Below are 72,089 nucleotides of genomic sequence, written 5' to 3' on the forward strand. Positions count from 1 at the left end.
GCACCGAACTTCTCCCAGCATAGACACAGCTGATCCTTACAGCCAACTGGCCTGGAGGTCAATTCTTCCCAGTGATACCAACAACAATCAAGACTTAATTACAACAAGGCTGTACACACAGTCCACAAAGGGGTGCACCAAGAGTGTCCACCTCAGGTTAACTGGGGAAGCAGACCCATTGGGCCATATTGGAAACCTAGCACACAAATATACCGTACCAACTCAGGGAAGCAGTGAAAATGCGGCGTCAAAGAATCAGATCACAAACGAAAGAAATGGAGGAAAAAAAATGACTGGATATAGAATTCAAAACCACGGTTATAAGGCTTTTCAAGAATATCCTAGAAAAGGCCAATAAATATAACGAGATCCTCGAAGATATGAAAAAGGACAAACTAGAAATTAAACATACACTGACTGAAATAAAAAATATTATACAGAGACCCAAAAACAGACTAGAGGAACACAAAAATCAAGTCAAAGAATTGAAATACAAAGAAGCAAAAAACACTCAAGCGAAAAAGCAAAAAGCAAAAAAAAAAATCCAAAAAGTTGAAGAAGGTGTAAGAAGACTCTGGGACAACTTCAAGCCTACCAACATCAGAATTATGGGGGTGCCAGAAGAAGAGAGAGAGCAAGATACTGAAAACCTATTTGAAGAAATAATGACCGAAAACTTCCCCCACCTGGTGAAAGAAATAGACTTACAAGTCCAGGAAGTGCACAGAACCCCAAACAAAAGGAATCCAAAGAGGACCACACCAAGACACATCATAATTAAAATGCCAAGAGCAAAAGACAAAGAGAGAATATTAAAAGCAGCAAGAGAAAAACAGTTAGTTACCTACAAGGGAGCACCCATAAGACTGTCAGCTGATTTCTCAACAGAAACTATGCAGGCCAGACGGGAGTGGCAAGAAATTTTCAATGTGATGAATAGCAAGAACCTACAACCAAGATTACTCTACCCAGCAAAGCTATCATTCAGAATTGAAAGGCAGATAAAAAGCTTCACAGATAAGAAAAAGCTAAAGGAGTTCATCACCACCAAACCAGTATTATATGAAATGCTGAAAGGTATTCTTAAAGAAGAGGAAGAAGAAAAAAGTAAAGATAAAAATTATGAACAACGAAGTGACAACAAATACATATCTATCAACAAGTGAACCTAAAAATCAAGTGAATTAAAAACCTGAGGAACAGAATAATCTGGTGAATATAATAGAATCAGGGGCATAGAAAGGGAGTGGGCTGATAATTCTCAGGGGGAAAGGGGTATGGGGGGTTCATGAAGAGACTGGACAAAAATCATACACCTATGGATGAGGACAGTGGGGGGGAGGTAAGGGCAGAAGATGGGGTGGGAACTGGGTGGAGGGGAGCTATGGGGGGAAAAAGGAGAAACAATTGCAATAATCTGAATAAAGATTTATTAAAATAAAAAAAAATAAAAAAATGAAGGAAGAGACATTATAACTGATGCCACAGGAAAAAAATATTTACTACTGCAAAAAATTATATGCCAATAAACTGGATAATCTAGAAGTTGATAAATTCCTAGAAACATACAACATATGGAGATTAAATCATGAAAAAGTAGAAAGTCTGGATATAAATACAAAGAAACCTGAAACACTAAATTAAAAAAAATATATGCATCTCTACATTTATTGCAACAGCCAAAAATATGGAAAAAACTCAAGTGCCCATTAATAGTCAAGTGGATAAAAAAGTGATTACATATATATGAAATTCATGCACTGATAGTGTCCCTAGTAGCTGCCAGCTGCCAGCTGGGGCCTCCCTCCCTTCCCCCCCTCCCCTCCCCATCTGCCCCAGCCTCTGGTCAAACTCCCAGAGGAATCCCCTGTTAAGGGGACAATTTGCATACTATGCTTTTATTATATAGGATTACTTGGCTAAAAGAAGAATGAAATCTTACCATTTGTGACAACATGGATGAACCTAGGGGATGTTATGCTAAGTGAAATAAGTCAGGCAAAGAAAGACAAATACCATGTGATTTCACTTACACTAGAGTCCCGATGCACAAAATTCGTGCAAGGGCCTCTGCCGAGGTCCCCGCCCGCTGCGGCTTTGTCCAGAAGGAAGGACGTCCAGAAGGACATCCAGTCTAATTAGTATATAACCCTTTTATTATTATAGATGTGGAATCTAATAAACAAAATAAACTGACGAACAAAATAGAAACAGACTCATGGTTGCCAGAGGGGAGAGGGTTTGGGGGATTGGGTGAAAAAGTGAAAGGATTAAGAAGTACAAATTGGCAGTTACAAAATAGTCACAGGGATCTAAAATACAGCATAGGGCCGAAACCGGTTTGGCTCAGTGGATAGAGCGTCGGCCTGCAGACTGAAGGGTCCCGGGTTCGATTCCGGTCAGGGGCATGTGCCTTGGTTGCGGGCACGTCCCCGGTGGGGGGTGTGCAGGAGGCAGCTGATCGATGTTTCTCTCTCATCGATGTTTTTAACTCTCTATCCCTCTCCCTTCCTCTCTGTAAAAAATCAATAAAATATATATTTTTAAAAAATAAAATAAATAAAATAAAATACAGCATAGGGGATGTAGTCAATAATTTTGCAGTAACTGTGTATGGGGGGTACTAGACTTATCAAGGGGATCATTTCTTAAGTTACATAAATGTCTAATTACTATGCTGTACACCTGAAGCTAATACAATATTGAATGCCAACTGTGACTGAAAAATAAAAGAAAATATGCCTCCATAGCCATATTTATAAAAGACAAAGTGGAATTCAAAGTTAATTCTTCCCAACACTTTGAAAATTTAACTCATGGCCTTCTTACAAACAGCACTGCCTTATGACCTTTAATGTCACTTTGATTCTCTCTCCTTTGAGTCTCTTTCTTTAAATTTTTAAAGCTTTTAGAATTTTCTTTTATTTTCTTAATTCGATCTTTTGAATTTCCCTATGTCTAAATTGGCTTTCTGTTATTTATCCTGTTTGGCACTCCATGAATCTTTCAGTCCTTTCAATATGTATATATCATGTTTCTGATTTTCTAGGGGGAAAAAATTAGTCGTAATCTTAGGGTTTGCATCCCTCAGACTTACAGCTCTATGGATCCTTAAGTAAAAATCTTGGCTCCCTACATGCCTCTCAACACTGCAGGCAGCCACTCCTCCAAATGCTGACGGCTCATTCATGTCTCAGCCGCCCCCATTTTCTTCCTCTCTTAAAAATGAAAATGGAAAAAGCGTATCTTTTTAACAAAAAGGAAAAGCACCTTTGAAAAGTGTTATGGAAATAGGAAAGAATTATTAAGAACTATTAGTGGCTAAAGTGGAAATCCCACCTGCCGCTTTCTGCGCGTGCCTGCTGGGTGAGAGGAGGAGTGGAACTGGCCAGGGTGGCAGCCTTGCTGGAGCTGCTGCACAGTCTGCTCCTGCGTGCGATCCCCTGGGCTTTCCAGCTGAAGCCGGACACCCTGGTCGGCCAGGAGCGAAGATGGAGAGGCGGGTGAGTGGGGCCGGGCGTGGGAAGGAGGGCGCAGGGTGGGCGATGTCGCACGGGTGGCCTGGGGCGGCGGCCGGCGGGCTGAGTGCGCCCGGCTGCGGCTCGGCTCGCACCATCTGCTCTGGAGGGAGCTGGGTTTTCTGCCAGCGCTTTCCTCTTAGCTCTTAACCTTGCTGAGAAGAGGATTTTGCCTTCCAAAGGGCGGCCTCCAGGCTGCCTGACATTCTGATTCTGTTTCAATGCCCTGAAAACAGAATGCTGCCAGGCAGAGGCTCCGGAGATGCTTCTCCCCAGATCCTTGTCATCATGGGAGTGGACCTGCACCGGGAGGCCAGGGTCCTCTCAGCGGGCTGGCGGGGGAGAGGCTCCCTGGCTCTGGCTGGAAGGAAGGCTAGGAAAACACATTCTATTTTAAGCTGCCCCCCAAAGGGAATAGCGGCTGCTGTTTGACTCCCTGTTGACACCCAACAGCTGGGTGGGGGATGCAGAATCCAAGGCTCAGGGAGAGAGCTGGCTTCCTCCTGGATGCGCTGGGCTCTTTCTTCATCCTCTGGGCCTTTGCTCGGGAAGCCATAAGGATCAGATAAACCGGGGTTAAAACCCTGGGTATCTAGGAGAGACAGACATTTTGTGTGTTCAGGATCTGTTCACATGACACCAAACGAAGGACAAAATGTTCATTTACATGGGTATAATGTATTGAAAAGTAAAATTACAATGAATAAAAATTAAAATCCAAATACAAGTAATGCCTCAAGGTAATTTTTTTTCATGTATACTTTATTGGCAGACCACACAGCCAGTTACTTTGATATCTCTCTTAACAAAGAATGGTCTTAACAAAGAACTGATATTTACGTGTGCCAGATGCTCTTAATCTTTACCTGATCATCCAAATAAAGACACAGCAGAGAGGTTAATTTTCCAAGTCCATGTGACTACATGTGGTGGGATCAGGATTGGGACCTAGGAATTTTCAGGAGAAGTATGAATAGGGGCAGTGTAACTGCCAGATGGGCAGATGTCAGAGAAGATCCTAGCCTCAGTGAAACCTGGCTAAGGGTAGAAGTGGACTTCATTCCATTATTGTATATGATTTGAATAATGAATTGTTTAGATACCTAACATATATTGGCATTTACTGTAGCTTAAGCACTGTATTAAGTGCCTAAAATGCTTAATTCTTATAGCAACCCAGTGAGGTAACACCATTTATTTATTTTTCACCCTCAATATTAGCTATTGTGTTTTTTTTTCAATTATAGTTAATATTCAATATTATTTTATATTTGTTTAAGGTGCACAGCGTAGTGGTTAGACATGGATATACCTTAAGAAACGATACCCCTGATAATTCTAATATGCACCTGGCACCACACATAATTATTAGAATATTATTGATCATATTGTCTATGCTGTACTTTATGCCCCTGTGACCATTTTATTACTGCCAATTTGTACTTCCCTATCCTTTCACCCTTTTCACTCAGTCCCCCAAACCCTCTCCCATCTGGCCAACATCAGTCTGTTCTTTGTATCTATGAGTCTGTTTCTACTTTGTTCATCAGTTTATCTTGTTCTTTAGACTCTACATATAAGTGAAATCACATGATATTTGTCTTTCTTTGTCTGACTTATTTCATTTAACATAACACCCTCTAGGTCCATCCATGTTGTTGAAAATAATAAGATTTTATTATTTTTATGGCTGAATAATATGTATAAGTACCATGACTTTTTTATCCACTGGACTATTGATGGGCTCTTGGGTTGCCTCTATATTTTGGCTATTATAAATAACGTTGCAATAAACATAGGGGTGCATATATTCCTTTGATTGTTTTGGGTTTCTTTGGATATATTTCCAGAAGTGCAATCACTGGGTCATAAGACAGATTCATTTTTAATTTTTTAACTGAAACTTCATACCTTTTTCCATAGTGGCTGCACCAGTCTGCATTTCCACCAACAATTCATGAAGTTTCTTTTTTCTCCACATTCTCGCCAACACTTGTTGTTTGTTGATAACCATTCTGACATGTGTGAGGTGATATATCATTGTGGTTTTTATTATTTTATTATTTTATTTTAATATTCATCTGAGGACATGCTTAGAGAGAGGAAAGGGGAGGGGAGGGGAGGGCAGGGGAGAAGAGGGAAAGAGAAGAGAGGAGGGGCGAGGAGAGGAGAGGAGAGGAGAGGAAAAGTGAGGAGAGGAGAGGAGAGGGACACACTGATGTAAGAAAAAGACATCAATTGGTTGCCTTCTGTATGCTCCCCAACTGGGGATCAAACCCACACCAGGTGTGTGCCCTGACCTAGAATCGAACTAGCAACCCTTTGGTGCATGTGACAATGCTCAACCACCTGAGCCACTCCTGCTGGGAAAAAAAAAAAAAAAAAAAAAAAGTCTGTGTGTGTGTGTGTGTGTGTGTGTGTGTGTGTTTAATTGAATTTAGAAAGAGGGAAAGGGAAAGGGAGAGAGAGACTGTGACCAATAGGGTATCGAGCCCACAACCTGGGTATGTGCCCTAGCCAGGAATCGAACCTGTGACCCTTCAGTGCATGGGATGATGCTCAGCCAATTAAGCCACACTAACCAGGGCTTCATTGTGGTTTTAATTTGCATTTCTCTGACGATTAGTGATGTTAAGCATTTTTTCATATGTCTATTGGGCATTTGTATATCCCATTTGGAGAATTTGTCTACTCAGGCCTTCTGCCCACTTTTAAATTGGATTGTTTTGCGGGGGGGAGGGGAGGGTTTGGTGTTAAGTTGTATGAGTTCTTTATAAATTTTGGATATTAACTCCTCATTGGATATATCGTTGGTGAATGTGTTCTCCCATTCAGTAGGTTGTCTTTTCATTTTGTTGATGGTTTCCTTTACAGAAACTTTTTAGCTTGATATAGTCCCATTTGTTTATTTTTTCTTTTGTTTCCCTGACCAAGGAGGTATATCAGAAAAAAAATATTACTAAGAGCAATGTTAAAGAGTTTACTGCCTATGTTTTCTTTCAGGAGTTTTATGGTTTCAAGCCTTACATTTAAGTCTCTAGTCCATTTTGAGTTTATTCTTGTGTCTGGTGTAAGAAGGTGGTCTAATTTCACTTTTCTGCATGTATATATTTAATTTTCCCAACTCCATTTATTGACTAGACTGTCTTTACTCCATTATATATTCTTGCCTTCTTTGTCATATATTTATTGGCCATATAGATGTGGGTTTCTTTCTGGGCTCTTTATTCTGTTCCATTGATCTGTGTCAAAACAGTGCTATTTTGATTACTATATCTTTGTAGTATAGTTTGGTATCAGGTTGCATGATACCTCCAACTTTGTCCTCCTTTCTCAAGATTGCTGTGGCTATTCAGGGTCATTTGTGGTTTCATATAAATTTTTGGATTATTTGTTCTAGTTCTGTGAAATGACTCTAGTATTTTGATAGAAATTGTGTTGTATTTATAGATTTCTTTGGGTAGTATGAACATTTTAACAATGTTGATTTTTTCTATCCATGAGAAAGATATATGCTTCCATTTATTTGTTTCTTCAGTTTCCTTTTTCAATGTCTCAAAATTTTCTGAGTATAGGCCCTTTACTTCCTTGGTTAATTTATTCCTAGGTATTTTTTGATGCAATTGTAAATGAGACTATATTCTTAATTTCTCTTTCTGATAGTTCATTATTGGAATAGAAAATGCAACAGCTTTCTGGATACTAATTTTGTATCCTGCTACTATACTGAATTCATTTATCAATTCTATTCATTTTGGGGTGTAATCTTTAGGGTTCTCTCAATATAGTATTGTATCTATAAATAATAACAATTTTACTTCTTTCTTTACAATTTAGATGCTTTTCTTGTCTGATTGCTGTGACTAGGTATTCCAATGTTATGTTGAATAAAAGTGGTGAAAGTGGACAACCTTGTCTTGATTCTGATCTTAAGGAAAACACTTTTAGCTTTTCCCCATTGAGTATGATGTTAGCTGTGTGTTGTCATATAGGGCCTTTATTATGTTGATGTATGTTCCTTTAATTCCCATTTTACTGAGAGTTTTTAAATGGATACTAAATTTTATCAAATGTTTTTTTCTGCATGTATTGAAGTAATCATATTATTTTTATCCTTTATTTTGTTTATGTGGTGTTTCATGTTAATTGATTTGTGAATATTGAATGTACCTTGCATCCCAGGAATAAATGCCACTTGATCATAGTATATGATCTTTTCAAAGTATTGCTGAAGTTGGTTTTGCTAACATTTTGTTGGCAATTTTTGCATCTATGTTCTTCAGTGATATTGGCTATAATTTTCTTTTCTTGTGATGTCTTTGTCTGATTTGGAATCAGGGTAATGCTGGTCTTGTAAAATGAGCTTGCGAGCCTTCTATTCTCTTAAAATTTCTGGAATAGTTTGAGAAGGATAGGTGTTAATTCTTTGAATGGTTGGTAAAATTCCCCTGTGAAGCTATGCATTCAAGGACTTTTGTATTTTTGGAGTTTTTTGATTACTGAGTCAATTTCATTGGTAGTAATTGGTCTGTTAAGATTTCCTGCTTTCTCTTTATTCAGTCTTGGAAGATTGTGTATTTCTAGGAATTTATCCATCTCTTCCATATTATTCAATTTGTTGGCATATAATTATTCAGAGTATTTTCTTGTAATCCTTTGTATTTCTATAATGTCGGTCATTTCTCTTTTCTTGATCATTTTTGAGTACTCTCTCTTTTTTTTATAAGTCTGGTTAATCTTTTCAATCTTGTTTATCTTTTCTTATCATTGATCTTTTGTATTATTTTTAGACTCTATTTCATTTATTTCTACTTTACATTTATTATTTCCTTCTACTCACTTTGGGCTTTGTTGTTCTTTTTCTAGATTCTTTAGGTGTAAAATTAGATTGTTTATTTGAGATTTTTCTTGTTTCCTGAGGTAGGCCTGTATTGCTATAAATTTTCCTCATAGGACTGCTTTTCCTGTGTCCCATATATTTTGGATTGTTGTGTTTCCATTTTCATTTTGTCTCAAGGTATCTTTTGATTGCTTCTTTTTTTTTCTTTTATGTTTAAATATTACATATGTCTCCTTTTCCCCCCCATCTACCCCTCCCTGGCCACTCCCACACCCCAGGACAAGCCCCCACTGCCCCAGTGTCTGTGTCCATTGGTTATGTTAATATGCATGTATACAAGTCCTTTGGTTGATCTCTTACACCACTACCTCACCCGCACCCCACCTCATGCTCTTCCCTCTGAGGTTTGACAGTCCATTCGGTGTTCAGCATTTGTCTGTCTCTGGATCTACTTTTGTTCATCAGTTTATGTTGTTCATTATATTCCACAAAAGAGTGAGATCATGTGATATTTATCTTTCTCTGACTGGCTTATTTTGCTTAGCTTAATGCTCTCCAGGTCCATCCATGCTTGATTTCTTCTTTAATCTCATTGTTATTATATTCATTGTTCAGTAGTATGCTATTTAGCCTTCATGTGTTTTCAATTTTCTTCTTGTAATTAATTTCTAGTTTTATACCATTGTGGTCAAAGAAGATTCTTGATATGATTTCCAAATTCTTAAATTTATTGAGACTTGTTTTGTGGCCTAACATGTAGTCTATCCTGGAAAATGTTTGATTTGCACTTGAAAAAAATCTATATTGTTGCTTTTAATTTAATATCAATTAAATCCACTTGGTCTCATGTGTCATTTAAGGCTAATGTTTTCTTGTTGATTTTCTATATGGAAGATCTATCCATTGATGTTAATAAAGTATTGAATTCCACTACTATGACTTTATTACTGCTGATCTCTCCCTTTATGTTTATCAGTATCTGCTTTATATATTTAGGTGCTCCTATGTTGGGTGCATAAATGTTTGTAAGAGTTATATCACCTTATTGGATTGCTCCCTATATCATTATTTAATCTCTTTCTTTGTCTCTTATTATAGCCCTTGTTTCAAAATCTATTTTATATCTGGTGTAAGGATTGGTAACCCAGGTTTTTTTTCTCTCTATTTGCATGAAATATTTTTTCTCCAACCCTTTCAGTCTGTGTGTGCCTTTCATTCTGAGGTGGGTCTCTTGATTACAGCATATGTATGGGTCTTATTTTGTTATCTACTTAGCTACCTATGTTTTTTATTGGAACATTTAATCCATTTACATTTAAAGCATTATTAATAGTTACATATTTATTGCCATTTTATGTTTTATAACTATGTTCTTTTTCTGTTTCTTTTCTTTGTTCTTCTTAACGTGTCCTGTAATACTGGTGTGTTGGTAATAAACTCCTTTAGCTTTTTTGTCTGGGAAGCTCTTTATTTCTCCTTCAATTTTAAATGGTAGCTTTGCTGGGTAGAGTAGTCTTGGTTGTAGGTCCTTACTTTTCTTCACTTTGAATATTTCATGCCAGTCCCTTATGGCCTGAAAAGTTTCTGTTGAGAAATCAGCTGAAAGTTTTATGGGAGTTTACTTATAGGTAACTACTTGTCTTTCTCTTGCTACTTTAAGGTTCTCTCTTTGTCTTTAACCTTTGCCATTTTAATTATAATAATCTTGATGTGGGTCTCTTTGGGGTCATCTTGTTTGGGACTTTTTGCATTTCCTTCACCAGGCTAGAAAAATTTCCAGTCATTATTTCTTTAAATAGGTGGCTGTCTGTGCAGGACCTGGGTGCATGTAGGAGAAGCCATGCTGTGAACTGAGACTTCTACCAATACCTAGTCAGAAGTCAGATTAGCAGAAGGCCAAGGCAGCCTAAGATCTACTTCCACCTGCCATTTGCCCTAAGGCTCAGCTGCTGAAAGAACCTTAGACAGTATGCAAACTGCTGAAGCAGGGTCTCAGAGAGTCACCAGGGTGGTGTGAGTGGTGTTCCCCAGGTTAACACAGTTTCCTATTTGGTGCCTGTGCTGAGCCTGAGGCTATTCAGCAAAAGCCACCATCTTCTAGGGCCTGAAGACCTTTGCAGTGGGGTGGAGTCTCAGGGTGGAGCTAATGGAGTTCACCAAGCCAACGCAGAATCAAGTTTGGCTGTGTGGGGAGAGACAATTGTTGATATCCCTCCAGCCCTCACCCTGAAGCCACACAATTTAGCTTCTCTGTGTAGGTCTCTGGAACTCCCCCTTCTTGCCCCCTCCCCCCCCAACCCGCCCCAACCCTGCCCCAGCCACTCTCCCAGTGTGGAAGCCCAGGATAAGTGCCTGCAAGTGAGATCTTGTGTGCAGGCCCTATAAGAGGACACCTGGGTTTCTAGCAGCCTTCCGTCTCACCCAGATGGAGGGAATCTCTGCTGAGTTTCACAATCATGTATTATGTGGGCTGCTCTTCCTGGCACTGGTGTTTTCAACTGGGGAGCCCATCATGGGGCTGAGACTCTTTGCACATCAGGAACAATCTCTATCGCTGAGATATCCCTCTGGATTCATGGGTACAGAACCAGCCCATTTTGTATCTCTGACCCCCCGCTACCATTTTCGTCATGGCTTCTTCTTTGCATCCTTAGTTATAGGGTTTCTATTCAGCAAGTCTTCAGATGTTTCTCCAGGTTGATTGTTCTATCGCTTAGTTGTAATTTTGGTGTGATCATGGGAGGAGGCAAGTACAGCATCCTCCTACTCTGCCATCTTGACTAAAACCCCAACATCAACATTTATTTAGGGATTAGTTGTGTGAGTCACTGTTCTAGGAGCTTTACACATACTACTTCATTTAATCTTTTTACTATTATATGCAACAGAAGTAAAAGCATTTGTCATAGCTCAAACATCTAGTATTTCTGCTAGCCCCAATTCAAGCCAGCCAGAGTAAATATGTATTTATTTAATAGCTAGGCTTTCCTTCTAATTCCTCTTGCCCCAGTCATTGTGCCTTTGTTTCTTAAACATTTCTGGCTCCCACTTCACACATCTTGTGTTTTGGTGTGTGTCTGCTTTCTCCCTGGTCCTAAAACACAGGTTTTTACTATGAGAGTGAATTCATTCTGCATTTCTTACCACAGCCTTTGCTAAAACTTGTATTTCCACATGAGAGTCATCATGCTTAAAAATAATTGGTGTGAAATTAAAATGTCAAAGAACTCTTTTTAGTTTCAGAAACCAAAAGTTTAAAAATAGCAAGAACACGAGCATTTGAGTTTTGAAAAACCTAACTGCTAAAAGACCAAGAACATATTTATTCCAGAGAAAGTTAATGGGAAGAATGGAGGGTGATGGAGGAACCAGCTTTTCTGGCCCTAGAGAAAATATGCATATTTTATTCTGGGAGAGCAAAGAGGTTCAGACACCAGTTTTTGTTATAAAAAGGAGACTCTGTGTCTATCCCCCAGGATTGGGGAATTCAGGAGGATGGTAAATAAAACTTACAGATAGATGTTAACATCTAAGAACAGAACACCTGTGCTTTGTTTTCCTGGGGGGAGGGAGGCAGAGATGGGGGACTGTGAGAGAGACTTGCCTACCCAACATAGAAAAGAAACAGTAAAACAGAGGTGGATAGATATATGGGAGTCTAGGCAGAGAGCCTTGTAGAATTTCCCTTTGCCCAGCACAGGAAGAATCCAGGAGCAGGAATCAGGAGAATACCTGAAAGAACAAAAGAGAACACCTTGTAAGCACAAAATTTAATTGCACAGATTGATGACCCTGATAACTTGAGGGGAACACAGCAGCCTTAGGGAATGCCAGCATGGATAGATGTTTGTTTCCAAGAATTAGTAGTCCTGTCCCAAAGGGTGGCATTATGTAAGCCCTCAGGAATATAAGTGCAATGCCAGACATTAGGACAATTGTGAAGTGTTGGGTTTGCAGGATCTGAACTGACAAAGACAGTGCAACATCAAGACTAAGTATCTAACTCTAATTGGGATGAAGTTCAGTTAAAAAAATACAGAAAATGTATATTTCTTACACACATTTAATTAATAGAAAAATCTAGAAATACAAAAAAAAATGTAAGAAAAATTTACATTTCTTGTCTATATCCCTTATAATGAACACATTCGTGTAGACCAAGTGAACAGATTCTTGAAGCTACTTCACAGAGAAATTAATCTATCTACATTCTACCCACATTTTATAGCAAAATGATGCCCAGAATAACATTCCCTTAAATAGCAACATGATTTGTAAAACGGCCAAAGATTTATGCCCAGACACATGAAAACAAAGCAATAAAGAGAAAATAAAGCCATTACTGTTTTTTTTTTTTTCATTGCTGGTTTTTAAAAGGTATAATTCATATAAAATTTGCAGAATTTGCAGGAAAATCTACCTCAGCAAACTGCAAGGCAGTCACTTGTTACTGACAAGTGGTTCCCCTGAGTTACATTTATAATATTAACAGATGTGGATTATTATGGAAGTGGGTACTCTTTGACATTTGTAGTCTCTGTTTTCAGTGTATTTATGGTCCTTTGTTTTCCCCAGAGATCCTTTGCCTTTGGGATTTTGTTCTTGAGCATGGTGGCTTTAGGAACAAGGCCTCAAATTGCTAGGGGTTGCCATACTGAACGAGCCACACTGCTGCTTTCCCCTTCCCATATCCTGAGCACACTGTTATTTCTTTCATTTATAGTCTCTGGTTCTGCTTCCTCAAAACCAAAGTTCTCTGGTGGTTAAAACTTTAGCTGCAACATTCCCTGAGGTAGCCATGAAATTGAAGCTTCCTTAGCTTTGTCCACATCCAAATGCCTATTTTTGTACTTTGCTCTATGTCTTCAGGTGTTCGAGAGGTCCTTCTGTCATCTGTCTACCTACAGACTGATTTGGTTCTTGGCCGCAGTGATGCTATGCAGGGCACAAGGTAAAGATACCCCATTCCCCTGAATGGAGTCCAGGAGATGGTGGTTTCTGCTGTGCTGGTTCCTTTGCCTGCATGAATTATAAACGTATAATTTGATTGAAGGAGCGGGAGCAGTTCTTTCTGCTTTGCAAAGTATTTTTGTTTTCGAAGTGGAAGAAGACTGCTATTTAGACATTGTTTCTGTAGATAGAACCAGGCATGAAAAAATTCTAAATTAAGATAATTTCTTACATATCAACTCGAATAACTTTTAAAACAATAATTACCTATGTTTGTAAAGATATGGGAATGCTTGGGGACTATGAGTGAATACAACCCTTTGGAAAGGCAATCTGATAGTAAGCCTTAAAACTGGGTGTGCCCCTCTTTTACAGAAACATCTAGAAAACAATGAAATATAGAAGTTACGTAGGTTCACATAGTCTATTATATAAAGCATATGCCTGTGCTGTTGACGTGTCTGCTCCATTTCCTGGTTGTGCCAGACCTTTCTCCTCTGTTCCCTTGGAAGCCACCCCTCGCTTTGCTGCTGGCCTTTTATCACCTTCTGTGTGACAGTGCACTCATGAGCCTTCCTAGGTGAAGGAAGGGCAGACTTCGAATCACCTGCAACACAGGATTTACCTACTGACTGGGGGGATCTAAATAGAATTATATATACGCAGTAAAGAATTGCAAACTTTCCATTAAATGGTTTCTTCATAGTAAAAGAGAAAAATCACCCAGGAAGTTAAAACCCTAGCTTTGATCCCTTTCTCCTCTCCATTCTAAAAGCAGCAATTTCTTCAAATCTCTGATTAGCAGAATCCCAACAACAGGTATTGTCCTCAGAACTTTCCACACCTACCAAGAGCACACCTCACTAAAAGTGGATTCATACAACACTCAGGGGTTCCAAATTGTATTTGTTGCTATGTCCATCTTTTTATGCCTGATGTTGTTGAGAGAATATTGTTTGCTTGTGCCGACTTCTTTTTTTCTAATTACACTAGTCAACATTTTGTTAGTCTTGAAACAACGGATTATGGTGTTTTTAATTCAGTCTACATTTTGTGTACTGTTGCATTAATTTGTGCTTTATATTTATTAATTCACTCCTTTTACCTTTTTTTCTGGTTCAGGGGTGGGGATGCTTAGATTTGTGTGTGTTTTCATTTTCCAATCTCTCTTGTCTCCTAATAAATGAAGTTAATATTAAATATTTCTCTCTGAGAACTGCTTTATCAGTTTCTACAGATTTTAATATATTATATTCCCAATGTCATTCATAGTAATTTATAATCCTTGCTATTATTTTTGGTGTAATTAGTTAAAAGAAGCATGTAAGCTTCTAATTTTATTGCATTGGGCCCAATGTTCAGGTCATTGGATAGCATAATTTTTTGTATCCTATTTCAAGTTCAGTTTTGGGGAATGTTTCATGTGTTTTTGAAAATATTGCATATTCTCTTTTAGGTAAAAGGTTGTAAATTCATATATATATAAATATTTGCTTTTTAAATTTTCTATATTTTTATATTTGACTTTCTTGCTTTATTTAGTTTTTAATATATGGAAATGAAAATTCTGAGAGAAGTATAGAAACTATCCCATTATGATTATGGATTTATAAAAAATATAGTTATAATAGCTTTTAATGTATTTTCTATTATTTTTTAGGTGCATAGAGGTTCATGATTAATGTATCTTATTTTAGATTGTTTCTTTTATTATTTTAAAACTGATGCTGAAACATTTCAGGTCTTTGAATTTTTATTTAATTTCTTCCATATCTTTCTTCCTTTATGCTACATTTTGGAAGAATTCCATGACCTGGTCTTTCCACCTGCTCATTTACACTTCAGTGATATCCATTCTGCTAAGTCAGCCAATCTATTAAGACTTCATATTTCTCATTCTCTACATCTCTAATTTTTACTACTTACAATGCTGGCTTTTTTTTTTTACAATTCAGATATCTCACTTATTCTTGTTCAAGTGTTTATTGATTTATGAGATCTTTCTTCATGTGGTATAAATTCTTGAATTTGTCAAGTTTATTATCCCTCTTTCCTTGTGTTAGCTTTCTCAAAGGTTTGGCTATTTGTTATTATATTGAGATTTCCCACTGAATAACCGATCATATCAATAAGAGGAGCCAGCATTGGAGGGAGGGAAATTATTGCCATGCCTTATATTCTACACTGCATTCAGTAAAAATGGGGGAATGTGTAGATTGCCATTTGGTTGTCAAAGTTCTCTCCACTATCAGCCTCCTGGAACAGTGTCCTGTATATCTCTCTAACTTACTCTGCTGTATTCACTACTGCCTCCTAGAGGCAGACACCACTATTGCTGCCCCTTCCTTTGTAGGGGGTGTGTATGGAATGTATAGGGATGTTACATTTTCTTTATTTAAACGAATCACTCTGCCTATTGTCCGTTTGCTCTTCTTGCGCCTAGCTTCCACCTCTCTGGGCATAAACCCACTTGGTAATATTTCTCTCCTATCTGACAGTTCCCACCTTCAACCTGATTCCACCTAATTTCCAGCATATAGGGATTCTTCACACTATTTCTTGTTACTGAGAATTTTTCTTCTTATTTTTCTACTCTGCTACTTCTAAAGATGGAAAAAACATATTTGAACTTATATTTTCCTAGCAACATTAGAGATGTAGGTAAATGTTTTCTTCTTTGACTTTTTCTTTTCTATATTTGACTTTGAACATGCATTGTTTTTAATCAGAAAAATGTGTATTTATGTGTGTTAATTTTTTTTTATGATTCCATGATAAAAGTGGTGACCCAAGATGAAAAAGAGCCGCTGAACACACCTGCTTCTTTACGATGCTTCCTGGAAATTCCTCAGGAAGTCCTTATTGTGACATGGCAGAAAATCAAGGCTTCAAGTCCAGACAACATGGTCACTTTCAGCAAGGAACATGGGGTCGTGGTCCAGCAGGCCTATAAAGATAAGATGAACATAACTGAGCTGGGACTTCAGAACACAACCATCACCTTCTGGAATACCACTCTGGATGATGAGGGATGTTACAAGTGTCTCTTCAATACCTTCGGTTCCGGGAAGATTTCAGGAATAGCCTGCCTCACCCTCTTTGGTGAGAATCTCTGAGAATACATTGTCTCTGACTAGAAATGTTATTTTCAAGAATGTTTAGAACATGGTGGTGGCACCTAGTTCTTCAGGGTCCTAACCCCAGAATGGTTTGTTAGAAGACACTTTCATGTCTACTGTAACTGTGGCTGTGTGGTTATTGGAGAGTTCATGAGGTTACATTGAATCTCTGCCTGGTGTTATCTTTGCTCGGAGAAGTCCTTGGTCAGCAGGAGCAAATGAAGGACCGAGTAAAGACAACCAGTTCCACATAAACCGTGATAGCATGCAGACCTGGCATTGACATTAGCAATCATGTGACCGCAGAAGAGTCCTGTCCACTCTCTGCAGCCAAGTTAATTTATCTGCACACTAATGTGATATAGATTATCTGTAGTGTCTCTAACGGCTTTAATATTTTGGGATGTAAGATCAGAACCAGAATGGGCTAACCTGGAACCAGTTTTGGTGTTCCCTCTCATTTTGTTTCAGGGTAGCTCTCTCAAGATTGATAAGGGGACCTGCAGCAGAGGCTCTGCATACTTGATGTCAATTAGAAATTTAATTGGATAATACATTATTTTAAATCCAAGAGGAAAAAACAATCCAAGGCTTAGTTTGACAACATTCCTTTCCTATTAACTAACACATAGCTGAAATCAAGAATTGAGAAGTAGGAATGAGGGGGAATTTTGGAGCATGGCACACTTAGTGGTGCTTTTAGGAGGGAAAAGACAAACTTAGGGTTATTAGGAATGTTAATGTGAGAGTTTGATCACACCAGAAATATTGGACATAGGGTAAGAAAGGCTCAGAAGATAATGCAAGGGAAGTATGATAACACCAAGTACAACTTTCCCTTATTTGGCTAAAATAAATCCTCTCTGCAGGATCTTATGTTAGGCTTTGTTCTTCATTTCTACTTCTTTCATTCTCTCTGTCTCCCTCAGTGCCGCTCTCTCTCTCTCTCTCTCTTTTTCTCTTCCCTCTCTTTGCAATCTTCCCTCCACCTTTCCTTCCTTTTTACTCCCTCTCTTCATTCCGCCTTCCCTTCATTCCTCCCTCCCTCCTTCCCTTCCTTTCTTCCTCCCTCCCTTCCTTCCTTCCTTCCTTCCTTTCTTCCTTCCTTCCTTCCTTCCTTCCTTCCTTCCTTCCTTCCTTCCTTCCTTCCTTCCTTCCTCCCTCTCTCCCTCCCTCCCTTCCTTCCTCTTATCTCATCTTTCCTCTTCTTCCTTCTTGTGTCATATGTTTCTCATTTCTGTTCCTTTTCTCTTTCTTCTTTGCTCATCTTTCTCTTTCTGCTATTTCCCCTCCTTTGCTCATAGTCTTTTGTATTATTTTTTGTCTGAAAACCTATCCATTGAGTCTTCTGGCTAGTAATATTGTTCTTTTCTATACTGACCTTTTCCAGCCACACATAGCTTTTATCTATCTTTCTTTGATATGCCAGAGAGGCCTGCCACCAGTCTGGTGACATCAACCATAACCATCTGCCTTCACTTTTATTATTCTTTTTCAGTGTTCAAAAAGGTTAGTAATTAGGCATTCTTTGGACAGAGCCACAGTTCTCTAGCCCTATTTCCTCCAGCCCACTGCCACCCACCCATCTCTTGAACCTCTAAGTACAGACCAAGTTTTAATTTAGCATTGCCCTCTAATTATCTTGTAGGCTACAAAGCCAACCACAGAAAGACAGGCCTGCATGTGTCAGCAGAGATAAACTGTATTCCAACAAAAATGTACTCATCAGTCAAGGGACTTTTAAAAAGGGAACAGTGTAAAGCTGGCCTAAAAATAACATCCTTTTTTCATAAGCTAGTTATTTTTTAACTCCATAAGGTGATCTCCAAGTTCCTGTCATTTTGTGATTCTCTGGTTATTGGCTATGAGTTCATAATTTGTATTTTGTGTAGATATTCCCAACAGGGACTTTCCTGGTTTCTTCTATGCAACTCACATACTGGTTTAGCCCCAAGCAGAAAACTGCTACTGCTAAGCAGCAGTCCCTCTCCGAGCTCTCTGCTCTGAAACCGCCCTGGTGCTTCTGAGATGTGCAGGCCACTTGTATGGCGGTGCTCACTGATGGTCACTGGTGCTCGTTTGTGAGTGGTACCCAGAAAAAGGCAGAGATGCTGCATTGCGGATGACAAAGGAGAACATAATCATGAGGCTCTGTACTATTCGAGAGAGAAAATATCCTCTGTTCATCCAGCTAGTTTACCTAGAGACAAACTAGAGAAATTATTTTTCTTGTTACGGGATTGTACTAGGCTGGTCCAATCCTTCAGGTCAGAGAGTTGGACACAGGTAGAATGGAGAAGGCCTCAGCAGGGGTTGGGTGTGCTACCTTATCTTTCTAACCCCCACTGACTTACTGAAAAATCATTCTGTCATCTCTCTGAGGAGAGTGTGAAACTCAGACCAGGTGATTAACTGATGGCAGACCATTCTTTTACTTTTTTGTCCCAGTGCAGCCCACAGTATTCATTCACTATAAATTATCTGAAGACCACCTAAATGTCACTTGCTCTGCCAATGCCCGCCCAGCCCCTGTAATCTCCTGGAAGGTCGCTGGGTCAGGAATGGACAACAGTACTGAGATCATCACACACCCCAATGGGACCACATCTGTCATCAGCGTCCTCCACATCAAAGACCCCAAGAATCATGTGGGGAAGGAGGTGATCTGCCAGGTACTGCACTTGGGGACTCTGACCAACTTCGGGCAAACTGTGAACAAAGGTAAGAGAAGGTGGGCAAAGATGCACACACATCTGGAATGTGGTGATTGCTCTGCGGAACTGTTGGCCTCTTAATAAAGGAGCTAATAGGGGAGAGAATGGGTTAAATAGGAAAAGGAAAACAGAGTTGAGGAAGCCAATCAAGCCAATGTTACTCTGGTAAATGTGGCACAGTGCCCATGTACCAAATGCTGAGATCCATTCATTCATTTACTCTTCCACGCTAGCATTTACTGTCTGTTGTGTGCCAGGCTATTTGACAGTAAGCAAGACTCAGAGAGCGTCTAGTCTACTAGGAAACACTGAAGTGGCTGAGCAACTGTAAAACTTCATTGTTAAATGCTTCCATAAGAAAGCTACAGTGCACCATGGGAGGATTGCAGGTGGGAAGGAGGAGGCATCAGCTCAATCTGGGAAGATTAGAAAGATCCTGGAAGAAGACATCTTTGCTGAAACCTTTGCAGAATCTGTACTGTTGGAAAGGGACTGATGAGGTGTTTGCCTCACCCCTTTTAAACAAACTGCCTCCTGTTCAAGACCCCGTTTGCTCTCTTATGTTTCTATCTAAGCTGCTACCCCCAGGCCTCGTGGATACAAGAGGTAAGGGTTATGGGAGAGAATAAAGAGAGGAGTGAAAACAGCCACAGTTCTCTTTCTCTGTAGTTTGGAAGCACTAACTTGGATGAGGCACTCCGTAATAAACCTTTTAGAAAAATACTGCTGCTTTTTGTTGGAGGATGGCGGGTCGCAGGGGGACATTTTAAACAATAAAACCTGAAAAAGCTTTCCCATGTTTGCCTCATTGGTGCCCTGGCCTCTAAGGAAAATCTCCTGTAGTCATTTCTGGAGTCCTTGAAAAAATAGACTTATCAAAAGTCAACATTTAGGTCACTTTCATCGAAAGGTTTGTGATGTTAGATTTGGACATTTTTTTAAATGAACCTCAGACTCAGCCAAGGCAAAGGGTAAATTTTCCTGCAAAACAAGAAAAAGAAACATATCTTCTTTTCCAAGAATACCAAAACGAACATCATTTATACTGATTTTTCCCTTTATATTTCTCTGTATTTTCCAAAACTTCCTCAATAAATATATTACTGTATTGGGCAGTATGACAAAGAATATGTGCTTTGGAGGCAAACAGACCTCTGAACAGGCTTTGTTTCTACCACTTACTATGGTGATTTGGGTTTACTAAACTTCTCTCTGAGCCTCAGTTTTTTAATATTAGATAATGATAACACTTAACTCAGGCTATTTTTGAGGATTAAATGAGATAATATATTAAAAGCTCTTATTATATGGTAACTACATAAAACATGTTAGCTATTATTATTATCTAAATGTTGTTAATATAATATGTCATAAATATAAACATCAACATGTCTATATTTAAGAATAATTTTCATTTAAAGCTTACCTCTGATAAAAACTCATCACAATTATTGTTTTACCTCTTTTCCTCAACAGCTTCCTTTTATGACTGTTTTTCCTGTTTTTCCCTTCAATGTCTATAGGCTTTTGGTTTTCAGTTCCACTGCTCTTAAGTATTGTTTCCCTGGTAATTCTTCTGATTCTAATCTCCATCTTACTATACTGGAAGCGTCACCGGACCCAAGACAGAGGTGAGTTATCACTGAAAGTACAAAGAAGGAAACAAATGATTTCTGAATGATAACTTGGGGTCCCTTGAAGATGTAAATAAAGAGATGGCAGCAGTGTGTTTTGTTTGTTGTTTCCAAAACACATAAATGTTTGTGGTATTTTAAAATGACCCTCCAGCATCATTTTCTTGCAATTGGACATTAAACTGGATGTTTCTGCTTTTGATTGGCTGAGATTGTTCAAGGGCTAATTATTTGGTAAGTTGAGAGGAAGGGCTGAGTAAAGGAGATGTGGAAAATGTTTATCTGATGACTATGAAGTCATCTGATGACAAAAACCAAAGAAAAAAGCTTGACACCCATGCTGTGTTCTTTCTATTCATTAGTAAGAGAAACAATCTCTTCTCTTTTTATAGTATTCCACAGGCCCACTATTCCATTTAAGAGACTGTGAAGTTGTCCAAAATACTCAATAATTAATTAGTAATTTCTGTGTTATACTCTCACTACGTCTCAAACATTATAAGCAGCATATAGGTGATCCATACTTATAAACTATGTCATGTCATTCTGCCCTTATAGACTATTCCCACCAGTGTCTTATGTACACGAGGGGCTCAAAAACATTCAGTAAAATAGTGAATGAATACATGAATGGATAAAAGGGTAGATTTTCAAACTGACTTTTTAAAATTTCCCTTTTCTTATTGTAAATTCAGTACCTCATAAGCACTGAGTCTAAAACATTGTGAGGCATTAAAAAACTAGAGATGATATGGAACAAGAAGAGTCAGCTAGAGAGAGAAAGAAATTTCTTTGGTTTCTGAAGACAGTCATAATTTATTAATGCTCATGCAAAGCTACTATTTATGTTGAATGTGGTGGGAATTTCCTAGGGTGAAGGGGTGATATGGGAGTTTTCTCCATCTCAGATGACTGAAAGATAGGGAAGGAAAAATATGTTGGCTTATTTTAGAATGTCTGTTAAAAACATCACTCAAATGCAACCTTTATTTTTTTCTTTTCATTTTATGTCTCATAGACGGATATCTTTCATGTTCTAGGTTTTTTGAACACTTAATTTTGCATAAGACTTTTTATAAATACCACATATAAATTCTTGTGGTTTTATAAGAAAAGCAACAAATCTTGTGTCAATTACCCCTTCGCAGAAGTAGATCAAGGTATCTATTCTGTCAGGGAAAGGAGACCGCAGATCAGCAAGCCCATAGACCTCGGTAGCAGTTTGCAGAATGTCAAAAGCAGAAAGCTGATTCTACTTCATCCAAACATTTTACTTTTACAGTTAGGAGCTGACGCCCAGGAGAGGAAAGTTGATTTTCTTCCCTAAGGTCACACAGCTAGTTAACGGCAGGCTTAGGCCTCCCTGGGCCCCTTACATTTGCCAGAATGTTCTCCCAGTCATGGTGCCACAGAGTCCTGACTCGAAAGGCAGTATGTTGCACTTATTTTACTCTGTGCTTGCTATTACTGCTGTATTCTTTTGGAAAGTTTAAGCAGGAAAGTATAAAGTGTTCACATTGATTCCTAAAAGTCCCTTTTGGACAAGAATCATAAATAATCTATTCAAGCCCAAGGTGAATTCCACCAGTAAGGGGCATTTGCAAAAGAATTGTCCTCTGTTCATTAACGAAGTTTTGGATTTCCTGGGAAATATAATTGTTCAATGCCTTATCCAGTTCCTAAAACAAAAAGAGCTAGCTTATCTCTGTACCTAGGTTTTTTCTCACGTATGAAATACAGTAGTTCCCCCTAATCTAAGGAGGATACAGTCCAAGACCTCCAGTGGATGCCAGAAACGGTGCATAGTACCAAATTCTGTAGACTCTATGTTTTTTACTATACATACTTACCTATGATAAAGTTTACTTTATAAGTTAGGCACAGTAAGAAATTGACAACGATATTTAAAAATAAAATATAATAAAGTTATGTGATGTGACATTATTAAATAAAATAAGGGTTACTTGAACACAAGCACAACAGATACCTGCTGCTGCAGTTGATCCAGATAACTTAGATGGCTTCTCAGTGACTAATGGGTAGAAAGTACATACAGCGTGAATATGGGGGCCAAAGGGATAATTCACATCCAGGATGGAGTAGGACTGTGCAAGATTTCAGTACACTACTCGAAATAGTGCAAAGTTTAGGTAGTAAAGGGTAAGGGGGGTCAAATATATGGTGATGAAAGAAAATTTGACTTTGGGTAGTGTACGCACAGTGCAATACACAGATGATAGATATCATAGAATTGTACACTCAAAACCTATATGATTTTATTAATCAATGTCACCAAAAAATTTCCTTTAAAAACTTATGAATTGTTTATTTCTGCAATTTTCTATGTTACATTTTAGACTGAAGTTGACTGCAGGTAACTGAAACTGTGGAAAGCAAAATCATGAATAAAATGGACTGCTATAAACAACTGAACCTGTATTGAATCTTGTAAGAACTAGGATGGCCATTTACTGACGATGTCTTAGTGATATAAGGACAATTCGGTTAATTTCACTGCATGTTCAGTGGCATATTTTGAATGATTGGATTGTTTGATATCAAAAATTTTAGCAGCCAAATCACTTGATCCCATAAATTTAAATAGCTAATAAAACCACCAACTATTGATTATGCTTGAGACTTAAACATTCAAGGTTAAGAAAATACTGGTTCAAGACCAAAATTTAAGTTGCACAAAGTTGGAAAAAGGGGAAGAAAATCACTTTTTATTTCTTCAAGTAACAAATTCTGTGATAAAAGTATCAATTTGTGATAAAAGTGAATAGTCCTTTGCTTCCCACCTTTCTTTCCTCTTACTTTTAGTTATATTTTTCCTCTTTTTCCCCCATCATCTCCTTAAAACTTAAAACTTATGGATGAGCAGGGGAAATGTCATCAAGATTCATGCCTTGACCTGAAAATGGGTGATGTAAACAGAAATAGAGAGGGAACTGAGTATGTTTGTGTGTGTGTGTGTGTGTATGTGAGTGTGTTCAGTTTGTGGAGAGGAGGAGAGGAATGAATTAGTTCTTGAACTTATTGAATACTAGAGGCCCAGTACACGAAACTTGTGCACTAGTAGGGCCCCTTGCCATTACTGGCTTCCAGCCAGGTATTCCCTTCCTTCCCCTGGCTGGCCCTGCCCCATAGTCGAACTCTCGGATGAACTCCCGGTAGAGGGGACAATTTGCATACTACACTTTTATTATATAGGATAAGTAGACAAAGAATAATCTCCATAGAGCTTATCAGCAGGAAGACAAATCTGGTAGGTAAGGAAATTATATGAAGTAAGGTTCAACTCTTTGTCAGATAAAGTTTATTTGAGATCAAAATCATTTCTTGATTACTCACAGCAGCATAAGCAAATTTATAGTTTTTGGACTGAGGGGTATTCTGTAAAAACTGCTATTATTTTATGGAGAAGTTAGACTCTCTTTACTTTTCTTGTGGTTCCTGTATGATGTCAGAGAGTATGATTTTGATTTTTCTTTTTTTCAACAGCAAGGCTGCATTCTGAAGGAAGGTGTGATGAGTTAGAGGCAATTTCTCTTTGCTCCATTCCTGATGGGATCATTGCAGTTACTTCCCATGAGACTGCGACAATAAGATAATAGGTTAATAGGTTTTCAAAGAACTTTTTTTCTTTTATGAATCAAGTCCTTTGTTACTGAAATAGAAAGTGAGAAAAAATTAGAATTTCCCAGGGAAAATTTCCACCATTCTACAATAGTTATTTCTTTTAAAACCCATTTGAGGTCATAACTTTGTCCCTTCTACATATACTACAATCAAGTTAAGTTGAGGCTGAGAATGACCTTTTATTTCTCATTAATCAACCCAAAATGATTACATGCATCTCAGAAACAAAAACATCGCTTTGGGGCAGATCATCATAGACAATCACCTAATTTTTAGAGACCTTTATTTTGAGTTAGCAATTGTCTTTTGTTTCATTGAGTCAAGACTGAACTGGAAAACAATAGAAAATTTAGACAAACATATGAAGTGCATGTTCCAAACGTCACTCTTTCTTCAAGAATATAACTATTTAATGTAGAAGTATTTTTATTTTACCCACATTTTCTACATAATTACCTTGATTTATTTCACTTCACTATACAATAACCTAATAAATAAGTGGGCTTTTTGCAATGATTAAAAATGGCAATGTTAGTAAAACACTGTGTCAGTTAATTTCTCCTATTGATCATGTTACTTTCTCCTATTTTAAGCTTAATACTATGTCACATAACAGACATGACTAGTAAACAATTTGTAATAGTGAAATTGATGATTAGTTGTAAAGGCAATACAAAGAATATTTGTTAAAAAAAATAAGAATCTTTGCTTTGCTAAATGATTGTATGGATACTTTCCAGATGAGGGCTGTTGGAGTGGTAATCCTCATCCTTACCCCAATTTCTTCATAGTTCTAAGAAGGAAAAAATGCAATGCTTTTATAAGAAAAGTATTAAGCAACTTTTATGGAACTCCTAGGTCAGAATTCCTGGTTTAAATTTTGCATTCTGAAGCCACTTTTTTCTATAAAATTTTACCCTTGAATGGGTGCATATGCCACCCATCATATACAAATTTCATGGTATAATCTGGTCACAAAATTATGACTAACAGACCCTTAAGCCTGGGCATTCTTGCCTGAGCTATTCTTGTCTTTTGCCACAGACAGCTCACATTGGTAATAGTAGCAAAGTTCAAATATGCAGAACTTTTTCAGGGTTTGGTAAGAAATACTTCAGATTGAGAGATAGAGAGTGATGATGCCAAGATAAGATTCCAGGTCTTTTACTTCACTGTCTAAACATTGTGCAGGGAGGCCCACATCCTCCCAGTTTCTGTGCTAGCAAGTCAATAGCCTAAAGGATCTCCATTTATTTACTTTGTGACCATTCTTAACTCAATGTCCATCCAGCAAGTTAATGTCCACAAGAAACAAAGCTCAAGGTCTTATGGATAAAATACCTAAATTGCTTGGAATTCTTGAATATGTTCTTTTCCTTTTAGTCTTAAGTGACTCTGCAAACTTTATTGCCTAGAATTACCTATATATCCTTTTAAAGAGAGTCATAGTCCCCTCACATCATATTGGGTCAAGAATGTCTAATTCCTTATCTTTGCTGATGAAATCTGCATGAGAATTCTATGATTATTGACCCCTCCATTACTTATTTTCTTAAAGTCTATTAAGATAGAAATTATAAATATGCAAAGTTAATATCTTGTTCTTTCTTTTATCCAGAGCCCTAAGAGAACTGCAGAACCCTGGAAATTATTCTCTGGTCTACTTGAATCTGATGCAGGAGGAAAGCAGGAGTGAAAGGGTCATTCTCCAGGGACCTATGAGAGCAAAAAAGGTGGAAGTAAAAGGCCTAAGAATTTCAAGACTTTCTACTGCCATCTAAGCTAATCCGTGCTTGTGTGAATTACAAGAGGAAGTCAATTACCTCTCAGGTCTGTTGTAGGATTGATTTTGTAAAGCAATGCAGTGTTGTGCTGTTGAATGGATACTGGACTTAGCATGAGGAGCCACAGTTTGAGACTGACTTTGGCTGAGACTGGGGGCAATCCCGTATTAATCACTATTCAATGAACTTCCACGATGGCATCCAGAAAATTAAGGAGTTGGACCAGGAGTTTGCCATTCTGCTCTAAAAACTGATGTCATTCCAGGAGGAGGGATATGAACAAAGGGAAAAGACATGAGCAAGAGAGAAAAAAAGGAGTTGGGAAGGTTAAGGACCAAAGAACTTTTCTGAGATTACCTTTTGCTTTTCTGTGGCTGTTCCATCTCTTCTTCTCTTGCTGTCCGTAGGTCCATGAATCTGTTTCCTTGTCACTTAGTATCCAATCCACTACCTGCTTACTGCTTTGCTAATAGCTGGTCTCTCTAGAACCCTTGGTTTCACTACTATTCTTCATGTATTTCTGTGACATCACAATGAAAATTGGACTGAATTTATTGTGAAACAACATGGCAACCTTAACTTTACTTGCCTATTTTTATAGCAGAATAAACATTGTTAGTCTTAGACAGCAGCTCACATTTTAAAAAATGCATGCACTCCTTGCCCACTTGTCTCATAATATGACCCAGCCCTATTTTAGTCATTCTGAATTCAGACTAGTACGTATAATGGAAATATATTAGGAATCCAGGCATTTAGATTTCCTAAATAGCAGTTGGCCAGTTCAAATGCTTTGTCTCTCCTAGCTTCTTTTCCTGAGTTCACTTCTCACAGTAGCAGTGGATGCATGTCTGGGTGTACATTCTCTTTGTTCTAAATATATTGTTTTAACTAGTGGAACAATTTTGGAACTCTCTAATAACCATAAGGCCAAATTAGTGACTTTTTCAGTATCTTTGGCTTTCTTGTCTCTATCCAGTGGCCTAGAAACTAAAACTTAAGTTGTTTTCACTGTTGAATTGGATATTTATATATTTAGTAAGCTATTGAGATGTTATTTAATTCTGTGTTATTTCTTACATTTGTATAAGATACCGAAGAATTAAAAGTGTGAACTCTACATATTTTGTTTATGATATTGTCTTGGGAACTGTGGAAAATGTAGACTTTAATGATAAACCTTGTATTTTTCCTCTGTGTGTGAAACCTTCCACTCCCCTCTACCTCTCACCCCTTAAAGATGCTGTGGACAGATGTCCCTGATCTGGTCAATGGAGGCTCTTTCAAGTTGGTGCCTGTGTCCTTTAGACATGACCCGGTCAGTTTTGGAGCACATCCTTATATGTGTACTTCCTGTTTTGCTTTTAGATACCAACCTTTGCAAACAGATAACCTTACACAGTTTTGAATTTAGTAGGAATTACCACTTTGTTTCTGGTTTTGTAATATTTCTGGTATCTCAGCTGCCAGATCAGGCAGGATAACTTAAAGTGGCAGTTCTCAAATATTTAGGTCTTAAGACCCCTTTCCATGCTTAAAGACATTATTGAATACCCCCAAAGAGTTTTCTTGTAAAGTGAATTATATCTGTTGATTTTTGCCATATCTGAAATTAAAACATACGTTTTAAAAAGAAAAATGTACAAGCCCACATTCTATTAGTTGTCAGAGTGATGTCAGCATCACACTTCATGTAGCTTCTGGGAAACTCCACAGCACACTTGTGAGAGAATGAGAGTGAAAAAGGCAAATAATGTGTTGGTGTGATTGTGACATACTTCTGACTTTATGAACTTCCTGAATAGGTCTCAGGCACAATACTGAAGACTGCTCATCACTCTCATCATCATATGTATATGGGCTTCAAAATGGACTTCAATCCAAAGCTTCTGTGCAACCCATTCCCCCTGCACCCCTGCCCAACAGAACCCAAACCTTGGTAGCAAAGCACAAGCCTTCCAGGTGGGCAGAGGGTTGGAAATGCAGGGAAAATGCTCACTCTTAGATTCCAGCTCACCCTGCATCCTGCATCCTGAAACCACCTTGAATCTCACATTCATCTTCTATGGGCCTTGGTTTTCTCACCCATGAAACAGGGATACTTGGTTCAACGACACAATAAGAGTTGTTCCAAAGACCAAAGGAAGAGCAGGTAGGCAGAGAACCAGCATTTGTTCAACCCCTGCTATGTGCTGGCGCTTAGCAGACACATGATCTCAATTATCCTCAGGCCCTCCTTGCTGCAAAGGAAACTCCCCATTTCATGGCTAAGGAAACTGAGGCCCAGAGGAAACCTAGGGCCTGGGTGGTTTCAACATTCATGAGCTTGACATTACTGCTTGAGTGAGGGGTATAGATCACTCCCTGCAGGACCCTTGCCTAGATGAGAAGCCGAGTGAAGTGTTGACCAAACCTACTATGCTTGACCAAATTAGCCAAGAAAGGGCTGAGCTTGACTGGCAGGAGCAGAGTGTGCAGGGGCCCAGCCTGAGGGCCTGATCAGAAAAGAAGCCCAGGCCTACCCACAAGGAACTCAATTCCTTGTCCGCTAGGCACTCAGTTGCCCTCCACAGCCCTTCCAGGCCCCAGGGAGATGCTCTATAGACCAGAGGCACTGTGGCAGAACCTGAGAAAGATGGAGGAGCAGGTGTACCCCACCCAGCATCCCAGGGGCAGGGCCAGCAGGGTTTGTGGTGGGACATGGTTGAGTTCTAGATCCCAAACAGCAGGACAGTTGGCAGATGACACTAAAGAATATTCCCAGGGATAACAACCCTGGAGAGGACCAGGCACCTGGTAGACACCAGAGAAAGCCCAGGTAGGAGATGGGGTGATTCAGGCCAAGGTACACTTGGATGGCCACTGCCAGCGAGGACCGGGGGTGCCTGCCAATAGTACCCACACCCTAAGGGAGTCTATGCTGAAGGTCAGGCCAGAAGTGCCTTTGACCATGAAGGTAGATGAGGCCCAGGACAGGCCAAATGAGGACTCAGGGAATCACAGCTCTGGCCCTAAGCAGCACTGGCAGCTGCTGCTGCTGGGCGGGGCCACAGCCATCCAAACCTGGGAAGGAAGTAGCCCTTAGAGTCTGAGGGATAGCAGGTTCTTGTTTCGGACTGGCCCCTTCAGGACAGGCCTCAGGTACTGGCCTGATGGGTTTTAGTCAGAGCCTCAGTCACTGTGGTATGTCTTTGGCTGCAGGACGCAGCTCCTGGTCCTGGGTTGACACCAGAATGTGGAGACCACCAAGCCCTTGAAACAGAGCAACAAGTACACAGCCAGCAGCTACCTGAGCCTGACATTCGACAAGTGGAAATCTAGCCACAGCTACAGCTGCCAGGTCTTACACAAAGGAAGCACCCTGGAGAAGACAGTGGCCCTGAAGATTGTTCTTAGGATCCTGAGTCCTCCCACCATTGGGGGCCTTCCTCAGTCAGACTGTTGGAGAGTGGGAATTTTTGAGCATGCTTCCCCCTAGTGAGAAGGCTAACCCCTATTTTGTAAAACTACTGTTTGGAATTCTCTGCTGTTTTTTTAGACGAACTCGTATTCTAAAAAATAACTTTGCTTTCTAGCCTGCTTGAATAATGAGGAAGATAAACTTAGCTGTCTGACCTTGTAGGCCAGAGACTAGATATGCCCATACTCTCAATGCCATGCCAGGTGCATTTTTTTAATTGGATAGAACTGTGTTGTTTTCGAGGCCAGCAGCGAGATAACCACTAAGCACAAATAGGGCTGGCTCTTTAATTAAGGAAAACTGCTTTGTTTTAAATTGTTTTAGACTGTTTGCTCTGCAAAAACAGGATGTAGTGAATGGGTTTAAATATGGTCAGACACAAAGGGTCGGGGCTGCTCTCTGATCTCCCTGTGTGGAGAGAGAACAGTCGCCAGCCGGCAATAAAGGCTCCCTAAATTTTAATTTGGTCTGGACTCCAGTGGTCATTCACTCGCGTTCGCTCCACATCAAGACACCCCTTTCTCCAGCTCCTCACTATTCCCCTAAGACCTCTACACAGGCCAGCTTAGACTGAGCAGGTCTCACTCTCTCCCAGTTTCTACTTCTTCTTAATAAAGATCTAATCATTTATTTAAAAAAAATACTGAACACTGCTCACTTAAAGTATAGGCAAAGAAGACCACCTTATGAGATTTTGAGTCTTTCTTAAAGGAAAAACTCCTTACTAAACAGCTCTCTGTTTTGAAGTGCCTAAACATTCCAGCCATGACCTTTCGGAGAATTCCTCTTAAACTGCAGAAAGTAATAGGACTAAGCCTTCTTCAATCACTAATAATTGGATTTAAATTGGTTTATTAAATGGATTATCAGTTACCTTGAAGGATATTGAGAGGTTTGGATTTAGAATAGGTAAGTTTTGATGGACAGGACTTAGGAGGGTCAAAGAGAATGGAGAAAGGAGGAGGAAGGGATGACTCAGAGCTGGCAGACCCCAGATGTTTGTGGAGCACCAGTCTTGCCCTCTGGCTCTTGTTCTCTCATTCCTGGGACAGGCTCACTACATCCTCCCTACTTATCTTATAGTGTTTTTTCTGAATTTCTGAATTGGAAAGAAGCAGCTTAAGCCTTGTATATTTTAAGCCAGACTGGGAAAATTGTAATTATTTGAGTTACTTAGAATAATAACTCAATCACATAATTGTCTTATTAGAAAAAAATTTAGAAAAATTCCAGATTGGTGGTAAAGCTATTCTGAGACAGAGGAAAGAAAAAAATAAAAATCTTCTGTGCTTAAATAAAATTAAAACTGAAAGTGAGGATTTCCAAGGGGGGGGAGGTAAAATGTATTAATTACCAAGTAGGAAACATTTCATAAACACAGGTTCAAAGAGTATGAAATCCATGTTACAACTGGGGTTCGTTAGGCTTTGGATAAAATGGTTTTTCTTGGACCAGCTTTCCTCTACTGTTATTCTTAACTTGTCAGGAAAGCGATTTTACTTTTTAAAAATAAAGCTTCCTAAATTAATTCCTCACAACTGTAATGTTGTTTCTCAAAACATTCCAGATTTGACCTCAGTCTCCCCACTACAGTCGCTCAGGTTAATTAATGAACTTGCACAAAGTCATGCAGAGCTATTATTCGATTCTAAGCAAGCCAACTATTTTACAAACATCATATTCATTTGAGCCTTGTGAGGTCGGGAAGGTATTTAAGCCCATTTTTGCAGATGTGAAAAACGAGTCTGACTTTCCTCAGGCTTCCTGCCCATGCCTTCTCTGTCCCAATTATTCATCCTGTGACTCATCCCACATCCTACTTGTCAATATATCCTGTTTGCTCTGACATACACTCAGACTCCAACTCCTACTCCCAATCCTACCACCTGGCCTAAACCATCATTATTTTTTCTCCTAGATTGTTGCTATAGCTTTCTAATTAATCTCCCACTTCTGCTTTCTCCCCCTATAATCTATTTTTAATACTGTTTTAAAATAGAATTCCAGACAAATAATGTCATTCTTCTGCAGAAAATTTCCAAGTTCTTCCCATCTTATTTAGCGTAGAAGCTGAAGTGTTTACATTGGCTCTCAGAGGTCTCTACATGATTGGGCTCCCTAACACTCGCAGAAATATTCTTTCTTGCTCTGCCAACCACACTAGCCTCCTTGCTATCTCACCTACACACAGACATGCTTCCATCACAGTGCTTTGGCACTGACTCTTCTCTCTGTCTTTCTGCCTGGAGTGTGTGTGTGTGTGTGTGTGTGTGTGTGTGTGTGTGTGTGTGTGTGTTTCAGATAGTCGCATAAACCCCATCACCAGCAAACACTCTCACCTTCTCCTGCTTCATTTTTCTCCATTGCACCCCTCACATCTACCATGCAATATACTCTACTTGTTTATTTTATTATTTGCCTCCTTCCATTAGACTGTAAGCTTCATGGGAGCAGAGTTTTGTTGTTGTTTTTAATCTTCATCTAAGGACATGCTTTTTATTGATTTTAGAGAAAGGAAGTAAGAGAGAAAGATTAGAGAGAGAGAGAGAGAGAGAGAGAGAGAGATTGATCAGCTGCCTCCTGTACTGCCCCAACCAGAATCAAACATGCAACCTGGGTATATGCCTGACCAGGAATTGAACCCGTGACATTTTGGTATATGGGATGATGCTCCAACCAACTGAGCCACACCTGCCTGGGCAAGGGCAGGGATTATTTTTTATCTGTTTGCTTGCTTGCTTTTCCTGGATGCCAAATACAAGCGGTCAATACATTTTTCTTGAACAAGTTTACTTTATGCTAATACATTATGAGAGGAAGGAGTACAGACACCTTTGCATCGGAACACCCTTCCTGCCTATGGGAAAGTGTGATTGAACTAGAGGAGGAAAGGACTTTTAGAATTGGTGGTCATGAGGCCTAAAAGAAGCATAATTAATTTAGAGCCAAAAGAATGAGGTTTGATTTCTATTCCTGACATTTAGTAATGTGTGATCAGTCACTTCATCTCAATGAATTTGCATTTTCTTAATTATAAATTGGGTGTGCACCAAGTCTGTCTTACTGAGAGGCTGTAAGGCTCAAGTGCAAGTTAATGTGTTGAGGCATGTGTTCTCTGTGATCCCAAAACTCCCACTGAAATAGCACAGGGCTCATATCCTTCATTGCTTTCCAATTCCTTCTCACCCTCACAGTCAGCCTCACCCTTGTCCAGACATGGACATTAGACGTGGGGCTGAAGAGGAGGTAGGAGTGCTGGCAGTGGGAGCTACCTTTGGCTGAGTAGAGAGACAACCTGCTGGCCCTGTTCCCCAGTACACCATCCAGAATGATTTGGCCTTTCTGTGCACTCTGGATAAGGCAAAAGGAAAAAAAGTTAATGTTCTTGCTATTTAGCATTTGGCTTTCTGAATAAGGTTTTGCCATCTTGCACTGGAGTATAAACAGCCATAACCTGCCATCAGAGATGACAGAGGGCCCTCCAAAACACTTAAAGGGAAGCCAAAATTGATTTCCCTGAATTCTCTCCTTAGAGTTATGCTGCTTTACCGGATCTGATTATATGTCATGCTATTAAAACCATGCCAGAACTCGAAAGGCTCCAGAGAACACAACAGATGCTTTGGTGCTTTCAACTAAAAAAAATTAGTCCTGATAGTGAAAAATTCAACTCAAAAAGTTGGAACTCAAAAGGAAGTTATGTTTTTCTGGAAGTTGCTTTCACTTTTTAGTCCAACAGCAGAAAGGCACTGAAGCCCAGCTGCCCAGATGATGCACTTGAGATACCACATGATTCTGTATCTGCTGTTTAGTCTGTATCTAGTAACATCCTAAACTTGTATACATGTTGGCTTCCCTTCTTATAAATCAAAGACAATATTCTAAATATCTCATGTAGAAATAAATCATGTGATGGCTTTACTTGCTTTTAAGTAATATATTAATTAATAAACTAGATGGCTCTTCTGTAATAAATAGCAGGAAGCACTAATATTTCAGTGATAGTGAGCAATCTGATGAGAGCTCATTGATTCTATTGTGTGGATGGGAGTGCACCTAAAACCACCTAAAAATATCCTAGAATCTTATTCCCCCTTTTTGCTTGTCCCAGTGGGTTTCTAAAAGGCCAAGTCAGTTCTGTGGCTGCCCAGACATGGTTGGAATCCCTTGGGTAAAGGAAATCCTTCTTTCTACTTTGCCTTACAGCTAACTTTAATTTACAAATCCCTTGGAAAGAGAGAATACATTCCTTGATGGAACTTCAAGCCTATTAACTTGTATTTGATGTGACTGGGTTTTATCCCCAAGGTGTCATCAGAAGCCATTATCCTATATAATAAAAGCTTAATATGCTAAGTGTCCTGTCAGCCCTTGGCCATTCAACCAATCAAAGTGTAATATGCTAATGATATGCTAAGGCTGCTCAACTGCTCGCTATGACGTGCACTGACCACCAGGGGCAGATGCTCTGACTGCTAGGTTAGCTTGCTGCTGGGGTCTGGCCAATTGGGACTGAGTGAGAGGGGCCAGACATGCCCTAGAGCCCTCCTGTAGTCCCTCACCAGCTGGCCAACCTCCCACATCCCTCCCTGGCACCGATTATGCACTGGTGGGGTCCCTTGGCCTGGCCTGCATCCTCTTATAATCAAGGACCCCTCAGGGGATGTTGGAGAGCCAGTTTTGGCCCCACAGTGGAATAACCAGTCACTATGATGTGCACTGACCACCAGGGGTCAGATGCTCAATCCAGGAGCTGCCCCCAAGTGGTCAGTGCACTCCCACAAGGGGAGCGCCACTCAGCCAGAAGTCAGGCTTACAGCTGGCAAGTGCAGCAGCAGTGATGGGAGCCTCTCCCGCCTCCGCGGCAGCGCTAAGGATGTCCGACTTAGGTCCATTCCCCATGGGAAGTGAGCCTAAGCCCGCAGTTGGACATCCTCCCAGGGCTCCTGGACTGCGAGAGGGTGCAGGCCAAGATGAGGGACCTCCCCACCCCACCCCCGCCCCAGACTGCATGAATTTCGTGTACCTGGCCTCTAGTCCTGTATAAAAGGCTAGCTACAGTTTGAGACCTAGAGTCTCAAGAGTCAATGGACATTAATGCCCCTGGGTATGCTGAAATCTCCTGATGTATATCATGCGAGTCTCTGTGGAAGAATCATAGAAATTCAGAGTTAGAAGGGATTTCAGAGGTGAAGACACTGAGGCCTAGAAATGTCAGGTGACTCATTGAAATCACACAAGCCCTTTACCAGGATAGACAAGAGAACCAGGCAGCAGAAACTCCCAAGGTAGCTACAAAGACTCTTGTGTGGCCTGACAGAATGTGGTTAGGGTACTGACTCGGCAGAACAAAACTATTTTCTACATTTAAATATAGCTTCAGAACCTCAGAACTTACTGGAACTTAAAATTTTCCCAGATTGTTTCCCACTGAATGAGGGTCAAAGCTATTTCCATCATTGGTTTTTGACAGACCTCCAGCTTCTTTGGCAGTGAACAGGTAAACATCTGGTTTGATATTCAATATGTACAGTTCTGACTCTGTTTAAATTCTGGGGAATTCTTTCCTCTCTCTATAATAATTTTGATTGTTTTCAGCAAAGCTATTTTTTTCCTTGTATTGTACTGTGAGTGAGCAAGAGAGAAACACATTCTTGGGTAAAGAGGGAAAAGTTTCCAGATATATCAGGTTAAAAACAACAGAAAACCCCAAGAACCACTTGTGAAGCTAACACTTATGAAGCCAGACTTTAGTGAATTCCCATTCAGTCTCATTGAAAGGTAAACATATTAGAGAAAACATTTCAAAAGTGGCCAAAAAGATGAAAAGAAAGAAAACAAGTGATTTCACAAGTTTGGGGCTCATGCTTGGCTTGGCTTTATTGAACAAAGAAATGGAATAGAAATGATGATGTTAGTAGTTGAAGTTTGTGATAATTAGACTCTATACCAATGAAGTATTAGAGAGTGACATTACATTTCTCCTTACTATTTTATACATGTCTTTCTGCCAGTTGTGTTTATGGTAATAAGAACAGCATGTGCCTTGCAGTGGGTAGCATTTATGGAGCACTGTTTCAGCTATCCAACTGCACTGAGTCCTGAGAGATAGTTGCAAAGGGAGGTTCTAATCAAATCCTTTTCCTGAAGAAATTTAACATGTAAAATTAACCTACCTGCATATATTTTTAAAAACTATCTTGTGAACATTCCTGAAATAATGTCATAAATGGGAAATAAAATTTAGAAATGGATTTATTGTCATTCAATTTATACTTTGATCTGCATTATTACAATGAAATGATATGATATCTTAGATATGGAGAAAGGGAAGAAGATTGTTTATATGTTGATCGTTATTGAAACTGAGGTTCATTATACTCTTCTACTTTTGCATATGTTTGAAAATCTCATAATCCCAAGTTTAAAAAAAGAACCAGTTTCCAACTTTGTTACTGATTACTTGAGTGTGATCTTTTATCTAAGCAAGAACACTATCATCTCCTCTATTTTCACGATCTATTTATCTTTGCCACCTGTTCACCTGGATTCCCAATAAAATCTTTCCTCAATCAGCCCTAACCGGTTTGGCTCATGGATAGAGCGTTGGCCTGTGGACTGAAGGGTCCCAGGTTCGATTCCAGCAGAGGGCATGTACCTTGGTTGCGGGCACATCCCCAGTAGGGGGTATGCAGGAGGCAGCTGATTGATGTTTCTCTCTCATTGATGTTTCCAGCTCTCTATCCCTCTCCCTTCCTATGTAAAAAATCAATAAAATATATTTTAAAAATCTTTCCTCAATCAACAACCTTTAATTATATTACTCTTGAAAACATAATCCCAAATGCTCTGCTCTCATTCTCCCATTAAAGTTCAAAGTGTTAAATCTGTCACTCTCTTAACAAAGGTCATAATAGGAAAGTAGTCAGATGGGATTGAGTTTGGGATTCAAAGATCACCATGATCAGGATACCTGGCAGAGAGTTTTGCAATCATTTCCTTTACCAATTGGGGTGACTCTCTTTACCTGCAAAGCTTTATCAAAGAGTACACTGTTGCAGATGATAAAGTAGGAATAATGATACTTCATACCTTCTGGGAGTATCACTGTCTTTCTTGATAACTAGAGTGTCCCTGCTCTTAGTTTGAAGAGCAAAAATGAAGGAAGGAGAGAAAATTAACTCATTATTCCAGCATCCAGAAAACACACCGTTAACATTTTGTAAGAGCCAAATCTGATGATCAATTGATGGAATTGAATTTATCATTGTAGTTTATATGAGTGCTCACCTTTTACTTGGTGATGATTTTCCCAATTTACTACTTTTTAAATATACATATTTTAAAACTGCTTTAAGTCACTTGGGGGAAGAAGAAGGGCAAATTTGACCCAGTGATCCCACTTTTAGGAATATATCCCAAGAAACTAGAAACACCCATCAGAAAGGATATATGCACCCTTATGTTCATAGCAGCACAATTTACAATAGCTAAGATTTGGAAACAGCCTAAGTGCCCATCAGCAGATGAGTGGATTAAAAAACTGTGGTACATCTACACAATGGAATACTACACTGCCGTAAAAAGGAAGGAACTCCTACTATTTGCAACAGCATGGATGGTCCTGGAGAGCATTATGCTAAGCAAAATAAGCCACACAGAGAAAGATAAATATCACATGATCTCACTCATTTATGGAATATAATGAACAACATAAACTGATGAACAAAAACAGTTCCAGAGACAGAGAAGCATTGATCAGATGCTCAAACCTCAGAGGGAAGGTGGGGGAGGGGGAGGATAAGGGTGAGCAATCAACCAAAGGACTTGTATGCATGCATATAAGCATAACCAATGGACACAGACACCAGGGTGGTGACGGCATGAGCTGGGGAAGGGGGGTCAATGGGAGGATAAGAACACATATGTAATACCTTAATCAATAAAGAAAGAAAAAAAAATTAATGCTTAAACTACTACAATAAACCCTCTATTTTGCGGACCACGATTTAACATACAAAATTTCCGGTCAATATGTCATATGTGAAAATTAACACCCTGTTAATTTTTAAAAGCTTTTAACCAAGATTTTCTTATAATTACATTAACAGGTTATTTTTTGTTGTTAACTATAGTCTACATATTTAAATCCAAGAGTCACCACTCATAACCAATGTTCAGTGAATGATTAGCATGTGATCATACCACATCACAAGGGGCAATCGGTCTTGTTGTCGCAGAGCATGACTTCTTTCTTTTTTTTAAGTTTCAGTTATTGCTAGTTAAAGGAAAGCACAAGGGCAACACAGTGAATGGAAGGTCAGAAAAAAGCAGGATGTGGGCCTCTCGTAAGCTCTTGTTCTGAAATCTGAGCTTGAGGAAAGAGGGCCTCCCCTGGGAACTCAGGGAAACTGGTCAGCTGAGGGATGTTTTGGTGGGATGGAGCAGATCTGCAGCCCACTTTGGTCACTGAATTGGTCTACATGGGCTCTAAGGTGATTTCCACCTGCCTGTTGGTTGACATGATTAACACTATTATCCAGGAAGGGGGGTCATTAACTTAAGGAATGATGCAGGGAGCCAAGAGAGTGGTTTATTTAATTGGATTCTGAATTACAATCAGGAAGTAGTCTTTATCTGATGTGACCATAATTTCATTTTTCTTGAAGCGGGTTTGAAGGAAGGTGAGGTCATTCTGGGGGTCACCTTCACGTCCAATGATCCGGGCCTTCAAGGTGAAGTTGTGCATGAGGTTGGCATACTGTGTATTGGTGGGATTGTCTTTGGTGCTCTTAATGGAAATCCCTCTGTGTTCACCACAACTATTCCTTGCACTCCCTTCTGGCTCTGAGGATGCTTCAGTGTCTCCTCCACCTCTGCCACCTCAGATGGATGGGGTAGCTCCGCCAGGGCATGACTTTCTGCAGCAGTTATAACTCAGTTCCATGTTCCCATGTGCACTAAGCCATGCCCCAGTCATGTGCATTTGTTGACTCGAGGTCACTGGTGAATGCAAGCATTTACGTGACCTATTCAAGATAAATTTAAAATTATAGTAACACATACAAAAAACTTTTCTGTGAAATTGCACTTTTCATACATATTTAATTTCAATTACACAAACTAATTTGTCAATTTTTTAGCATACACATTTGCAAAACCTACTTTATTATAGAACAGACTTTCAACTTTCACAGACAGCCCCTTGCCCAAATTAGTTCTTTAATTCGAGGTTTTACTGTATTGTGGAAATATTAGGCAACTCTTACCAAGTCTCTGTATCCTGATGTAATGAGATTATGAGGATTAAATCAGAAGAGTTACTGGTTATACACTGAAAACTTCAAAGTACTATAAAATAATGATAATAGAGAGCTAATATCTATTGACTACTTTGATATTTTAGCAAGCATAGTGTTGATTGCTGTTCATATAGTATGTCATTTAATATACACCACAACCCTAAGAAAGGGTACCATTATTCTATTTTACAACAACAAAATACTACAATAACAACAACTACAACAAATATCCTGGAGACTTGGGAAGGCTAAGTAGTATTTTCTGTTATAAACTGGCAACACTATATGAAAAGAATTTTGATAAAATTTTGAAGTGATTTTGATCAAAACCTTTTGGAGAATTTCTCCAGGAAGTAATACCTAAAACCCAGGTTTGGTTTCATTAAACAGACCGCTTTACTCTTTCGTAAAGTAATTTGGTCCACATCCTAATCTCTAGAACCTGAGAGTGTGGTCTTATTTGGAAAATAGGTATGTGCACCTTTAAGATAAGGACCTTGAGATGAGGTCATCCTGAATTATCTCCGCATGTCCTAAATCCAATGAACAGTGTCTTTATAAGAGACTCAGAGAAGAGGAAAAGGCAGTGGGACCATAGGAGCAGAGATTGGAGTGATGTGGCAACAAGCCGAAGAATGCGTGGAGCCACCAAAAGCTAGAAGAGACAAAGAACAGACTACCACAGAGCCTTCAGAGTGTGTAGCCCTGTGGACTTCCCGCCTCCAGAGCAATGAGAAAATACATTTCTGTTGTTGTAAGCCACAAAATGTATGATAATCTGTTATAGTAGCACTAGGAAAATAATACAGAGATCCAGAGAACAGAACTAGAACCAAGTGGTAGAAAGTAAAGGGCGAACTTTCTAATCATTAGAAATGCTCCAGCGTGCGTGCGAGGGGCTGAATTATGAAATCGTTGGCCTTTGGCAATTGGAGTAGTGGTTCAGTGGTTGAATGGTCAGGAGGGAAATTTCATTGCATGGGATTGGGTGTCTTTTAGGATTCTTTTATACTTTTATTTTATCATATTTGCAGATTTCTGACTATAGTTTTCTGGAATCACTACTCAGGAATGCCCAGATTTTACTCACATTATTGTTCACTGTTTCTGGTTGGGTTCAGTTAGGTCCAAACAGGAAGATTAGTTTCCAGGCAGAAAGAAGCCAGTGTTGACCTTGACTGGAAAATAGACTGGGAATACCCAGAGCTTCATATCTGTGCAACCATCTCTCTGAAGTTTATTCATCTGATGCTTCCCACACTTACAGAGAAACAGCTTTCCTACAGACAAATAAAGAAGCCGCCTTCTTAATATTACCATAACCTCTTTCTTTGAGCCATTAGCTGGCCTCGGAACTCAAAATTCTCATAATTGCATTGGTGCTAAATAAATGTTTGTTCCCTCCCATATGGTATAGTCACCCTTAATAGTGGTTATATTTTTCCCTTCTAAGAATTAGGTCCCTAGAACTCGGACATCTTTTCTTTGGGGCTCCCTCGATGTCAGGGGCTGCAGGAACTTGGCAACTAGAAAAGCCCAGGATGGTATTTGGTAAAGAAAATCTCTCAGTTATCATGGCCTAACTAGTGAGACTACTCATGTTCCATGAAGATATACTGTTTATCTCCTCCAGTGGATTCATCTGATTCTCTCAAGTGACACAAGACGGGCCTGAAAATGACAGCATTTACGCACAAGTTATTCATAGTAAAGATGCCCCTGCACCTTTTTTAACCTTTTGAACATTTATTTTGCGCCTCTTCCCGCCCCCCCCCCCCCCCCCCGCCCCAGGAAACCCTTCAGGTCTTTTATCACAACTAAAAGTCAGAGTTTATGCTCTGAGTAACGCTTATAGAGACTCTAGGAAGGCAGAATGTTTTAAAGGATCCGTCAACGAAGGCAGGCTGCACCAGGGCACAGCATGCTCTCAGGCTCTGAGATTTGGATGAGGCTTTGCTTGGTGCCTTGGTTCCTGTGAAATGCATACATTTTGGCTGGTATGTCAAAGGTTCCTGGAAGAATAGTAAACAATGGTATTAAATTTTCACTGCCTTCAATCTCTCCAAATCTTGATGTATCCAGTGGAATGTCTCATTTAAGAAATTAAAAAAAAAAAAAAGAGGAACAGGAGAGAGAGAGAGAGAGAGAGAGAGAGAGAGAGAGAGAGAGAGAGAGGAGAAAAGGGCATGTAGGGAAGGGAAGGGAAGAGGGAGAGAGAAAGAAAGGTCATTTACCTTCCCTAGGGTCTGTCTCCGTGGGGACACAGCTGCTTCCACATGGGGAAGCCCACGTGCTCCATATTGCCCTCCTTCCCAACCCTTCTCTTTCCTCATCCCTTCACCTATTCTCCTGTTCCCATTACATCAATTCCTCTATAGTCCACTAAACAGAAGCTAAATCAGATTAGAGGTAGGTCCAAATCCTAGAGACTCATGACCACAAACTGTTCATGAGATAACAATAGTTCCTAGATTGAGAGAGAGAGAGAGAGAACTAATTTATTACTGAAACAGGATAATAGTCAGAGTAGACCCTTGCTAAAAAAATCTCTTTTTCCCCAACTCTGCCAAGAAGGTAAAAGCACAAAAACAGAAGAGGGCCTCTCCTGGAGCATTCTTACCCTGTTTCATCCCTTGCCTTTACAGTGTTTCATCCTACATCTTCTCCAAGGCTCCACAGACTTTATCCCATTCTAAAACCACTGTCTCTTTCTAAGATGCTACAAGTTATTTTCCTGGTACCTAGCCCATAAGAGAGATGTAGAAAACACTAGTTCCATTTACTTTTGTATTGTGAATTAGCACATTAGGTCACTTTCTCCTTAACTAAACAGTTACTTCCAATAAGGAAATTTTCATTTTAAAAACATAGAATTCTGGGAAAGGCTTATTAACTGAGCAGAAATCAAATGTTGGTCATAAATGACCTCATCTGTTAGCAGATGTGTTTTGTTAGGCCTACAAAGTATTTAACAAAATCAGAAAATAGTCTATAAAAGCGAGTAATCTGACTCAGTTTTTTGGTTTGTTTTGTTTCAATTATTAGATCTTCTAGAACAAGCATGTCAAACTGGTGGCCCATGGGCCACATGCAGCCCACAATGAATATTTTTGCGGCCCAGCCAATATAATGGTATATAAAAAATGTTTTAATAAAATCTTCATAACTTAATTTTTATAATATCCTGTTATACATAATCCTATCTAATAAAAGAGTAATATGCAAATTGACTGTATCTCCACTGCATCCACAAACCACGCCCACCATCCAATCAGGAGCGAGTATGCAAATTAACCCCCAACCAAGATGGCTGCAGCCACAGAGAGAGCAGGAGGGAAGCTTGGGTTTCCCCAGCAATGGAGGAAGCCAAGCTTTCCGCACACCCTGGCTGGCCCAGGCCTCCACTCAATGCTACAAAGTTTCAATTATAGAAGATAAATAAATCCCAACAGAAATGGCTGCCTCCACCACGAAGCGAGCAGAAGGCTTGGCTCTGCTCCAGGCTACAAAGTTTCAATTGTAGAAGATAAATAAATCCCGGATACTAGGGCCTCCGCTTGGGTCGCCAGGGGGCGTGGCCGTCCTGCAAACCACCACAGGCCCCTCGCCCAGGCCGCCTCACACCCCAAGAGAACCCCCACCCTGATCCAGGACACCCTTCAGGGCAAACCAGCTGGCCCCCATCCATGCACCAGGCCTCTATCCTATCTAATAAAAGAGTAATATGCAGATTGACCATCACTCCAACACACAAGATGGCTGACCCCATGTGGTCAAAGATCTTGCCCCCATGTGGACACAAGATGGCCGCCACAAGATGGCCAGCAGGGGAGGGCAGTTGGGAGGGACCAGGCCTGCAAGGGAGGGCAGTTGGGGATGATCAAGCCTGCAGGGGAGGGCAGTTAGGGGCAAACAGGCTAGCAGGGAAGCAGTTAGGCATCAATCAGGCTGGCAGGGTAGTGGTTAGGGAGTGATCAGGCTGGCAGGCAGAAGCGGTTAGGGGCAATCAGGAAAGCAGGCAGGCGAGCAGTTGGGAGCCAGCAGTTGTGGATTGTGAGAGGGCTGTCCGCCAGCCTGGTGGGATCAGGCCTAAATGGGCAGTCGGACATCCCTCAAGGGGTCCCAGATTGGAGAGGGTGCAGGCTGGGCTGAAGGACACCTCCCCCCGTGCAGGAATTTCGTGCACCGGGCCTCTAGTTATTAATAATGAACTACAACGTTCGCTAATGACTGATTACTATAATTGTGTTGCATTCATTTCCCTATTCATTTCCCTTATGTGCCTCATGCGCAGGCATACCATTTCTCTCCACCAATACTAGCAGTGAATATTTTAGCAGCCAATTGCCATGTCATTAGTCTTGGACTGACTTGTTTGGTGTGTGCAACAGGAAATATTCGCTTTCAGAGAACAAGAAAAATCAGTTTATTTGTGTTACTATTATTTATTTGTGCAGCTATTCAGTGTCTGGTAAGTTAATATTCAAGAAAAAATATTAATTTTTATTAAAATGTTCCATTATTTTATGTTAATGATTACTCATTTATTTCAGCCCATTGTATTCATCATGTCTCTATCAAAATAAACCTAGGTTTCTATGAAAATTAAAGCTTTTTTTTTTTTGCAGCCCACATAAACTTAAACCTTGTTTATTTGGCCTGTGTTAGCCTTTGAGTTTGACATGCTTGTGCTAGAGCAGTGGTCGGCAAACCGTGGCTTGTGAGCCGCGGTTTGCCACTCTGTTGACTAATGAGTTTGCCAACCACTGTCATATACTACCCTTTACCTCTTTGCACACAATATGCCACAATTGCCTAATCCTCACAGCTTCCAACTACACGGTAACATTTAGTCTAGTCCAGTAGTCGGCAAACTCATTAGTCAACAGAGCGATAAACCGCAACTTGCGAGCCACATGTGGCTCGTGAGACGCAGTTTGCCGACCACTGTTCTAGAGGGTCTCCTCTTGTAAAAACCCACTCTTTTCTTTAGACTGCCCATGGCTCTTGGTTTGCCAGAGACCCCACCACATCTTGTCTTATACTCAGGCTGCTTCACTCATGTTGGTTCCCTGCTTGACCACTCATAGAACTTGAATGCACAACTTCTGATAAAAAAAAAAAAATGAACATATATCTAGATTCCACCTGCCCCCTCCTCCAGGGATCTTCTGCTGAGTCCCACCCCACTGTACCCTAGGTGAGATGTCCTCATCACATGGCTCCACGCACTCCCACCTGTCTTCCTCTTTAATTTCTCTGTCCCCCTCCCTAGAAAACTGCAAGTTATTTTGGGTGCAGAGAGCTAAATGTTTTCTTGTAGTCCCAGCAAGGTCAACATGATAAAGAATGCCTGGCAGGAAGATTAGGTCTCACCAGCTTGGTATGTGCTTCTCCTGGTATATCCAATGGACATAGAGTAATCTCCCCTTATCCATGGTTTCTCTTTCTGCAGTTTCAGTTACTTGAAATCAGATCATGGTCCAAAAATATTAAGTGGAAAATTCTAGGAATAAACAATTCATAAGTTTTAAGTTGCATGCTCTTCAATCATCCCTGTGCCCAGTGTCTCTGCTGTAAATGTGGCCCACCCATTAATCACTTACTAGTAGTAGTAGCCTCTGGCTCAGTTATCAGAGTGACTGTTGTGACATCGCAGTGCTTATGTTCAAGTCACCCTTATTTTACTTAATAATGCAGCATAACTTTTATTATAGTGTCTATATCTATAATAGAGAAATATGCTAATTAACCGGGATGCCATAATGGGTCGACTGGACAGGAGGAGGTTGTGTGCGCAGTGTCAAGGGCGGGGTGGCAGGGGCCTCTGCGTGCCTGCGCTGGGGGAGGGCCTGGACTCCTAGTATTTCTATAATTGTTCTATTTTATTAGTGGGTTTTGTTTTCATCTCTTACTGTGTCTGATTTGTAAATTAAACTCTATCCTAGATCTGTATGTATAGGAAAGAATATATGTGTTCTTTCAGGCATCCCCACTGGCAGATACAGGGGAAGCTACTGTACTTCCAGAAGGCTTTCTCATTTGTCATTTCTTTATCCAAGTCTATCCTCTCCTGTTATTTCCTTTGCGGGATTGCCTTTGAGGCTATAGTTAGGCAACCAACAGAAAGATAGTTCTACATAAACAAACTGTTTCTCCTAAAATTTGAAGACTTGGGAAAGCGGTAAAATAATATTTGTATAACTCAGAACTCTGTAATAAGGCTCCACTTAAGAAGCAACCATTTGGAACAGAATACACGTTTTCATGATACATTTTTTGTCTTAACAAAATCCTGTGAGGCACAGTTTAAATGTTCTCTCTTCTTAAAGACTGTTTTCAGTTTTTCCAGGCTAAGATCCTGTAGTACTTTTACAGATTTATATTTTGGTGCTTAATATAGCACTTAATTTGTTTTTCTCAGTGGCGTGGGCAACAGACTCCGCATCTTATTCCCAGTGGCCATCAAAACCAGGCACATAAAAGGTGCTCAATAAATATTCTTGAAATAGGTTAAAGTTGCTTCAAATTTGGGATCATACAATGAACTTAAAATGGCTTCTACGTGAAACAATGGGGGAAAAGGAATTTACTAGAGTGCATAACATGCAATAAGGACAACTATTAATTCATTAAATGCTCCTGAGCATGTACTCTGTGTCATAAATAATATAAGATGTATTTCTTCCCATGGGTTATATGAAAGTGCAAAAAATATTAAAATAAAGCGTAACTGCATTATTCATATCTGCACAACTCAGCAAACATTTTAGCATATATGTTGGTGAGATTTTTGCTTAAAAACTTAAATGTGCATGTCATTTTTCGACCAACACAGATATCCTTTCCCTTAGGAAAATTTCACATAATGTGCTGAGATTCTCCTACAGCCAGATGATTACGTAGACACTGTCACTTTCTGAGGAGCTACTGTTGACAGGCAAACGAAAAGGGGCTTGTGTCAAAAAAGACAAAAGTCACCCCTCTTCCTTAGTAGCAGAGCTGGGGCACAGACTCAGGTGAGTCAGGTTCCAAAGCCCAACATCTTTTTTCTCTATCTTATTGGTGGAAACTACAGCCCCCAGAAACAGAAGCTTCCCTCAGAGCTACCACTCAGGGCTGATGAGAAATGACCCTGACAATCCATCATGGGAGATCAAGAGGGATTCCCAGAAATTCCCATGCTCTTGACAAGACCCCTTCCCCCACATCTCAAGTGCACCATTTTTTTCAACATTCCCTGACATGTCTTTTTCCCTGTTTATGTCAGTCACTGGTAGAAGCCGGGGGTTGACTCCTAGAAAAGAACTCCTTTTCCAGACACTAAGCGTTATAAGGTGCTATGAATTCCCTTTCTGACTCTGCCTCCCCCTGACCCCAACTCCTGAAATTCTTCAACTCTGTTCCTTAGTACTCACGAACAGTCATCGGCAGACACCCCTGTGTCCTCAACCTTTTTTCTGAAGGCTTCCTTTCATCTCTACACCCACTGAACCCAGTGTCCCTTGAGGACAGTGTTCCCCGATAGCCCCCTGCAGTGGTTTTGCCTTCTTTGGTCCACTGGCCCAGGGTATGGTGTTAGGAAGTGTCTTTTTTGCCCCTCATTGGCACTTCTAGGACATTTTCTTTTATGACTGCATGAAAAACCCCTTCTTTGAATCTAAAATGATCAATTTACTTATCCCTTCTCTTTCTTATAATCATCTACTTCCCTCAGGTCTTTTTCCTTTATTCTTTGAAGATTTTAGTTCCTGGCTAACGGTCACTATCTCCTAAACGACTTTCGTCCTAATTTTTTATTGTATCAATATGTACATCACTGGTTCTTTCAATTTCCTGGCCTCTTCCCCTTTAGAAACCTAGTTCTCACCCTACATCAGACACTCACTTCTATGCTGGCATCCTAATCTTTGTTAGTATAGAAAGTGCTTCTCTTTCATGACCGCATTTCCACATTTCCCACTGCCATAAGACAGCCTCTTGTTTACTTCCTCAGGTGCTCCAACTCCACCTGTCCCTTATCTATGGTTTACTTCACCCTTTATCTGTGCTTCTCAACTGAGGGAAATTTCAACACACACACACACCAGCTCCCCAGGAGGCATTTGGAAATGTCTGGTTGTCACAGCTGGCTGCTAAGAGAATGCTATTGGAGTCTAATAGGTAGAGGCCAGGGATGCAGCTAAACATCTTAAAATGCACAGGACAGCCCTCCACAGCAAAGAGTTGTCCAGTCCAAACTGTCAATAGTGCCAGGTTGAGAAAGTCCACTTAACATGACAAGTATCTACAGCCTATTGATTCTACCATGGTGTTATTGATTAAATCGTGTCCTCCCCAAAAAGGTAGGTTGAAGCCCTCACCCTTGGTTCTTCAGAATGCGAACTTACTTGGAGTTAGGGTCAGTGTCAATATAATGTTAAGCTAAGATGGGGTCATGCTGGAGTAGGCTGGATCTCTAATGCAATATGACTGGTGTCCTCATAAAAAGAAGGCAGTGTGAAGAGAGTCACAGGGAGAACTCCAGGTGAAGAATAAATATTGGAGTGATCTATTTCACAAGCCATGGAATGCCAAAGATTACCAGAAAACCATCAGAAGCTAGGAAGAGGCAAGGAAGTTGTTCCCCACAGATGTCAGAGAATATGGCTCTGCCAACCCCTTAATTTCAGACTCCTAGCCTCTATAACGGTGAGACAATAAGCAACCCATTTTGTGGTACTGTGTTACATCAGTTCTAGGAAGCTAAAGCACTAGACTTACTCCATGTCTTCATTTCCTGCCTTGTCTAGCTTAAATAAGGGTGGTTACTAAAGCAATATTGCACAACATCTAGTTATTCCAATCAGGAAACAAAGAAATTGAAATCTGGGTGTGTGCTACAGTTTCATCTATCCAAATCAAGTGATATGATGTTGTAAGCATACATGAATAAGGTGGAACTGGAAAAAGGGCCAGGACTTATACACTAAGTGGCCAGATTATTATGACCACCTGACGTTTGTAGGCAAATTAGCCGTACACTGCATCATATGGGATATGGAAGCCGAAGGCCTGTTCGAACACCTTTGCTGTCTGCAGTTACCAAGATTAAATGTCTCCAATTCACACAGGAACACAAGAATTGGACAGTTGAGCATTGGAAAAAATCATGTGGTTTGATGAATCACGTTTCCAGTTGCATCATGCAGATGGCAGAGTGAGAATTTCACAGAAACAGCATACGTGAGTACAACCCTTCAAGCTGGTGGGGGCAGTGTTATGGTTTGGGGCATGTTTTCCTGGCATGATTTGGGCACTTTAATTTGTGTGAAACAACATCTGAATAGCACAACAAACCTAAGTATCATTGCTGATCAAGTTCATCCTATCTTGTTGATGGCATATCCCAATGGAAATGGCTTCTTCCAATAAGATAATGTGCCATGCCACGGTGCTCGTATTGTGCAGGAGTGGTTTCAAGAACATGGGGGAGACTTTATATTGCTTAAGTGGCCCCCACAATCACCAGATCTCAATCCAATTGAGCATTTGTGGGACGAAGTTAAAATAGCCATCAGGCAGCTGGTTCCACAACCATCAAATTTCACAGAACTGGACAGTGCTATTCATCAGGCATGGTGTCAGATTCCTCGCATCACCTTTCAATATCTCATGGAGTCAATGCCAAGAAGAATCGCTGCAGTATTGAAGGCAAAAAGTGGCCCAATGAAGTACTGATGGGGTGGTCATAATAATCTGGCCACTCAGTGTATATATCTAAGTTGATATACCAATGAGTTTTCCATTAACATAGCAGACCCCCTGAAAGGGGATTACTCTATAAACTGAGCTAAATCTTTTTGGGATATGCTGTGTATTGGTTCACATCTTCCAGGCTTTAATTCATTGATCAATTACCAGTAACCCCAAGTCCACAGCATTGTTATCAAATCTCTGACCAAGGACTCTGAGTGTATAATCTCAGCTACTGTGGTGGGACTGAAATGATGACTCTGTTTTATTTAGTTATGTAAAGGACTTTGCATGTCTGAGACTGTACACAAAAATAAGCATATAAATGAGGAAAAAATAAATATATTATGGTTCTTTCAATATATTTATTTATGAAAATATAACAAAATTATGTTATTGCTTTATATATGCTTTGTATTAAAGATGTTTAAAAGCAACTACATAGTAGACAAAGGATTTTTTTACTCATTTATGTTTGCAGTCAATTTTCAATAGTTAAGATAATACTGATTTACTAAATTTATGACTTTAGATTTTAAGTTGTTAAAATGCTTAAGAAAATCATATGTAAATCTATACATTTATTAGCTTTACATATATTAGTTTATAGTTGTTTATGTGCTTGAGATTATTTTGTTTATGGGGTTGTATGTTGGCTTTCTTAGTTGCTTAAGGTTCCTGAGGAAATCGATTATATGAAAGATGGACTATAGATGGAAATATTGACAAGAATATAAGTTACCAGGTCTGTAAAATGTGTTTACATATATAGAAACATTCAAATTAATGAATTTATGCATTCATTTGTTGAATCCATTAAAAATATAAAATAATTAAGTTTATATATAGTATCTAAAGAATTATGCATATTTTGTTTGTGAAATGTATAAACTAACCTAACAATTAACAAGTACAAATTGTGCTTAATTTCAATCTAAAAATTCTTAATTCACTAGCTTTTTTGCAATGAAGGTACTTAAAAGCTTAAGAAAAGCAAGTTTTTAAATTTAGAACTGTGATAATGCAGGCTACTGTAAGTATTGTTTTCTTCACACAAAAGCCTTTATGGAACTTAAAAAAAAAGCTCAACTGATGTCAGCCTCAGATGGATCCAAAAACTCTGATGAAAGTGACTGAGGCTAAATAAAAGGAAAGAAGGAATTTGAGTTAACCAGAATAGAAAAAGCCTGAGCAGGAGCTAGGAATTGACAGTGTGCAGGGGACCATGGAACTTCAGTATTATGGGATCATAAGGAATAGAATAGAAATTCCTAGGAACTTAAATGCCAAACTCCTTAATTAGAAAACTATGCAAGAGGCAGTTGAACAAATATGATCCAAAAAAAAATGCCTCCTACTTCACACACACACACACACACACACACACACACACACACTGAGCAGGTGAAAATTAGCCTAACTGGCTTTTTCCCAGAACGCTTTCCGAGAAGAGGCCTTGGTGGGCAGTACCCATTGGAAAACAAGGCTCTGGTTTGTCTTTCCTTCAGCACAGCCTGGTGCCAGCTCTGTGGCTCAGGAAACAGAGCTCAATTGTTTATCCCTCTACTTCCCTCCCTTTCTAACTTAGTAAGTATCCTGCGTGGCTGTGGTACCGTAGCAGACCTCCTCCCTTTCTAGCCAGAGGCTCTTCATCTACATTGAGGTAAACACATGGGCTGAACGGGAGGAAGCCTTAAAGCAGATCATGAGGAAACATGCTTGAATGACATAAAACACAAACAGGTAGACCTCTTCTGCCCTGCCACTGGCTCTCCCCGATACTTCAGACTCCTCCTCTTCATGATCACTTCTTCTCCAGGGCCTTCTCCCAGATTCACTAGAATTCAACAGCAGGGATCTTCCACTCCTCCCACACATCAGGGCCTGCTTTTGCATTGCTGTTTCCTCTACCTCAAGACCTTCTTTGTCTTGTCCAGAACAGTATCTCTATATATAAAAGCCTAAGCAACTGTTTGACCATTCAACTGGTAGCTATGACACGCACTGACCACCAGGGGGCAGACGCTCAATGCACAGGCATGGAAACATGGAACAGACTGATGAATCTCAGAGGGAAGGGGGTGGGGGAAGAGATTAACCAAAGATCTTATATGCATACTAGAGGCCCGGTGCATGGATTCGGGGACAGGTGGGGTCCTTCAGCCTGGCCTGCGGGGATCAGGCCAAAATCAGCAGTCTGACATCCCCCGAGGGGTCCCAAATTGAAAGAGGGCACAGGCCAGGCTGAGGGACCCCACCAGTGCACGAATCCATGTACTGGGCCTCTAGTCTTCACATAATAACCACTCAGAAAAAAAAATGAGGACCCCTGAATGGAGAACAGGAAATTCAAGTACCTCTTTCTGTGGCCTCTCCAACATTTTCCACACTAGTTCACCTAAAAGGGGCAGAGAGGACCCTTCTGGGCAGCACCAGATTTGTTTTCTGCCTTCTGCACAGACAGGTTTCTCCACCACCCTTCAGGCAGCTTTCTGGAATGTTCACAAAGCAAAGTCTTATGAAGGCACAGATGGCCTGAGTATGCTCAGTCTGTTTTTCTCATACTGGGTATCCCTATGTCCTACTCAACCCCACAGAATCAGAGACCAGAATAAAGGTGTGCCAGATTGGGATACAAGAGCCTTGGATTGAGGCTCTTTTCTGTTCTTATTTACTAACTTTTCTATTTTCTCTGTGACCTGGAGCAACTCACTGATCTCTTGTACATCTCTGTCCTTGCACGCAAAAATAGTTAAAGACAATATTTGGCTCATAAGAAGCAGTGAGCAACAAAGATGCTGTTTATAAAAATTTACTAAAGTTCCTGAATAGGTGTGTGCTCAAACTATGTGAACTGTATTGTGGCTTCTGATGGTGTTATCATTAGTGATGAAATAAAAAAATGTTTCAGTTGATGGTTTCAAACTGTATTTCAGATGACTAAAGGTGTCTTAGAGGCACATTAAGTCCTGCAAATGTCTAATTCTGCTTTTTAATAGAGTTTTCAGTTTGTTTATATAGACTTTAATTCAGTTTTAAGTTCACAGAAAAACTTGAGAAGATATGAGGCTTCCCACGTACACCTCCTCACTCTCACTTTTACAGCCTCCCCTGCTATAAAAACTCTTCACCAGAGTGGTGCATTTGCTACAATCAAGCAATTTACATTGACACATCATTAGAACCCCAAGTCCACACTGTACATTGGGGTTCACTCTTGGTGTTTTACATTCTGTGGGTTGCCACAAATGTACAGTCATACTTCAGAGATATTGTGGGTTCAGTTCTAGAACATCACAATAAAGTCACACATTTTTTGGTTTTCCAGTGCATATAAAAGTTATGTTTACACTATACTATAATCTATTAAGTATGAAATAGCATTGTTTCTTTAAAAAAACAATGTACATACCTTAATTTACAAAATGCTTTGTTGTTTAAAAATGCTAACCATCTTCCAAACCTTCAGCCAGTTCTAACAAAGTCTTGCCTCGATGTTGAGCTGCTGACTGAGGGAAAGTGTTGCTTTGATGTTGATGGTTGATGAATGAACAGGGTGGTGAGTGCTGAAAGTTTGGGTGGCCATGGAAATTTCTTAAAATAAGTCAACAATGAAGTTTGCTGTATGGATGGACTCTTTCTTTCATGAACAATCTCTCTGCACATGGGATGTTGTTTAATAGTATTTTACCCACAGTAGAACTTCTTTCAAAATTTGACTCAGCCTTCTCAAACCCTGTCACTGTTTTATCAACTAAGTTCATGTAGTATTCTAAATGCTTTGTTGTCATTTCAACAATCTTCATAGCATTTTCACCAGAAGTAGATTCCATCTCAAGAGACCACTTTCTTTGTTCATACATTAAAAGCATCCCCTCATCCTTTAAAGTTTTATCATAAGATTGTAGTAATTCATCACATCTTCAGGCTCCACTTATAATAATAACAATACTACTAATAATAATGCCCCAAAATAATTACAATAGTAACATTAAAGATCACTGATCACAGATCACCATAATAATAGTAATAATGATAATAATAATGATAATACAATTTGAAATATTCTAGAGAATTATCAAAATGTGACACTGAGACACCAAATGAGAAAATGCTGTGGGGAAAATGGTGCTGATAGACTTAATTGATGCAGGCCTATCAATGAAGCCTTCAATTTGAAAAAAAAATGCAATATCTGCAAAGTACAATAAAATGAAACACAATTAAACCAATATAATTATATGTATGTGCCATTATAATGCCATAGAATAATTTTTTGCCCTAAAAATGCTATGAAGTCTGCGAATTTATCCATTCTTTCTCCCCAATCCCTGGCAGTCACTTATCCTTTACCCTCTGCATAGCTTGACTTTTCCAGAATGTTGGAATCATATATTATGTTTCCAGATTGTCTTCTTTCACTTCATAACAAGCACTTAAGTTTCTTCTATATGTTTTTATGGTTTGATAGCTCATTTATTTTTAGCACTAAATGCTATTCCATTATTGGGATGGACTGAAATTTGTTTTTCTATTCACCAGTGACATCATGGTTGTTTCCAAGTTTTGGCAATCCTATCTAATAAAGAGGGAATATGCTAATTGACCATCCATCACACCCTCACAAAGATGGTGGTGCCCACAGACAATAAGGAGGAAATATGCTAATTGACTGCCACGCTCTCATAGATGGTGGCACCCACAGCCACAAGATGGTGGTTCCCAGTCCCCTCAGCCCCACCAGGGCAGCAGGCACGTGGTATGGCCGGGCCAGCCCCAGGAATCCCCCAGTCCCCTCAGCCCCCAGCCACCCAGGGCCGGCCCAAGGTGCAGGCAAGCCTCAGATGGTGGCTGCCCAGCTGCCCAGGGCCTCCCAAGGCTCAGGTAACCAGGGCTGGGCAAAGGCTTGCACTGCCAGCAGTGGCAGCAGCAGAGGTGTGATGGGCCTTCCCCTGATCGCCTGGTTGCCTCCCACCCTTGAGGGCTCCCAGAATGTGAGAGGGGGTAGGCCAGGCTGAGGGACCCTTTAGTTATAAATAAAGCTGCTACAAACATTCCTCTTTGAGTATTTGTGTGGACATAAGTTTTCAACTCCTTTAGGTAAATTTCAAGGAATGTAGTTTCTGGATCATTTGGTTAAGAATATGTTTAGTTTTATAAGGAACTATAAACTATAAGATGGCTATACCATCTTACATTCCCACCAGAAATTAATGAGAGTTCTTATTCATATCCTTGCCAACATTTGGTGGTATTAGTCTTTTGGATTTTGACCAATCTAACAAGTGTGTAGTGATATGTTGTTGTTTATACAGATGCTTATTTGCCACCTGTATATCTTCTTAGGTAAAATATCTGTTTGAGTCTTTGGTCTTTATAAAGTTGGGTTTTCATATTCTTATTGTTGAGTTTAATAATTTTTTGTATATATTGCATAATAGTCCTATTTCAGATATGCATTTTGCAAATATTTTCTCACAGTCTATGGATTGTCTTCTCATTCTCTTGACTGTATCCTATGAAAACATAAATCTTTAATTTTAATAAAGACCAGGTTATCGGTCATTTATTTAGTGAATCCTTCTTTTGGTGTTAAAAATGTCATCCCTATACTTAAGTCACTTAGATTTTTTATCCTATGTTACCTTCTTGGATTGGATTTTTATAGTTTCACACTTTATATTTAGGCTTATGATCAATTTTGAGTTCATTTTTTTGAAGGGTGTAAGGTCTCTGTTTAAAATTATTATTATTTTTTGCATGTGAATATTCTGTTATTCAGCATTATTTGATAGTTAAGAAAACTATCTTTGAGGCAGGGGAGAATTGTGGCCTAATAGGCAGATCTGTTATGCACCTTGTCCCAGGGCCAGACTGGACATACCACTAAATTGGAGAACATTCACTTGGAATTACCAACTGAGGTCCAGCTGAGGTGGAGACTAATATCAAGGAAAGTCAGGAAACACCTGGAGACTGCATCTCCACAACAGCTCACTCAACATGGTCAGGAGTGAGCAACATAGTCAGCCAGCCTGAGAGGAGATTCCATCCATGAATGGGACAATAACATCCAAGACACAACTACAATAGGAGAACTCAAATAACAAAGCATGACCCATATATATGGTGTCTACAAGCAAGATACTTTCTTAGAGCACCCAGCTCAGGAGATCTAAGAAATTGCACCGCTGAGTCCCACAAAACACCCATTACATAAGACCATCCCACAAAGTCTGGGAGGCATAATAATTTGATCTGATACTTAGAAACAAATACAAAGGGAAAGCAAAAATTGAGAGAAAAATAAACAACCCCCAAAATGAAAGAAAAAGAGGAATCATCGGAAAAGGAATTAAATGAAATGGGGTCAAGTGCTTTGTCAGATAAAGAATTCAGAGTCATGGTAAAATGGGTGCTCAAACAATTCAGTGAGAACTATAAGCAACTTAATGAGAATTATAAGGAAATTAATGAGAATATTATGGGACTTAATGAGAGCTACACTGTCATGAAAAGATAGCTTGAAACAATAAATAAGAATCAATTGGAAATGAGGAATGACATAGCTAAAATAAAGAACACCCTGGAAGGATTCAAAGGTAGACTAGAAGAACCTGAGGACCAAATCAGTGAATTAGATGGCAAGGTAGAATAAAACACCCATTCAGAGCAGCAAATAGGAAAAAAAAAAACAACCTAACAGAAGGACAATTTAAGGGAGCTTTGGGACAACATGAAACATAACAACATTCACAGCATAGGAGTACCAGAAGGAGAAGAATCCAAGCAAGAAATAGAGAACATAATTGGAGAAATAATGACAGAAAATTGCCCTAACCTGATGAAGGAAAAAGTCACTCAAGTTCAGGAAACACAAAGAGTCCCAGCCAAGATGAACCCCAAAAGACCCATACCTAGGCACATAACAATTAAAATAGCAAACATTAAAGACAAAGAAAGAATCTTAAATGCTGCAAGAGAGAGAGACAGAAAGTTACTTACAAGGGAGCTCCCATTAGACTCATAGCTAATTTCGCAATAGAAATACTTCAGGCCAGAAGGTGAAATAAAGAGCTACACAGACAAAAAAAAAAGGCTAAAACAATTTACTACCATCAAACCAGCACTGCAAGAAATGCTAAAGAGACTGCTGTAATGATAAGAAGAAATATATAGAGAGAGAACACAGGCATAAAGGGTAAGAATGGCAATAAAAATAAGTACCTATCAACAATAACCTTAAAAGTAAATGGCCTAAATGCTCCAATCAAAAGGCATAAGAGTTGCTGAATGGATGACAAAGCATGGCACATATATATGCTGTCTATAAGAAAATAATCTCAGAACAAAAGACTCACAAGATTGAAAGTGAAGGGATGGGGAAAATGTTACAGGCAAATGGAAATGAAAAAAAACAAAGTTGGGGTAGCAATACTCATATCTGACAAAATAGACTTCCAAGTGAAGACCCTAACAAGAGACAATGAAGGTCACTTCATAATACTAAAGGGACCAATACAACAACAGGGTATAACTCTGGTAAACATATATACACCCAATACAGGAGCATCCAAATATATCTTTTAAAAAACTTATGGAGGATTTTAAAGGAGATAGGGACAGCAATATAATCATAGCAGGGGCTTTCAACACTCCACTCACATCACTGGATAGATCTTCTAGACAAAAAAAATGAACAAGGAAACAGTAATCTTAACTACACACTAGATCAGATAGAAATAATGGACATTTAGAAAACACTTTATCCCAAATCTACAGAATATACATTCTTCTCAAGTGCACATGGGAGATTTTCAAAGATAGACCACATGTTAAGATGTTAGGACACAAACTAAGTCTCTACAAGTTCAAGAAGATTAAAATCATATCAAGCATCTTCTCAGATCACAATGGCATGAAATTAGAAATCAGCTACAATAAAAACACTCAGAAACATTCAAACACATGGGGATAAATAGTATGTTATTAAAGAACAAATGAGCTACCAAAGAGATCAAGAAAGAAATACAAACCTTCCTGGAAATAAATGAAAATGAACACACAACAAACCAAACCAATGGGCCACAATAAAAGCAGTCCTGAGAGGGAAGTACATCACACTACAGGCCTGTCTCAAAAAAAAAACACAAGAAAAACTTTGAATAAACTATCTAACCCTACAACATAAAGAAATAGAAAGAGAACAACAAGAAAAGCCCAGAGTAAGTAGAAAGAAAGAAATAATAAAGATTGGAGTGGAAATAATGACATAGAGACTAAAAGAAGCAATACAAAAGATCAATAAAACCAAGAGCTGGTTCTCTGAAAAGAAAAAACAAGATTGATGAACCTTTAGCCAGACTCATCAAGAAACAAAGAGAGAGAACCTAAAAAAACAAAATCAGAAATGAAAGAGAAGTAACAACTAATCGCACAGAAATAAAAAGGATCATTAAAAAAAAATACTATGAACAACTATATTCCAACAAGCTGGACAACCTGGGTGAAATGGACATATTCCTAGGAAAATATAATCTTCTAAAACTCAATTGGGAAGAATCATAAAATTTGAGTAGGCCCAAAACTATTGATGAAATTTAATTATAAAAACACAAATAACAACAACAAAAAACCTCCCAGCAAACAAAAACTCTGGTCCAGATGGCTTCACAGGGCAGTTTTACCAACCTTCAAAGAAGAACTAACACTTATCCTCCTCAAGCTATTCCAAAAAAAATCCAAGAGGAAGGATACTTGTAAGCTCTTTTTAAGAGGCCAGCATTAGCCTAATTCTAAAACCAGATAAAGACACTGCAAAGAAAGAGAGTTACAGGCCAATATCCCCAATGAACATAGCTGCTAAAATCCTCAACAAAATATTAGCATTCAGATCCAGCAATTTATTAATAAGATCATGACCAAGTGGGATTTATTCTTGGGATGCAGGCTCGTACAATATTTGCAAATTAATAAATGTATTACATCACCTAAACAAATTGGAAGACAAAAATCCCATGATCATATCAATTGTCACAAAAAAAATCATTTCACAAAATCCAACACCCTTCTTTTATAGAAACTCTTAGTAAAGAGGGAATAGAGGGTTCATACCTCAACATAATAAAGGCCATATATGACAAACCTATAGCCAACATCACACTGAATGGGCAAAAACTAAAACCATTTCCCCTAAGAACAGGAACATGATAGATGTTCACTTTCACCACTATTACTCCACATAGTAGTGGAAGCTCTAGCCTCAGTGATCAGACAAAAAGAAAAAATAAAAGGCATCCAAACTGGAAAGGAGAAAGTAAAACTCTCATTATTCGCAGATGACATGATAATGCACATAGAAAACCCTAAAGACTCCACCAAAAAACTACTAGATTAAATTAATTAATTTAGCAATGTAGCAGAATGCAAAATTAACACCCAGAAATTGATGGCATTTTTATACATAAACTAGAGGCCCGGTGCATGAAATTCGTGCATGGGGGTGGCGTCCCTCAGTCCAGCCAGCACTATCTCCAATCTGGGACCCCTTGAGGGATGTCCAACCACCCGTTTAGGCCCGATCCCACCGGATATCTTTCTCACAATCCAGGATTGCTGGCTCCCAACTGCTCACTTGCCTTCCTGATTGCCCCTAACCGCTTCTGCCTGCCTGCCTGATCACCTCCTAACCACTCCCCTGCCAGCCTGATCGACGCCTAACTGCTCCCCGGCTGGCCTGATTGCCCCTAACTGCCCTCCCCTGCCATCCTGGTCACCCCTAACTGCCCTCCCCTGCAGGCCTGGTCACCCCCAACTGCCCTCCCCTGCAGGCCTGGTCTCCCCCAAATGCCCTCCTCTGCTGGCCTGGTTACCCCTAACTGCCCTCCATGCTGGCCTGATCGCCCACAACTGCCCTCCCCTGCAGGCATGGTCCCCCCAACTGCCCTCTCCTGCAGGCCTGGTTGGGCCCAACTGTCCTCCACTGCAGGCCTGGTCCCCCCCCAACTGCCCCTCACTGCAGGCCTGGTCCCCCCCTCCCAACTGCCCTCCCCTGCAGGCCTGGTCCCCCCAACTGCTCTCCCCTGTAAGCCTGGTCCCCCCCACAACTGCCCTCCCCTGCAGGCCTGGCCCCCTGCAACTGCCCTCTCCTACAGGCTTGGTCCCTCCCAACTGCCCTCCCCTGCAGGCCTGGTCCCCCCAACTGCCCTCCCCTGCAGGTCTGGTCCCCCCAACTGCCCTCCCCTGCAGGCCTGGGTCCCCCCCAACTGGCCCTCACTGCAGGCCTGGTCACCCCCAACTGCCCTCCCCTGCAAGCCTGGTCCCCCCAACTGCTCTCCCCTATAGGCCTGGTCCCCCCCACAACTGCCCTCCTCTGCAGGCCTGGCCCCCTGCAACTGCCCTCTCTTGCTGGCCTGGTCCCCCCCAACTGCCCTCCTCTGCCAGCCCCGTCACCCCCAACTGCCCACCCCTGCTTTCCTGATCGCCCACAACTGCCCTGCCCTGCAGGTCTGGGTCTCCCCCAACTGCCCTCCTCTGCTGGCCTGGTCACCCCTAATTGCCCACAACTGCCCTCTCCTGCAGGCCATCTTGCAGCGGCCATCTTGTGTCCACATGGGGGCATCCATCTTTGACCACATGGGGGCAACATCTGTGTCTTGGAATGATGGTTAATTTGCATATTGCTCTTTTATTAGATAGGATAATGAACTTTCATAAAGAGAAACTAAAAAAAATAATCTCATATACCATTGCAACAAAAAAATTACGATACTTAGAAATAAACTTAACAAAGGAGGTAAAAGATTTGTACTCAGAAAACTACAGGATGTTGAAAAAAGAGAGAGGAAGATATAAAGAAGTGAAAGAAAATAATGTGTTCATGGATTAGTAGCATCAACATCATTAAAATGTCCATACTATCCAAAGAAACCTGCAAATTCAATGCAACCTGTATTAAAATACCAATGGCATATTTCACAGATCTAGAATAAACAATCCAAACATTTATATGGAGCCAAAAAAGACCCCAAATAGCTGCATTTTTCTTGAGAAAGAAGAACAAAGTTGGAGGACTCACAATACCAGATATCAAGTTATACTATAAAGCCAGGTACTGGCACAAGAACAGACATATAGACCAACGGAACAGAACAGAGAACCCAGAAATTGACCCAAACCATTATGCTTAATTAATATTTGACAAAGGAATCAAGAGCATACAATGGATAAGACAGTCTCCAATGTTGGCAAAGCTGAACAAGGTACAAACAAACAAAAAATGAAACTAGACCAGCAGCCTACACCATATACAAGAATAAACTCAAAATGCATAAAAGACCTAAATGTAACTCTTGAAACCATAAAAATCTTAGAACCATAGGCAGCAAAATCTCAGACATCTCTCATATCAATTTGTTTACTGATATATCACCTAGGGGAAAGGAAACGAAGGAGAAAATAAACAAATGGGACTACATCAAAATAAAATGCTTCTGCACAGCAAAAGAAACCACCAATAAAGTGAAAAGAAAACCCACTGAGTAGGAGAACATATTCAGTGATACATCTGATACAGGGTTAATTTCCAAAATACATAAGGAACTCATACAACTTAACAAAAGGAAGACAGACAATTCAACTGAAAAATGGGCAAAGAACCTTTATGCTACTTTTTGGACCAGTTTGCTACTGTGTTAGCAAGAACTGCTTTGTGTAATGGCTCCTTAGTAACAATGACTACTTGGTCTGTAATAAAGACTCTCTTATACGCCCACAACTTCTCATGTTTTCTCTGTCTTCTAAGACCCAGCGCCTAAGGGGGTCCAGTCCCTGGCAGAGGGACCTGGACCCAACAGTTGATGTAGTTGGCAGGATAAAGGATCTGTACTCCCGACAGTTATTGTAGTGGAGCAGGATTGAAGAAGTACTTCCTAACAATTGGTGCAGCAAACAGGGTCTGGGAGAATGCAGAGGACTCACGAGCAGGGTTCAGGAGTATGTGCGGACATAGGAGTGAGTGCTCCCAACACTGGTATATAGGAAAGTGATTGGCTTTTGTATATTAATCTTGAATTCTATAACCTTGCTAGTATCAGGAGTTTTTTGTCAATTCTATTGGATTTTCTACGAAGATAATTATGTCATCTCTGAACAAAGACTGTTTTATTTCTTCCTTCTCAATGTGTGTACCTTTTACTTCTTGTCTTATTGCATTAGCTAGGACTTCCAGTGCATTTTTTAAAATGAGTAGGGAGAAGGAATATTCATTCTTACTTTGTTCCTGATCTTAGCAGGAAAGCTCCCAGTTTCTCACTATTCAGAATCATGTTAGCTGAATTCTACTTTTGAAAATAAATGTTAGGGTGTTGTTATAAGTTTAAATAGAAAATGATGCTCAAATATGTTTGCATGCCTAATTTTAAATAAGTGTAGACAGTTAAAGCATTAAATTTTTCTGCCAGGTTAACATCTGGGCAATCTTGGAATGAAATGCACTCCTGCATCCCTAAATTTTTTTTTTAATATATATTTTATTGATTTTTTACAGAGAGGAAGGGAGAGGGATAGAGAGCTGGAAACATCGATGAGAGAGAAACATCGATCAGCTGCCTCCTGCACACCTCTCACTGGGGATGTGCCCGCAACCAAGGTACATGCCCTTAACCGGGATCAAACCTGGGACCTTTCAGTCTGCAGGCCGACGCTCCATCTACTGAGCCAAACAGGTTAGGGCCCTAAAATTTTTTAAATTTGTTATTGATTAGGAGCATTTTAGGTCTGGAGTAGTAGTTACTTCCTTAGATGACAATACTTTCTTCCTCAACACCCCGCTGCCCCCAAGAAGGTGCCAGCAGATCAATGAACTATAGCTAACTCAGTGAAATTCTGATCAAACTACAAGAAACTCTGACATGGAATTTAGACCAAATTTACTAGTAGCCGGTTTAAACATTGAGAAGGGATATTTCCAAAGTGTAGTACTTTGCTTCCCAGTAATGAATTCAATTGCAGATATAAACCAGGTTACAATGACTCCATAACATTTCCATCCAGTTATATTAGTGTCTTGGGTCCTAAGGGCATTTTAAAACTGTATATTATCATATGTTCAGACTTTTTACAAAACTTAATTATAGATATAAAGGCAGAGAAATGAGCTGGTTTGTACAATGCTCCCCAGTGCCAGCAGAATCTATATATATAAAAGCCCAGCAACCAAACGGCGGAATGACCAGAATGACCAGAACAACCGGAGTGACTGGTTGCTATGATGTGCACTGCAGCGGCCAACCGGCCTGATTGGGCCAGATTGCCCCCCCTCGAAACTCCTGAGGCTTCTCCCCCTGTTCGTCCCCATCCCCGATCAGCCCCCTCACCTCTCTCTCCCATTCAGAGGTACCCAAGACCGGTGGCGGGGGGCAGTTGGGGGCTAGCAGGCCAGCATACAGAGTGGTTAGGGGCAATCAGGCAGGCAGGCAGGTGAGCAGTTAGGAGCCAGCAGTCCCAGATTGCGAGAGGGATGTCTGACTGCTGGTTTAAGCCCGATCCCTGTAAACTGGCAGTAGGACATCCTTCAAGGTGTCCCAGATTGGAGAGGGTGCAGGCCGGGCTGAGGAACAGCAACCCGCCCCACCCCCCCCCCCCCGCCAGGCACAAATTTCGTGCACTGGGCCACTAGTGTGTGTGTGTGTGTGTGTGTGTGTGTGTGTGTGTGTGTGTGTATTAATGATTGCTAACCTTGATCTCTTAAATTATACTTTTTTGATGCACATTTGGAAAGTAACCACGTACTCTTTCTTGAGGTAACTTATGTCATTTAATGTCTGTGGAGTTGTTTAATCATTCACTGATTAAGAAACTTGCTAAGGGTTCCAAGAATAAAGTACATTTCCCAGGAATCTTGGAAAAAGGAAAGGAATTACTCTGTGAGTGATTGAAGTTTTGGGGTACTAGAATTGAGATTCCCAAGTGAAAAGGAAAGGAATAGGAACAAAGTTTATTTATGCCTCTAGAGTGAGAGTTGTAGTCTCAGATGCCTACAGGGGTCAAGGGAGGTAAATTAAAATAAATGATTTAAGAAGGATAGGGTAAGATCTATGTCAAACTTGAACTCAGGCATTAAGTATTAGAAAACAGAATGGGTAGGAAGGTAGGGCATTGCCCCTGTAGCACTGGGAAATTAGTTTGTGGCTGGTGAAAATTAACATTCTTAAGTCTTGTTGGTGTACTCAAATGTCCCAAAATGTTCTTTGCCTGAGCCCAGTTGAAATTTTTCCAGTTTTCTAGTGGAGTATGCAGCTTGGCTTGAAGCTCTTGAGAATCTCCATTCCACTTGGGATGGAGAATGGAGATTCTCAAGTGAAGACTAAAACAATCAAAACAAAGATGGTGCCACTTGACTTAATAAAAAGGCTCTTGTCTCTGCTGAGGGTGTTTTGGTAACACTCCCCATGCTCTGTCTGTATAGGTATTTCTAGGCTAGCCCTAGCCATTCTCCTCACCTGGGCCTTGGAGCCAGTGTTCTCATATGACTCACCCCTGAACCCTTTGAATAAATTCTTTATTTGGACTACTTAGTTCTCAACTTCACTTTTCCCCAAGATTTTGCCTTCTGTTTCCCCTTTGCCCTACAATTTATTCTTTCTTGGAGCTTCACATTATCAAACTCTACCAGAACCCCAGCCAAGAGCAAAGCCCTCAGGTCTTTACTTGCTAAGAAAAAGAATTTGGAGATGGATATTTTGCAAGAAAATTGAGAGAAAAGTTTAGCAGAGCAAGAGTTCCCATATAAGTGTGTGAGTTGACAGAGAGCCTTCCTTAATTTGGCAATGATGGCAGCCAGAAGGACTGGTTTTCGCAACACAAGCCCTCCAGATCCCAGCCAGGTTTCTGCATCCACACTGCAAATAGTTTGATTGTGCTTGAACCTCTCATTGAATGAGGCCATAAGGAGGGGAGACGAGTTGCATATCTCTAGGACAAGAAAGCTCAAATACTTTCCACACTGCATAGAATGCACTTTAGACCCTCCTGGAGAATAGGAAGGAAATAGGGGAGGAACAAATGTTGAAGTTGCTAGTGGAAGGAGACCACTCTCAGAGCTCACTACGAAAGCATTTGCGCTCCCTGTTGCTCTTACCCTCATGTTCTGCCCCCAGGAAGGAAGCTACAGATGTTTCCGCAACAAAACACTCTGAACATAACAGAATAATGCAGCTATTTTGGACTTGCAGCCAGAATACCCTACTTCACATTCCGGCTTAACAATCACTATGTCATCTCCCACAAGACAGTTACCTCTCTTACCCTGATGATATGAGAATATTTACCTCACACTGTTGCTGAGATATATAAAAGAGGCAATGTATTTTAAAAAATATTTAAATATTTATTAGTATTTTAGCTCTGATGGTGTTCATTGTAAGTATTTGTGAAATGATTCAGGCTAGAAAGAAAATATGACTTTTTAGTCCAAAAAGGGTGTGCGTATTAAAAGAGACCTCCAGCAGTACAGAAATGAGCAGCATTTTGGAGTCATGCCTCAGTGCAAAGAGAAGATCTGCAATATACTAACTACATTATTATAGATTATCCCACCTGTCTTCTTTTGTGAATAATTCTTTGCATTGTTTTCAGGATTAAATGAAAAAGCATAGCAGAGCATAATGTTGGTTCTTTCCTTTCCTCCCTTCTATTTCTTCTCAGTCTCCCAAGCTCATTAAAACCTGAGAAAGGAAATTTACCATAGTAAATCCAAGCAAATATCTTAGAGTCCAATGGAGAATAAGTGATTCTTTCATACCAGACAATGCGAGACAGACTCTTTATTTAGCTTTTGCACCTGTAGTCTGGTATCATTTGTACTCTCATAGCTCTAGGTTATAAAAGTTTCGGGTGATGCAAGATTGACTTGAGCGCACACAGTTGTCATTATGAGCAGATTGAAGGGCTGCACGGAAAATAATGTGTCCATGGATGTCACTCTGACATCATAGATTTGTTTTTCCCTGAGCTGACACTTACAAAGATGTACCTCCTGAACTAATGGCCCATAAATTGAGGAATTTATTATCAAGTCAACTAGTTGTCTGATTTATGTTTATTTATTATTATAGTGCCTTATTTTTTAGTCTGTGGTATGAATAGTTAAGCTTTTATCAATGAGAGACTAAAAAAAAATGACACATTTACCCAACAAATGGGTAAACATGTATGGAAAATTTTTACATCTAGTGTAATGGAAGGATGACTGGGAAGGCAGAACCTAGCATGTTTTTAGTGAACACTGTTATTTTGAACAAGATAAGTCCTTTAGTATCAGTCCTATTTTGTCATGCAAAAGTCATCCCAGCAGGGCAGGTAATTGTTATTATATCCACCCTATATTTTGAGAAACCACTGGAGGACAAACAAGTTGGCAAGAAACAATGACTGCAACTGTCTGGCTCTGTGGGAGCAGAAAGCTGAGCCTCCCACTTCTCCTTTAGGAAGGGCTTGGCATCAGGGCAGACACCGGGAAATGAATGAATACAAACTGCTTGAGGGGGAGCAATGAAAGCAACGCCCAGTCCTCTTCAGACTCAGAGAAGCTATGTCTCAAGAGTTCCCAGATGAGCATCAGTGTCAGGAGGAAAACAGGACCAATCCCAAGTATCTCTTATACATGGGGCAGCATCAGTGAGGGGAGAATTTGTTGGGAAATGGTTTTCATTTTAGGCCACAAAGTGTCGTCCTGAAGAGTGAATTTATAGAGGCAGTGTACCCCAGCTGAACCCAAGAGTCCTTAATAATTGATTAAATTTAGTTTTAAATCCTAGCTTTAGAAATCCTCTCTTTCTTTCTCTCCACCCTACCCCCTCAGATACTTAGCTTTTCTCTCAGATAATAAGCAACCCCCAAGGCAGCAGAAGACTAATCTAGATCTGACTAAGGGTCAAGGGGCTAAAGAGAACATCTTCATCTAAGCTATGTTTCAGCTCCCGAGCCCTGAGGTAGAACCACACCAAGCTACTTTTTAATGAAATCAAACTGAGGGACGGAGGAACAGATTTCAGAGCTGCCCTCAAGACCTGAAGAAATGCTTCATTATCCTTACGTCACCTCCAACCAATCAGCTTCCAGCACAAGCCTGATTCTTTATTTATGGTGTCTTATGATTTTGCCCTATATAATCAATCTGTAACCTATTGTTGGGGGAAAGTCCCAAAAGTCTAATGGTAAATTCAGGATTGATTCCAAAGAACTGACACATAGCCTTATTCAAATTCGTAAGAACTTTAATAGGGGAAACTTACATACATGGATAAAGCAGCTGCTTGCTCTCAGTGGTGGCTGTCTGGGAAAAGATCTTCGCACCCCGCTCCCCCCCGCACCCACCCCCACCTGCAGGACGGGGTCTCTTTTTTATAGGAGGTTAATAGTAAAAGCATATGGTGAGTAGTCACGTAGACCATCAGAAAGAACAATGCACTTCTAAGTTATCACATAATATCAGGTAGTTATCTACACTCTACCAGCATACATTTATTAACCTCCTTCTTGGGGGTATGACATTTATCTTTGAGAAGCATTCCACCTTTCTGGGTAGTCAGTCAAGCCTGAGGCTATAGAAATTTAAACAATCACAGAGGGTCAAACAGAGAGTCCATTTCCCAGACACCTTTACTGATGGAGATATATTGCATCTCTGATCTCCCCTACACACCAATGGGAGTTCAGGCTTTTGAGCATTAACTTCCCATTATCTTGAATGGTGATATTTACAGTAAAATAGTCAATATTTCTCTACTGCAATTCTTGGTGTTTAGTGTTTGGCTCTGTTAATATATCAGGTAGATGAACTCTTTCTGTTAGGTAACATAACTTCAAGATGAGGTGCTTCCTTGCTGTGAATATACTGAATATGTGTGAACTGTCTGGGCACTTGGGATTGCTATGAAGACGGTGACTAAAAGGGAGGAAAGAAATTTAGGATTCTGAAGTGTGATTCAATAAAAAGGCTTAATTTGGTTTTGATTTTAATAATAAAATAAGATGGCCTTACTTGTTTTCTTATCTGAAGTGTGTTCAATTGGTTACCCTTCTAGGTGTAATTAAAAATATAGTGAGAATTATTAGCTCAAATTTGCAAAAGATATCACATTTATTTTATTCAAAACCCAAATTTACCCACCTTTCTACCCTGCTTCCAAATTAAAAATTACTTTATTTCACATAAAAAGAATTCCTCTTTTGGAGTTCTCGAACTCTAAGAAAATATGATCATAATTCTACTAAAAAAAAAATAAAAACACCACACATATGTTTACTCTTGTCACTGTAAGTAATTAAACTTTAAAAACAATATTGAGGGTTGTATACAAGTGAGGCAAGTAACTTTTTTTATAATCATATTGATTCAGGCTATTATTTGAGTAATTAGAAATGTTGTTTGATTTCATTAATAGTAACATGGTAGGGAAATTGCAAAAATCTACCAAGAAAAATACATACTGTAAAAGGTACAACAATGACAAAAAAAAAAAGAGGAAACCAAAGTAGGAAAATTAATGTTATCAATTAAGCAGTTAAGGTATTTTCAAGTATGTTTTAGTATTTCATGAGAAGTTTTGGTTCCTAGCAGTTTAATAACAACTCTCTTGAGGAGGCCCTTGATAAAGTCACTCAAGTTGTAGGGCACAAATAATGAATCACAGATTTGCAAATTAAATGTGGTGTTTGTATTGAGAAAGAAAAGGAAAGTTTGCATTTCCCAAAGGGAATCTTTAATGACACAAGAACCAATACTCTAGAAAGTAATTTTGAAAATTAATCCAGTCCTGGCCAGTGTATTCAGTGGTTAGAGTGGCAGCCAATGTACCAAAGGGTCGAGGGTTTGATTCCTATTTAAGGGTATATACCTAGGTTGCAGGTTTAATCCCCAGTCCCAATTGGGGTGCATTCAGGAGGCAACCAATCTCTCTCTTTCACCTGTATTTCCTCATGTTCAGACAGTATTTTTAAAATCTTCCTTTGGTTCCTACATTAAATTTTTATCTTTGTATCCAAGATGTGTTTTCATTATGATTGTGTATTTCCTTCATTTAATTCATTAAGTTACTTTCCTGGAGAACATGTTACAAAAGACTCATGAAAAACCCAATGAACAATAACGCTATTGATATCAATAAAGGGTAATTTTTTTCCTGTTAAAGTTTAGCTCTCACACTGACCCAGAATTTTTCTTAAGAGAAATTTCTCAAAGCATATTTTTGTTCATTTACTGAAAGAAGCCCATTGGCATTGAATTCCGGTTTCCGTTAAAACAGGAAAAAGAAACTTTAATTTAGAAACTGTGATTCAAAGACACAATATGAATTCCAGAAGTCTCAAATAATGAAGACTAACAAAAGGCTGTAGAAAAGAAGAGGGTGGATTCTCTTCAGATAAATCTTTTCCTCTCTTATTTCTTGCCCCCATCCCCAATACCCTTATTGCTAAAGCTGAGGGTTCTTGTGACTTTGATTAAATTTAGTTTTAAATTCTAGCTCTAGTGTTTCTCAGTGGTTAGAATATCCACTGCACACAGGAGGATCTCTGGTTGGAATCTTGGTCAAGGGCACGTACCTGGGTTGCAGGTTCCATCCCCATTACAGTCAGGTGTTAACATAAAAACAATCAAACCTGGAAAGAATTTTTGTGAGTTTGAGCCAAACTATCGACAATTGTGGGGAAGCAGAATCTCAACAGATTGGGATAATGCTCCAGAGAATGGTGGTTTTTCATCTATTTTTATACATTGCAATGAAGGAGGAGATGTAGGTGGGTTACATGAAATCCATTGGTGGTAGATTAGAGAGGTGGGAAAAAGCAAAGCGGGACCGGGGGAGGTGGGGAGGAGGGAGAATCTCTGGGATTGGATAAAAAATAAAATGATAGACACATAGGTGGATACAGGATAGTTAACAGCCAACAATTAACATGATAACAACAATGAAGGAATTTGTGGTATCTGTCCTGGCGCCCAGGCACTTTAGGTTGTGCCCCAAGGAATCCAGAAAAAGGGAAGTAACAAGTTAACCAGACATTTCATAGGTATGTTATCTTAGATGCAAAAAGACAATAGACTCAGTTAAGTTATAGATTGACCTTGTTAGTGAAGATACCACCATAGGACATAACTACCCACCATAACTGTTTTAGTTAAAGTTTAATTTCAGACCATCCTTGTGGTTACTTTAAGTCTTTGAATTTGCAAGACTGCCATGCAGGCCTTCCCTGAGCTTGTCAGGTTAGCATGTGGCCCCTTTCGTCCACACAGGGCAAGGGCAGAAAACAACCTATCAAAGTGTCTCTTTCACATTGATGTTTCTCTCTTCTCTCTCTCTCTCTCTCTCTCTCTCTCTCTCTCTCTCTCTCTCTCTCTCTCTCTTCTCTCTCTCTCTCTGGGTGTGTGTGTATGTCTATACACCTCAGAGACCTAGTATTTCTCCTGATAATTAGCAACCCCTTGAAGCACCAGAAGACAGCAGCCTGGACCTGACTAATGGTAACATGGTCCAAACCTCTGGCAGGCTAAAGATTGCATCTTGACCTAAGTTATGTTGCCGGGAACCAATTCCAACATGTAATAATTACAAGAGTTTCATCAAAAGGTTGGTGAAGCTTGGGGGGCTCAACATATGTAGTTTACCTGTTGGAATGGCTGAATGGCACTTCCCCCAAACCTGAATGGGATTGCTTGCTGCCAGACAGCTCAGAGCATTTTAAATCTACATGTTATTACTTCCTGTTGGCCAAACACCTGAACAGCTGTAGGCTATTCCCTGCCGGAAACCGATCATTGTCCCACTAATAGATGTGGAAATGCTCTGAAAGGTTGGAGCTAATCACTCATTCTTTAGTTGAGACATTGGTAGTTGAAGCAGCCTCCACCTGTTACTCTTATGTAAATTCTTGCTGATTGGCTATTATTGGAATTTCCTGCCTAAAGGATATGAGTGTATCCCATAACCTCAATAAAAGGGATTGCAAGGCCAGAGCAAGGGGTAGTCCTCCCACTAGAGGTGGGCTTCCGCCTGGCCCCCCAATATTTCCAAATTAAATCTTTTCTAGTCTCTCTCTTCATTTGTGTGCGGCCTTCTCCAGAACCTGAACCCTGAACTGGAACCCTGAACCACGCGGGACGTGAAAGGGGTTCCCACAATTCCCCAAACTGACAATGCTTCTGTAAACCCTACCCTTTGAAGTGTATGTCTCCACCTTGCCTTAGGATAAATTGTGTTAATAAATAGCAAGGGGGTCCTTAGACAAGGGGTAGTCTTCAGTTCTTTTAGCTGAAGCTCCTCTGACCCCCAATGCCTTTCAAAATTATCTTTTGTCTTTGGACTCCTTCTTGAATCTACACATCAGCTCCTTTCTCCAGATTGCAGAACTCTTTGTAATGATGGGGCAAGAACCCTGGCATTATGTCACAAAACATTTCCCTGTGGTGGAACCAGTCTTGCCTACTTTCCCATGAAACCACACAGGAAGACATAGGAACAAACCTCTCCTCAAGACCTGAAGAAATAATTCATTACCTTTGCCTCATCTCCAATCAATAAGCTCCCAGCACAAGTTCAAACCCCCACCTAACCCATGGTGTGTAGGATTTGTCGCTGTGTAATCTGTAACCTACACCATCAGAAAGTGCAGGCTTTTGAGCATTACATCCATTCTCCTGGGTGGTGTCATTCAGAATAAAATAGCCAATATTTCTCCACTGCAATTCTCAATGTCTAGTGTTTGGCTCTGCTATTGCTAGGTGAATGAACTCTCTAAGTGACACAATAAGTCCTCTAGACTATGCAGTCTCAGCATTCCCTAGCCCTCCCCTTCACCTTTTTAAAAAAAATATGCTTTTATTGATTTGAGAGAGAGAGGAAGGGTGAGGGATACAGAGAGAGAAACATCAATGAGAGAAACATTGATCAGCTGTCCCCTCCCCCTTGACTGGAGATAGATCCCAAAACCTGGGCATGTGCTCTGACTGGGAACTGAACTGGTGACCTCTTGGTTCAAGGATCGACACTAAATCACTGAGCCACACTGGCTGGGCTTTTCATCTTTCTTTTGATCTTCCCACCCCATTCCCACTCAAGGAAAAAGACTGAGTAAGAACTAAGAAGCCATCTAAAATGAGAGGATGTCTCTCCTACACAAGGGAAGGTTTTAACTGTGGGCAGGACAAGACTAAGAGGAAGTAGCAATACTCACAATATAGGGCCAGAGCAGAGAAGAGCCTGGGAGCTAAGCACGGGATGTTAACACTATGCTCAGTGGGACCAGCTCCATCAGAGACCAAACTCAGAAAAACCTCTGGGGCTAAAGGATTTGATGTTAACAAAAGCAGCAGCGCTAGCAAGGCTACCAACCAATTCACATTCTAATGATAAAGTATATTTAACACATAAGTTTATATTTTATTTGATATTTTGCTGTACATATATACATTTTTACAGATGAAATCCACAATGTATTTAACTATGTAATGGATTTTTAAAATGTTACAAATTCTAATCAATTTTTTTTTTAAGTAAAACTCTGAAATTGGGAAATGCTGGAACAAATCTCTAACTATTTTGTGAAAAATAATACAAGTGGACCCTCTTCAAAACAGAGTTGGAGCTGCAATCCCAGAGGAAGTGATCTGCAAGTCTTGCTCTTCAAACCTTTGGGATGTTTAAACCGGGAAACAAACAGACAAACAATAATAACAACAACAACACTGGGCAAAAATAAACTTTGGACTGAACCTAAAGCAGCGCTGTATTCCAAATAATTGTCTGCAAAGATAACAGGAAAGTAGAAGTTATAACTACCTAGAGTGAAAATTAAAGACATTCTTTAGAATCAGCTTTTCTGCACCTATAGAAATTCCTTACTTAACATAACAAGCATAGAAGTTTCTTCTGTTTGTAAATGTTCCCCTGTACCTCATTATCAGAACACTATTTGGGTTTCTGCCTGAATCAGTGTTTCCTGAATAGTTGTCCTCTTGGATCTCAAACACTTATTGGCTCTTACTTTGGCTTTTTATTTTTAGGTTAACAATTGGCATTGTAATTTTCCTCCAGTATTGTGCTCACCTGTTCAACATGTTTAAAGCTGAAGTGATATTTGTCCCCCAAATACTTCCTCTTACAACGGAATCTTCGATAGCAGGAATTGCCATTCCTTGCTAGACATTTAAACACTGCACATTTTAACCAATGCCCCCTCCTCACTCAATCCCCATATCCAACTTGCTATTAAGTCTCAAAGTTCTACCTGTTAAATATTTCTTTAATCCACCTATTTTCCGCTGGCAACATTCTCTCTCACTTGGATGACTTCAAAAGCCTCTTAATTTATTTCCTTCTACCTCTTATT

The 72,089-nt window shown here is 39.9% G+C and overlaps 1 protein-coding gene and 1 pseudogene across 5 annotated transcripts; one reads left to right on the forward strand and one right to left on the reverse strand.

Moving 5' to 3' along the window:
* The first annotated feature begins 3,148 nt into the window (after nucleotides 1-3,148).
* Nucleotides 3,149-30,785, forward strand: CD200 (CD200 molecule). 4 transcript variants are annotated; one of them, XM_080656942.1, is made up of 7 exons: nucleotides 3,162-3,503; nucleotides 13,228-13,309; nucleotides 16,090-16,410; nucleotides 18,876-19,148; nucleotides 20,665-20,772; nucleotides 24,280-24,392; nucleotides 26,036-30,785. In XM_080656942.1, the coding sequence occupies exons 1-6, from the start codon at nucleotides 3,492-3,494 to the stop codon at nucleotides 24,387-24,389; spliced, it is 906 nt and encodes a 301-aa protein (XP_080513068.1). In that variant the 5' UTR covers nucleotides 3,162-3,491; the 3' UTR covers nucleotides 24,390-24,392; nucleotides 26,036-30,785. The 4 variants fall into 4 exon arrangements, with proteins under 4 accessions (XP_080513069.1, XP_080513068.1, XP_080513070.1 ...); XM_080656943.1 differs by lacking the exon at nucleotides 24,280-24,392 and having other exon boundaries at nucleotides 3,149-3,503; XM_080656944.1 differs by lacking the exon at nucleotides 13,228-13,309 and having other exon boundaries at nucleotides 3,178-3,503.
* A 7,469-nt stretch (nucleotides 30,786-38,254) lies between these two features.
* LOC308241256 (dynein light chain roadblock-type 1-like) lies at nucleotides 38,255-52,531 on the reverse strand (annotated as a pseudogene). The gene is made up of 2 exons: nucleotides 52,390-52,531; nucleotides 38,255-38,582 (listed from the first exon to the last, which is right to left on the reverse strand). The product of its transcript is annotated as a dynein light chain roadblock-type 1-like (transcript).
* Nucleotides 52,532-72,089: the final 19,558 nt, after the last annotated feature.

The sequence above is a fragment of the Plecotus auritus genome (assembly GCF_963455305.1).
Source record: "Plecotus auritus genome assembly, chromosome: 2".
Taxonomy (NCBI): Eukaryota; Metazoa; Chordata; class Mammalia; order Chiroptera; family Vespertilionidae; genus Plecotus; species Plecotus auritus.

Coding starts and splice junctions, on each gene's coding strand:
- CD200 (XM_080656942.1), top strand. Junction 13,310..16,089: donor GATGCTATGCAGGGCACAAG/GTAAAGATACCC, acceptor CCATGATAAAAG/TGGTGACCCAAGATGAAAAA. Junction 16,411..18,875: donor AGCCTGCCTCACCCTCTTTG/GTGAGAATCTCT, acceptor TTTTTGTCCCAG/TGCAGCCCACAGTATTCATT.